The following is a 62,885-nucleotide window of genomic DNA, read 5'->3' as shown; positions in this document are numbered from 1 at the left end:
TGCAAATTTGACACCATCAGATCAGGATTAAACAAAGACTGTGAATGGCTATCCAACTACAGAAACAGTTTCTCCTCCCTTGGTGTTCACACCTCAACTGCTAGCAGAGCACCTCACCCTCCCTGATTGAACTAACCTCGTTATCTCCACACTGATATATACCTGCCTCTGGAGATTTCCATTACTTGCATCTGAAGAAGTGAGGTTCTGACCCACGAAAGCTTATGCTCCCAGTACTTCTGTTAGTCTCAAAGGTGCCACAGGACCCTCTGTTGCTTTTTCCAAGACTTTTTTTTCTGAAGAGCTCTAAAGCCTCCATGGGTTGTAGCAGAAATGTGATATTTTGTAGGCAGGGAGACTCCTTTACTGCTTCCATGGAAATCTATTCAGATATGGCTAAATTATCAAAAAGCCCATTTTTCCAGTTGTTTTCCTCAGCAGAGCTTGATACAGGCTTATGGCTTTAAAAAAAATCCCACTGCAAATATTCTCCATGCAATGCAGATGCCCTTGCTTCAGCCTGGCACAGGAAACTTTAAAGACTTCAACTGTGGCAAAGATCTAAGTAACTGAAAACAGGGACATATAAAAGAAAGTGTCGAGCACCTTCAACCTTAGATGTTGCTCCCTGTGCCACCTATAATGTAATTAAAAGGCTTTAGAGAGGTTCCCAGTGACAACTGAAACTGCAGGCAATGAAGCATATGGTTAGATGAGGGTAAATATGTGTTTGCTCCCTGTGCCACCTATAATGTCTAACTAATTTTAACAAAAGTAACAAAATATTTGATTTATATTAAAGAAGGTGATACATTTGAAGGGAAAATCTGAAAGGTGAATTCAGATAATATGTTATAAGGCATAAACAGCCACAGGGCCTGATGCACCTTCATTTTATTATTCCTAACAATTATTGGTATTATTTATTAGTATTTTTAAACATATGATGCAATCAGACGATCTCACAAATAAAATGTAGAGATTACACAACTACTGGTACAGAACCATGTAGAGCAGTCTGTCTTAATACTGATTTAATCGTTATCAACATTATTAGTAATAAATTAAGCAAATTAGTCAAATGACTTCCATGCAGCATGATGAACTATGAAAACCATACAGAATCATCAAAAAATGTGAAAGTATTTTACATAAATGGACATTTCTGCTGGCAGCTCAAAGTGCTGACAGAAAAACTGCCTTGGAGAAGGACACAGAGTTGTGTCAAGTTGGCCAAGGACTGCACAGCAGAGAGGCCTATAGAGGTGGCCCACAGAAGTAAGTTGCTGATCAGAGCTAAACCAGCAGGTGTCCATTATATGTCCCAAGATGTTTTACACAAACCTCTGTGGCCTAACATGTCTTACACAATCTGGGATGGCACAAGATGTTTTGCACAAAGACCATGAATATTCCAGAGACAGTTGCAAGATTTCCAATGTCCAAATTGTGGTAGGACAGTTCAGATTTTCCCCACAAGCAGGATTCTTTCCGATTGGCCCGCAGCAGCTTTGCCAAGAGGAAACCAAGCCTTCAGAAACTGCATTAAACAAGCAGTTTGGGTCAAAGCATCACTCTCTGAAGATCTAATATCTGGATGAGAGAGATAGCAAGTGTGATTGTCATCACCTGACTACTGAGATTGCCTCAAATCTGGTAACTAGCCAAGTAATTCCCTTATACTCACCCTATTAACTCTTCCTTTAAAGTTCTATCTAGGGAGATGGTTGTGAGATCCAGAAAGAGAACAAGAACACAGTTGTCATAACCCTTTCAATGAATGAACTACCTATATGAACTTTCTAGCTATCTTGAGAAATCACCCAGGTTATTTTAAAACTACCTGAGTTAAAAACAACTTGAGGATGATTCCACCTATCCGAATTCCCTGTATCCAGCAATCCTAGTTTTCTGAAAGCCCAGTGTGTGTCTCACCCTCCGTAGTGCTGTGTTAATTAATCACCCACTGATGAACTAACCTTAGGGCTGTGAGAGCTGCGATTTGGGAGGATTTCCAGAGTTAGAGATGAGGACAAGGAGAAAAAATGGGGAGGTGATTAAAATCAAACAAGAAAGAAACAGATGAAGGGGGCTAAGGTGAATATTGAAAGGAGAAGTGTTCAAGGTGAGAAAGGATAAAGGGAGACACATGACAGGAGTAAAGGGAAAGAGACAGGGCAGGAAGGAGAGGAAAAAAGTGAGGTAGAGGAGGGTAGAGGAGAGAGAAAGGGAAGGAAATAAAGCGGGGGAATAATCACAGGAGACAGGAGCCTCTTTTGTTACTTCTTGAGGTCATGCTGTCAGTGCTGGGAAATGCTCAAGCAGCAAGACTCCCATCTCCTGCAGCTTCTCCCCCCTCCTTCCCTGTCTCTGTTGTTCCTTCCCGTTTTCTCTCCTCCACCCTCCTCTCTGCCTCTCTTTTTGGGCTTTGTCCATGCAGCATTTTGGGGACAGCCATCACGCCGCAGCACAGCTTTGCCCTACCCCTGCCACCTCCTCTTCTTGTTCCCCCTTGCTTCTAGCACTAAATTCTCGTGCACATTTGTTAGTCCAAATGCCCAGTTATCCCAAATTCTGGATATTGCCAGGCCGGTCAGATAAACGGGATTGTGCTGTCATAAAATATTTGATGTATACTTGTATTTTGCTAATAAACTGATACTTAGTTGTCTAGAAATTAGGGTAGCTCAGTATGTGATTATGAATGTTTAAATTGAAAAAGAGTTGTAAAAGGAAATGTCTCGCCCATAGACGATAACTGAGAGAAACCTTGAGTGTTTCTGAATGTAGCCTAGAAATCATATGGAGTTTGTGTTTGAGAGAAATTGACCGCTTCATTTACAAGAGGCGGAAGTAGATTTAATTGGCTGGTAAGCTATTTGAATATTAAGTTATCCTAGAATATTTAGTTCACGTGGCCTAAGAACTTAGAATACTGGTAAAATTCTCGAGAAATTGGAATAGTTTAAATCAGTATCTGCATGATGTGTTTGTGCTTTAATGAGTGATAACTAATTGAATTGTTATTCTTAGTGCTTCAGTAACTTGCCTGATTTTCAGAATTGTAACTTTACAGCTGTTTGTTAGAACTGCCACAGGTGCTCCCTTAATTCCACTGATGAACACCTTTGCTTAGAAATGCATTAAAGGCTTCATAGTTCCATGCTGGAACCAAAGTCACCTGCCCAGCACAGTACAGAACTACGGTAAAATTTGCCTATGTAACAAGACTGATAAGGCTTTGAATGACTTGATGTGACATGATATTTCTCGGTAAATTGTAACATCACATCATGAATTCATTGTTAGAAATTTCATAAACAAGAAAATCCAACCACCTTTATTTTGTTCTCTGTAATTTCAGAATTGCTTTCAATTCTATCTTGGTGACTATAAAATGTGGATGTGTGATAATTCTCCAGTCTGTATTTTGGCTAAGGAATAAGAGATTACCAGGAGAAAACTAATTTAAGACACAGGAAAACAGAAATTAATTACACAACACATGTTTGTAAAATGTATTTTGCCTCACAATCGTATTTCTCTGAAATCCTCCTTGTATAGATAACAATCAGTATTATTAAGAGATTAGTATTTTCCCATAACCTATAAATATAGGGACTCAGTCTATCTTGGTGTCTCTTCTCTCCAGTGACGCTGAGTTCCTGGCCCACCTTCAGCCATGAAGATCATTTATCTGCTCTTTGCTGTTTTCTTTCTGGTGCTACAAGGTGTGCCAGGTAAGAAGTAAATGAAAACAAGGGATGATACAGAGGGATATATGGGATCCTATACTAACATTGTCTAACAATTTCTCTTAGAAACATGTTTCTGACTTTTTTCTTACGAGTTCTAGCATGTCTTCAGTTTGCAGATGATACAAGAAATTTGAGAGGAATTATTCTGAGGTCAGGGAGGTGTCTTTGCTGCCCCCAGTAAAACTCAGAGATTTGACAGAATTATGACCACAGGGCAGGGGAGGGAGGGGCGGGGAGAAATTCCCATAATGTTTTCCTCCAATCTTTCTGAGGCTTGCTGCTTAAATCACCCCATGATCTACCCACACAGCACGTACTCTTCCTCGAACAGGGAATCACAGAATTGTACATCTGGATGGGATACAGACAAAATGAACTCATGCCAACACCGTTCAATATGACTTTGGTCTAGGAGAAGGTACATAGGGCTGGGAGGTGGAAGACTGTAACTTAAGATGTAACATCTGCTGCTCACTAATGTTAGTAGTTCTGTGCCTTTCACAGTCTGTATTATAAAGTCAGGCCTCATGTCCCACTGAGAGGTTGCAAAGCTGGGAACAGAACCCAGGTCTATACAATAGCAGCTTCTCAGCTCAGTGTCTTAACCCCACTCACTCTCAGAACTTGTCACTACTATGTGTTTGGCTGATTTCCTAATAATAATGTCATCAGGGTGGGACAGTGTTTGCACCAGTGTCAGTGGATCCATTTCAGTTGCCCAACAACCTCCAATTAAAAATGTTCTAACCTAAATATTCTACAAGCTTTGGCTGTGCGGCATTTTCAAAACAACAGGACCTTCAAGTATAACCAAAGAGTGGCAATTGGTCATCAAGAAACTATTCCTGCGTGAGTCTTCAGAAAAAAAACCGCCCAGTCTCCCAGACAGGCAGGCGTTCATACCAGAAGGGACTTTTTCAAGCCCTTCTCTTTCAAACAGTTGTAGTCATGCAACCCAGCGCTGAGCCAGTTCAACCCTACGTAGCCAAATTGCATTGATGGTACTGCCTGGCACATCCCTGTCAGAGCCCGAGGGAATCACACCCACAGCACCAGCCACTAAAATAAGGTAGAGATGTGGGCAGCTACTTGCTTTCCATCACTTAAAGGCAGGGGTAGCAAAGGATGTCCGTGCTCAGAGCTACAGTTATGAACTCTGCAGCCTGAAAGCCAGGGTCCCTGTTTAATTAACTCGCTCTGTTCCCTTCTTAAAGTCAGCCACGGAATGTGCACAGAACTACACCCATTGGAGGAATGGTACTAAAGCTATGATAAGTTTTTGCACTTGAAGATAATTGGTCTGTCTTAGCCAGGTGGAAGTGAATAGGAAAGATAGATAGAATAAATAAAAGATAGAATAGATAAGTTCATGGAGGATAGGTCCATCAATGGCTATTAGCCAGGATGGGCAGAGATGGTGTCCCTAGCTTCTGTTTGCCAGAAGCTGGGAATAGATGACAGAGGATGGATCACTTGATTATTACCTGGTCTGTTCATTCCCTCTGGGGCACCTGGCATTGGCCACTGTCGGAAGACACAATAGCGGGCTAGATGGATCTTTGATCTGACCCAGTATGGCCGTTCTTATGGGCTTAAATGCCTGTCATCCTCCAATCACAGCCCTTATTAACCCTGCTCTGCAGACTGATGATGACTCTTTTTCTTTCTACAGAATTCTCCAAGGCTCAGATTCTCACTGTGAGATGTAAAATGCAAGGGGGTCATTGTTTCTTTGGGAGATGTCCTCCTAACCGGAGACGCATTGGAAGATGCTCTCCAAATGGGTACTTTTGCTGTCAAACGTAAGTTTAGCATTCCAAGGCAGACATTGCAGTGTGAACAGAAATACCTGTTGTTTAATACTCTTGGAGCCTCCACACACATGGCCCAGCCCAGAGGCCAAGGAGGCTTCAAGCCACATCTGTGCTTCCCACATTCTAGGCCACGTGGGGACTGGAGTGGACCCAACATGCATGAGAACCACTCCTCTGGCTGCTCTTACTTACAACTGCCTTACCCAGGCTGCCTGTGATACACTCCACAGCTTGGAGCAGATTCTCTGCAGTGCTCAGTGCTACAGGGATTGCCCCCAGAGACCTGACAGCCTCCACCAACGTCTCCAGCACCACCCCAGCTCCAGTGCTTGCAACAGGGACCTATTATGGCAGCCGTGTGCTGCTCACACTTTGAGAGAATCCCCCCAAGTTCCTTTATGGTCCTTTTACAGCCTCCATATGCTTCCGAAGCTTCATATATGGGCAGGGCCTGGGCCCCAAACACCCCAATGTCCACCTGGCTTTTATATTTTGAAATAGGGAAATTAAGTAGGAAAAACAAAGTCTGGAGGAGTGAGTGCAGAGGCTCAGTCTGCTCCGTATCAGTCTGCAGGGGAAGTGAAGTCAACAATTAGAAATAAAACAATATCTGCAACAAATGGGAAACAAGGGATTTAGATAATCCAAATCTAGCCAAATCAAGTCAATCTAAAATTAGAAGTGATGAAGTTTAGCTATATGAAAGGGGAAGCTAAGGACATCAGGGAAGAATGCATGGCTCACGGTGCTAAGGACAAGAAAGCGTTTTTTAAAAATATCAGGAAAAAAAGAAATCCTAAAAATTCTACAGGCCCATTCATAGGTGGTGATAAAATTGTTAGTTGTGAGGCAGAAAAGGCAGAAGTGTCTACTAAATATTTCTCTTCTGTATTTGGAAAGAAGCAGGCTGATGTACTGATATTACATGAGGATGGTGACTACTATCTATGCATTAGAAAATAAGGAGGATGTTAAAGAACATCCTCTAGGGTTAGACATTTTTAAATCAGCAGACATGAAAACTTCTATTACCATATCCTCAAAGAATTGCCTGAGGAGATGTCTTCCACTTATGATTTTTAATAAATTCTGGAATGTTGGGGAGATTCCAGAAGACCAGAAGAGAGTTAATGTTCTGCCAATAGGTAACAAGGGCAGGTAGGATGACCTGGGTAATGATAGACCACTTAGCCTGACAGGGACTTACCACAGCACAAGGTTCTGATTAGAAACCTAGCACCATAGAACCTCATTAAAGCACACATATAATATCATGTACAACCTAAAATAGTTGTCAATGGGGAATCATCATCGTATGTGGGCATCTCCAATGACTTCAATGAAGTGTATAAGTACATTCACAGGGAGATAATACCAGGTTCTCAAGGACTATTTAATCTAGCAGAGAAGGCAGAACAAAAACCAGTGGCTGAAAGCTGAAGCCAGAGAATTTTAAGTTAGAAATAAGATTAACATTTTAACAGTGAGGGTGACTAACCATTGGAACAAACTGCCAAAGGAAATGATGTATTCACCATCTCTTGGTGTCTTCAAATCAAGTCTGGATGCCTTTCTGGAAGAGAATCCACTTATACAAGTTACTGGGCTCAGTACAGGGGTAACTCGGGGAAAGTCTATGGCACGAGGTCAGACTAGATAATCAAATGGTCCCTTCTGGCCTTAAAACCTGTGAAATTCTGGGAACAAAATGGCTGCTGTCTGCAGAGACTCAATATTTATAAGGCTTTAAAACTGGAAAGCTACAGCTTGATGAGAAAGAAAAGCCTAAGAGTTTGGAGGTTACTGACACCTGAGGGTGGATGTAAGTTTGTGTGTGTGCAGGGAAGGTAAAAAATTAAATAAGGTGAAGTATTTTCAAACTAGTTAACTCAAAACTGGCAGGACACTGTAACCAGACACATGTCCTAGTCATCACACAAGGGTCCTTCCTGACCAACCAAGTATGTAAAATATTTGAGTGGAAACTAACAAACTCATTACAATTGCAGACAGACTAGCACAGTGCAGCATTTCACTGGGCTTTCTTACCGTGTATGTGGGTCCAGAGGCTGCAAACGCTAAAGCACATGAGGAGCTGCATTAAGAGTTGCTCATGGGTGTGAGCTTGTAGATTGGGGGTGATGTAGAACGCAGAAGGGTGCTAGGCGCTATCTTGCCCAACAGATTGGGGATTAAAGCAGAAACCTCTCGAGCAAAGCACAAGTCTCTACAGCTTGAGCTACGGGGCCAGGCTCTCTAGCTGGGGATGTTACCAATTCTCCTTCTCTGTAGCTCAGGCACATAGGGTACAAGGAACACACACTGACCAGTGGGTGACACCTGCATGTAATCAGAAGTGCTCACTCTTCAGTGTAATTAAATCAGCACCAATCCACCAAGGATTTAAAGCCATTTAAGAGCTGATGAATCCTTCAGTCCTTACAGCAGCTATGTACTGACATTTGCCCGTGATTTCCCCCCTTTTTGAAGCCTGAGGACAGTATTATAAAAATCTTGGTGACATCAATGTGAGCACTATTCAGTAGGTTTTTAATGTTTTAAATATCAAGGATTCCCATGGAATGTTCACTTGGCCACATTCCATATCTCTGAGGCCTTTCTATTCCTGCTCTGCCTGTTTCACACAGTATCTGTCATAAACTATACATGACGCCCAGCATGGTCAAATTAATTTTGCAGCAGGGCAGGTCCCAGAGAAGCACTTTGGAGGGTGAGAGATTTTTCCCACCTACTAAAGATGGAGGACAGGGGCAGGAGGTATGAGGCTGGGAGACCCTTAGGGTTGCAGACTGAGAGCCGGGGAACTTGGCCAGAGTGGCCATGCCAGCAGCTGCTTGTATGCAACTGCCACCCAAATGGTGTCACCCTTCAGAGAGAATTGGATTTTCCCTTCATTCTTTAAAAGTAAGTGATTTATCACCTGTGCAATTATGTGTCATTTTAGCTTCAGCTGTGCACAGGGTTTGTGTGGGAGAACAACTGTACCTGGATGTGAGTCATAGTTTTCTGCATGGTAGTTTTTTATAGGCAGCCAGTTCACCTGTTTAGATACAAACGACTATTCACCTTAAAACTCTGTAATAGAATGTTGCAGTAGAGAAAATGAATTCCCTGAGCCGGCGTTAACCAATAACCTCTAACCTCTTCACCCACCACAGAGTGACTGGGCAATTCTTCCTTTTGATTTGAAAACTTCATATTAGCCCTGTTCTATGGAAAAACATCCACAAATCTGAATCTCTTTTCTTTGTACAGGCGACTTATTTACTGATTGTCTAAGCAGGATCTCCGGGAATGTGGGAGACAGCCACTTGCTTCTAAAATCATCAGATCTTGCTTCAATGGAACCCTGAAGTGTAAAGAACCAAGTGAACTGGAGAAATTCCAGAAGGGAGCTTTGTATCACCATATAAGTTTTGTTCCTCTCCTTTTAATAAAAGCAAGTTGGTTTGAGGTAATCTTGCTGAAGTGTGTGCGTGTTGGTGGGAAGCAAGGGGGCTGTTTCTATCATTTGTCTCCTTGAGAAAGCCATTTAGTTAATTTTTTTTAAATTAAAAACATCCTAAAAACATCCCTATAACATATTAGTTCAACATCTGGATGTTTGCAGACCATGTTCCATGCATCTCTATAGGTTTCAATGGGCTCCTATGGATAGCTCTCTATTTCTTATAATTCTTATAAATCCTTTCACTTTGTGGTGTCAGAGGGGCTGGGTTCAGTCACAGCTTGACTGTAGGGTGGAGCTCGCTGGCACCTAGACCTTCTCCCCACCTCTGTTCCAAAACCTTATCTTGTACACTGAGGAGAAAAGGGAAATCAGGCTAAACCGCATTCAGGTCTCATGCCTGATTCACTTCCCTGTTACACTAACTGCTGTAAATCAGGAGTGACACCACTGAAGATGTCGTAGTTACACTAGCATAAAACTGGTGTAATTCACGTCAGAATCAAGCACAACATTGTCCATAAAAAGATGAGACTCAATTTCCAAAAGGCAAAAGCTTCTGCTGTTTCAATTGGTTACATGATAGCCCACAATTCATTTCTGATCCCATCTTCAAGTTTCCCTGAAACTCACCTCTGCCATTGGACCATAGATCAGAAATCTCAGGCAGATTTTTTAAGAACATAAGAATTTTACCCTTTAGATGTGCGGGAATTACATTTCGAAAATTGATCACAGCATTAATTTGTCTGAGACTGTTGCCATTCTGTGGTTGTCTACATTGTTCTGTCCCTAAAATCCAGCAGGCTGAGCTGTGAGACAGCACGTTCCCACTTGAAGGATGATGCCCAACTAGAGGGAGCATATTTCTGATGCTGCTGTCGTGGAGTGGTCAGGAGTGCCAGTGAAAGACACTTTGGAAAGGTTGCTAGATCATGGGTGATGAGCCCTTGACCTGTCCCCTCCCAAACCGTGCAGAGCTTATCAACTCTGGCGTCCGTGTATGGCTGTCTTTAGACTGGGGCTTGAGGTGTAATTTCCAGCTCAGGTAGATGCACCTGCACTAGTTCTGCTTCAGCTAGTGCACAAAAAGTAGAAATGTAACTATGGCAGCACTAGCGATGGAACTGGCTGGCCAGCTGGTGTGTGATCCCTTCTGAAACCCTACACACATACTCAGGGTGGCTGGACAAAGTTACATCTCTGCCGCCAGTGTAGTCATTCACTTACAGACACTGGCATTAGGAGGAGGTGGGGATTGGGTTGAGAGGATTTGAGCAGCTAGGAGTGGTTGAAGCTGTTCTTAGGGTGTAAGAAGAGTTTGATAGCTCAGGAGATGGGGTCTAACTCCAGAGGGTGCTCAGAGGCTGTGGGCATGTCAGGTTGAAATTGACTTCTTCTCCAGGTTACATCTCATGTGTCTTGCTGACTTGAGAGCTTTAGAGCAACACCATGAATTCTACCCCATGCCAAACTCAGTGGGTACATTATCTAGGAAGCTTTCCTGTGTGAGCTGATGTGTATCTTGCCAGACACACCAGACGGCTTCGTGTGATGGAATTATCAAATGTTTGGCTGAGCGGCTCATCATGGCTGTTACGTGTTGGGATTTCAGCTAAACTCTTATCGTGTGAACTCTGACCCCAAAAGGGTGAAATCCTGCTCAACTCATTCACTCAAGTTTTCTCTCTGGCAACAGGCAGACATCTGGGACAGGCCCCCATCTCAAGGATGCACAAGATGGGATTGAATAAGGCTTTTGGGAGCTCATCCAACCAACTCAAATAGAGGAAACATTTCCCTTTTGTAAACTTGTGCTAGTCTTTTCATAGAAATCATGGACCTGATTCATATCTCCATTATGACAGTGTCACACCAGTGTAATAATGATGGCTTCAGGGGAGTCACTCCTGGTTTACACGTACCAGTGTAACCTGTAGCACACTCATGTTTTAATCCTTAAAACAACTTGGTCTGAATCCTTCTGTTCTCCTCAATGTGGCCTTCTTTTGGGGAAGCTTGCTCAGATGACTAGTGTCTCATGTGCACCATGAAAGGTTTAGAGGTTTTGGGCTGCCATTGTAAGTTTTGTGAGGGGAACCTGATGGCTCTTGCCATGTCTGGATGCTCTGGCACAAGAGAAGGAGTCCTGGGAGTTTGGAGGTTTCAGAGCAGTGGGGAGAGTGTAGGTGCCACACAGCTCTCTGGCAAAGACTACAGACCATATGGTCAGGCTACAACTGAATCCAGCTCTGATAACCACACAAATCTAATAGAATTGTAAAATCTGTACGGAATACATAAAGATCTGCCCACATGAGATCATTGAAGCATACAGAGGGTATTTCATTTTATTTCTAATTTTTAAAAGATAAAAGAAATAGATTTGTAAGGAGATAAACAGCCCCCCACCTCTATCTCCTCCACGCACCACAACACACGTGTACAAGTCTCAGCGATGTGATCTTAAACCAACTTCCTTTATTAAAAAGAGAGTAACAAATCCCCTATGGATGATGCAAGGGCCTCTTTTGCGAATTTCTCCAGCTCACTAATTTCTCTGCCACCCAAATAAACAGTGCTTCTGACTTCCATTGAAGCAGGAGTCAGTGATTTTAGAAGTGAGTGTGTATCTTCCAGATTCCCAGGTATCCTGCCAGGACAATTAGCCATGCCTTCACCTATAGAAAGAAAAGAGACACTCAGAGGTTTTGTGGACATCCATAAGAAAGGGGATAATAAAACATTTGATAACAAATGCAAAACAGAACAGGAATTGCCCAATCCCTGGTTGCTGAGTGCAGATATTGCTGGTTAACTTCATAGCAGGAAATTCAATTTTCCAACGGCATCCTTCAAAATTCCATTAAAAATTCAGTTGAAATTTGAAATTACATATGAAAATTATGACAAAAAGTACACTGTAGAAGAACAAAACCCCCATTCTGGTCCCATTGTTCTATCAAACACACCTTCGTCCACAAATGAAGATAAAATGAAAAATACATATTTAGGTGATGAATAAGTAACTGTGAGAGAATGCAGAGAAACTCCAATTCTGTCTCAAGACCGACCCTATTTTTGAGATAGTTCCTTGCTAGCAGCCTGGCCTGGTGCTAGCAGGGATCTCTGGGCATGCTCAGTGTATTGGCCAGGAGAGCAAGCCTGCAGCTGGTAACATGGTCACTCTAGCTTACATCCCTGGCTCCCATGCTCCAGGACCAAGGGGCTCCCAGCTTTATAACACCTGTCCCAAGCTGCTGCTCTGGTGTTTCAGTGGGTGTGAAAAATCTCTCACCCTCCCAACTACTTCTCTGCTGTAGCATGAATGTGACCTTGCTGGGTGTCCTTTGCAGTTCATGGCACATCCAGTAGGTAACAAGGAGAATGACAATGTTCAGCCATTGGCCAGGAAAGAGACTGAGACTAATTCTGTAACCTGGTGGTTTGGGCACTCACCTGGGAGTGGAGCGGCTCAAGAGCCAGTCCCTGCCCCAATGGCTCGTCAATTATTTATAAAAAGTGGAACAGCTTCAACAGAGCCCTGCACCAAAACCATCCCATGGCTAGGGCACTTCCTGCAGTGCAAGAAGCCCTAAGTCAAATCCCTGCTCTACATCAGGCAGTGGGGGAATTGAACCTGGACTTTCCACATCCCCAGTGAGACCCTAACCCCTGAGCTTAAAGCTGTAGAGGGAGGGGGCACTGCCTCCCTTTCCTCATCTAGCCATTTCAAGAACACAATGGGCATTCAATGGCCATTTCAATAACACAACACACCACTGGCTTGAGCCCCCAGCCAGTAATCTGTGACAATTACACGCCACCCCCGGGTGCCTCTAAGAGGCAATACTTCTCCTCTCGCAAGCACAGAGTCTGAGTGTAGAAAAGAAACTTTTAATAAAAGAAGGAAAGTCACCCAGCATTAATTTGGGAAAATGACACAAGCAGGATTCATAAACATAAACCCATGAGCAAACAACCCACCCCAGAGTACCTTGGGCAGAGTCCTTTTGCCTCAGATTCTTAAGTCCAGCAACCTAAAGTTACTTTAACGTACCCCTCCCTTCTCCGCACCCCACTGACAGTTGTTGTCCTTGGTCAGTGCAGACCCAGAATTCAGAGACATATATCTGCAGAGTTCACTTCCCACCGTGGCTGGGGGGAAGGGAAAAAGGCACCTTGCTTGTTCCTCTGCACTGGCCACTTGCTGGGATGTCTTCAGGTCCCACCCCATAACACAGCTATCAGTTATTTTAGCTCTTTGATTTTAGGTGTTACTGGGGGAACCTCACTGCTAATGCACACAGGGCAGTCTCTTACATTGGAAACAGTGTCCCACAGCAGACCTTATGCTTAGACCTGGTTACCAGTGATTTCAGTTCTGTGGTGAGTAACAAGTCTCTCAATTGAGTCTTAATCAGCTCTGTTATTACACAATGGAGAGAGAGAAGGAACCAAATGGTGTCTAGAACCCTTAAGCAGGATGCATACACACCACCAAGTACAAGTACCTGTGCCCGCCCCCTCTCAACTCCACTGGGCTTTGGCACCCATGTCCCCTTCCTAGCGAGTGCTGTTTCATTGAGGGTGAGTCCCTCAGTCAGGGCATGCCAAGCACAGTTCTGCTCCCTTTGATTTACACAAGAAGGATAACTACCCATTATTACCCCTGCCTCAATAACAAAGAGACTGGGGATCCAACACCAGCTAAAACTGATCATTTGGGCAAGAAATCACATCATGCTGAGCTCCTAGGCAGGGTGGGTGTACCAAGGCCAACAAGGTGAAGGAAATAGTGTCAAGGAACCTCAACTTTAGATGTTGCTACCTGCCCCACCTATAACATCTAACTAATTTTAACAAAGGTAACAAACTATTTGGTTTCTATTAAAGAAGGTGATACATTTCAAGTGAAAATCTGAAGGGTGAACTTAGATAATATCTATGTTATAAGGCCTAAACAACCACAGGGCCTGATTAACCTTAATGTTATCATCAGTAGTATTTTTAATCATATGATGCAATCCCACTAGCTCACAAATAAAATGTAGCGATTACACGACTACTGGTACAGAACCACTTAGAGCAGTATGTCTTAATATTGATTTAATAGTTAGCAGCATTATTAGTATTAAATCAATGAGTCAAATGACTTTGTTGCAGCGTGATGAACTATGAAAAACATACAGAATCGTCAAAAAAATGTGAAAGGACTTTACATAAATGGACATTTCTGCCAGTAGCTCAAAGGGCTGACAGAGAAAGTGCCACTTGGAGAAGGACACAGAGTCATGGCAAGTTGGCCAAGGGCCACACCGTAGGGAGGCCTATGGGAAATGGCCTACAGAAGTGTATCGCTGGTCAGAGCTAAACCAGCAGGTGTTCGTTATATGTCCCAAGATATTTTGCAAAAACGATTGTGGTCTAATGTGTCTTATACAATCTGGGATGGCACAAGATGTTTTGCACAAAGACCATGAATGTTCCAGAGACAGAGTTTCAAGAATTCCAACCTCCAAATTATGGTTGGACATTTCAAATCTTCCCCACAAGCAAAAATCTTTCTGATTGGCCCACAACAGCCAATAAGAAACCAAGCATTCAAAACTGTATAAAACAGGCTGATTGGGTCAAAGCATCAATCCCTGAAGCTCATATAACTGGATGAGAGAGACGGCGAGCAGGACTGTCATCGCCTAGCTACTGAGAGTGCCCCCTGTCTGGTAACTACTAAAGTCGCTTCCCTTATAATCCCCCTATTAATTCTTCCTTTAAAGTTCTATCTAGCGAGACGATTGAGAGATCCAGAAAGAGAAGAAGAACACAGCTCTGATAACCCGGCTTGCTCCCCCGGGGCTGTCAGTGCTGGGAAATGTTCAAGCAACACCAAAGAGGCTCCTGTTTCCTGTGGATCCTCCCCATCTCCTTCCCTCTCTCCTCTGGCCTTCCTCCCTCTTTTCTCTCCAGTCCTCTCTCTGCCTCCCTTGGGGATCTGTCCATGCTCAGGGGGACCAGTTCTGCTTGTCTCCATCCCCTCCTCCTGCTACCTCTGGCTTCTAGCACTAAATTGTCTTGCACATTTGTTTGTCCAGATGCCCAGTTATCCAAAGTTTTGGATGTCGCCCAGACCGGTCAGAGAAAAGGGAGTGTGCTTTAATCGAATGTGGGACATATATGTGTATTTCCCTAATAAACTGAACCTTAATTGTCTAGAAATTAGGCTAGCTCAGAATGTGATTGAGTGTTAAAGTTGCGAAATATTTGTAAAAGGAAATATCTCCTCCATAGAAGATAGCTGAGAGAGACCCAGAGTGTTTCAGAGTTTAGCCTAGAAACTATACAGTGTTTGTGTTTGCGAGAAATTGTCGGTTCTTTCACAAAAAGAGGAAGCAGATTTGAATTGGCTGGAAAGCTCAAAATTGTTGCCACTGTTGGAATATTTATTTAACCTTGAATATTTAGTTCAAGTGGCCTAAGAACAAAGAATTTTGGTAACATTCTAAAGAAATTGGAATAGTGATCTACATTATGTGTTTGCGGTTCAATGTGTGAGAACTAATTCAGTTCTTGTTCTTAGTACTTAAAGTAACTTGTCTGATTTTCTAAATTGTAACTTTAGAGCTCTTTGTTAGAACTGCCACAGGCACTCCCATAATTCCGCTGATAAACACTTTTGTCTAGAAATGCATAAGAAGCTGCTTAAAAAGGATTCCTAGTTCCATGTTGGTACCAACGTCACCTGCCCAACATAGTACAGAACTAGGGTAAAGTCTGCCTATGTAACATGACTGTGACAAGGTCTTGAATGAGTCAATGTGTTTTATAATTTCCTGGTAAATGGTAACATCACATCATAAATTCATTGTTAAAAATGTCATAAACATGAAAATCCAACCTCCTTCCTTTTGCTTTCTTTAATTTAATCATTGCTTTCAATTCTATCCGAAGAAGTGGGCAGTAGCCCACGAAAGCTTATGCTCTAATAAATTTGTTAGTCTCTAAGGTGCCACAAGTACTCCAATTCTATCTTGGTTAATAAAATGTGCGATTGTGCAATAATTCTCCAGTCTATACTTTGGCTGAGGAAAGAGATTACCACATGAAACCTAATTTAAGACACTGGAATGTTAAAATTACTTACAAGACAAGTGCTTGTAATATGTCTCTTGCCTCATACAATAGTATTTCTCTGAAATCCTCCTATTCTTTCTATGGAGCATCATACATAAAAATCATAATTATTAAGAGATTATAGAACACATATGTCATTTGCATTAAAATTATATTTCTAGAACTCAGTATATCTCCATGACCTATAAATATAGGGACTCTATGTCCTCTTGTTTTGCTATCTCTTCCTCTAGTGACATTGAGTTCCTGGCTGACCTTGAGCCATGAAGATCCTTTCCCTGCTCTTTGCTGTTTTCTTTTTGGTGCTCCAGGGTGCGCCAGGTAAGATGTAAATGAAAATGAGGGATGATACAGAGGGATATCTGGGATCTTGTACTAAGGTTGCTTAACACTTTCTATAAGAAACATGTTTCTGACTTATTTCTTATGAGTTCTAGCATGTCTTCAGTTTGCAGATGATACATAAAATTTGAGACGAATTATTCTGAGGTGAGGGAGGGGTCTTTGCTGCCCCCAGTAAAAATCACTGAGATTTGACTGAATTCGGACCATTAATGGCAAAAATTCCCATAATGTTTTCGTCGGATCTTCCTGAGGCTTGCTGCTTAAAGCACGGCACAATCTACCTCCACTGCATGTATTTCTCCTGAAACAGGCCATCACAGACTTGAACAACCGGATGGGATAAACACAAAATGAATTCATGCCAACCACATTCAACATACATTGGTCTAGGTTATGACAAAATTTATAGGGCTGGAAGCTGGAAGACTGTAACTTACAATCTCACTTCTGCTGCTAGCTAGTGTTAATAATTCTGTGCCTAGCACAACCTATATTATGAACTCAAGCCTCATGTCCCACTGAGAGGTTACACATCTGGGAACAGAACTCAGATCTCTAAAATGGCAGCCGATCATCTCAGTGATTCAGCCCCATTCTATCTAAGAACCTGTCACTACTATGTGCTTGGCTGCTTTTCTAGAAATAATATCATCAGGGTGGGACAGTGTTTTCAGCTGTGACAATGGAGCCCTTTTGGTTGCCCAACAACTTCCAACTAAAAATGGTCTAACCTAAATATTCTGCAAGCTTTGGTGTGCACCATAGGGCTACATTTTCAAAATAACAGGTCCTTCGGGTATAACTAAGGAGTGGCAACTGGTCATCAAGAAACTAGACCTGAGTGAGTCTTCAAAAAAAAAAAATCTGCCCAGAGTCTCCCAGACAGGCAGGCATTCAAACCAGAAGGGATTTTTTTCAATCCCTTCTCTTTCAAACAGTTGTAGTCATGCAACCCAGCGTTGAGCCAGTTCAACCCTACGTAGCCAAATTGCATTGATGATACTGCCTGGCACATCACTGTCAGAGCCCGAGGGAATCACACCCACAGCACCATCCGCTAAAGGAAGATAGAGATGTGGGCAGCTACATGCTTTTCGTTGCTTAAAGGCAGGGGCAGCAAATTTGTCCGTGCTCAGAGCTACAATTCTCAACTCTGCAGCTTGAGAACCAGGGCCCCTGTTTAATTACCTCACTCTGTTCCCTTCTTAGAGTCAGCCACAGAATGAGCATCGAACTACACCCATTTAAGAAGTAGTACTAAAGCTGGGGATAATTGGGCTATCTTGGCCAGGTGTAAGTGAATGGGAAATACCTGGCATCCTGGAATTACAGCTCTTATTTACTCTGCTCTGCAGAATGATGATTCAGACTCTTTTCCTTTCTGCAGAATTCTCCCAGGCTCAGAATTTCAATATCAACTGCATACGCAAGGGGGGTTTCTGTTTCTTTTAGAGATGTCCCCAGAATTGGAAACTCATTGGATTTTGCTCCAACGGGTACGTTTGCTGTATAAGGTAAGTTCAGTTTTCCACAAGGCAGACATTGCAGTGTGAACAGAAATATGTTCCTCTCCTTCTTACATCCAAGCTGTTGTTTAATGCTCTTGGAGGCTCCGCACACATGACCCAGCTCAGAGGCCAAAGAGTCTTCAAGCCACATCTGTGCTGCCCACATGGGCCACCTGGGGACTGGAATGGCCCCAATATGTAAGAGAACCACTCCTCTGGCTGCTCTTACATACAGCAGCCTTACCCAGGCTGCCTGTGGGACACGCCACAGCCTGGAGCAGCCCAGATTCTCTGCAGTGCTCAGTGCTACAGGGATTGCCCCCAGAGACCTGACAGCCTCCACCAACGTCTCCAGCACCACCCCAGCTCCACTGTTTGCAACAGGGACCGCATAGCCCTATTATCACAGCCATGTGCTGCTCATGCTTTGGGAGAATCCCCCCTGAGTCCCTTTATGGTTCTTTTACATCCTCCATGTGCTCCTGATGCTTCATACATGGGCAGGGGCTGGGGCCCAAACACCCCATTGTCTACATTGCTTTTATATTTTAGAATAGGGAATTCAAGTAGGAGTGAGTGCACAGACTGCATCTACTGTATATCGGTCTGAGGGGAAGTGAAGGCAACAATTAGAAATATCTGTAACAAATGGGAAACAGGGGAAATAGATAACAGTCAATCTAAAATTAGAATTGATGAAGTTTAGCTATATGAGAGGGGAAGCTAAGCACATCAGGGAAGAACCTATGGGTGATAGGGCTAAGGACAAGAAGGCATTTTTTAAAAATATCAGGAAGGAAAGAAATCCTAACAATGGTACGGTCCCATTCATAGGCAGTGATAAAATTGTTAGTAACGAGGCAGAAAAAGGCAGAAGCTTTCACTAAATATCTCGGTGCTGTATTTGGAAAGAGACAGTTTGATGTACTGATATTACGTGAGGATGGTGACTACTATCTCTGCATGAGTCAATAAGGAAGATGTTAAATAACATCTACTAGGGATAGATACTTTTAAATCAGCAGACCTGGATAACTTCCATTCGAGAATCCTCAAAGAATTGGGTAACGACATTTCTCTTCCATTGATCATTGTTAATGAATTTTGGAATGTTGGGGAGATTCCAGAAGACTAGAAGAGTGTTAATATTCTGCCAATAGGTAACAAGGGTAGGTGGGATGATTTGGGTAAGGATTAGCCTGACATCAATTCCCGGCAAAATGAAATGGAAAACTGACTCAATCAATCAATAATTAAAGATTCAGAATATAGTTAACATCACTCAGCAGGGCTTTTAGGACATTAGAACTTGATAAGCAAACCTAGTTTACTTTTAGATGACATTACCTGTTTAGTTGAGAAAGGTAACTGTGTAGGTGTAACAATTATTATTCCACAGAGTTTGACTTAGCATTGCACAAGTTTCTGATTAAAAACCTACCACCATACAACCTCATTAAAGCACACATATAATATGATGTACAACCTAAAATAGTTGTCAATGGGGAATCATCATTGGATGTGGGTGTCTCCAGTGACTGGATTAAAGTGCACAAGTGCAGTCACAGAGCGATAATACCAGGTTCTCAAGGACTCTTTAATCTAGCAGAGAAGGCAGAACAAGAACCAATGGCTGAAAGCTGAAGCCAGACAATTTCAAGTCAGAAATAAGACACAGATTTTTAACAGTGAGAGTGACTTACCATTGAAACAAACGGCCAAAGGAATTCGTGTATTCTCCATCTCTTGGTATCTTCAAATCAAGGCTGGATGCCTTTCTGGAAGATAATCGGGGTATACAAGTTTTTGGGCTGAATACAGGTGTAACTGGGGGCAATTCTAGGGCAAGATGATCAAATGGTCCCTTCTGGCCTTAGAACCTGTGAAATTCTGTGAGCAAAATGGCTGCTGTCTGCAGAGACTCCATATTTATAAGGCTTTAAAGCTGTAACACGACAGCTTTATGAGGAAGAAAAATCTAAGAATTTGGAAGTTACTGACACCTCAGGATGGATGTAAGTTTGTGTGTGTGCAGGGAAGGTAAAAAAATAAATAAGGTGAAGTATTTTCAAACTAGTTAATTCAAAACTGGCAGGACATTGTAACCAGACATGTGACTTGTCCTCACTCAGGGATCCTTCGTGATAAATTCATTAAAATTGCAGACAGACCAGCACAGTGCAGCATTTCACAACAACTGTACCTGGATGTGAGTCGTGCCTTTGTGCAGTATAGATTTTATAGGCAGCCAGTTCACCTGTTTAGATATATATGACTATTCCCCTTAAAACTATGTAATAGAATGTTGCACTAGAGAAAATGTATTCTGTGTGCCAGAGTTAACCAGGAACATCTCCACCCACCCAAGGTGAATGGGAAATTCCTCCTTTTGATTTAAAATCCACCTTCATATTAGCTCTTTTCTATGGAAAAACATCCACAAATGACTTGCATCTGAAGAAGTGAGGTTCTTACCCACGAAAGCTTATGCTCCCAGTACTTCTGTTAGTCTCAAAGGTGCCACAGGACCCTCTGTTGCTTTTTACAGATTCAGACTAACACGGCTACCCCTCTGATACATAATCCACAAATCCGATTCTCTTTTCTTTGTACAGGTGAATTAGTGACTAATTGTCTAAGCAGGATCTCCGGGAATCTGGCAGACAGCCACTTGCTTCTAAAATCATCAGATCCTGCTTCAATGGAACCCTGAAGTGCTGTTTAACTGGGCTGTAAAGAACCTTGTAATAAAAGCAAGTTGGTTTGAGATAATCGTGCTGAAGTGTGTGTGTGTTGGTGGGAGGCAAGGGGGCTGTTTCCATCATTTGTCCCCTTGAGAAAGCCATTTAGTTTATTTTTTAAAAATTAAATATAAAACATCCTAAAAACATACCTATCACATGTGGGTGTTTGCAGACCATGGTCCACACATCTGTAGGTTTCAATGGGCTCCTTTGGGTAGTTCCCTATTTCATAGAATTCTTACAAATCCTTTCACTCTGTGGTATCAGAGGGGCTGGGTTCACTCACAGTTTGGCTGTACAGTTCCAAAACCTTGTCTTCTGCACTGAGGAGAAAAGGGAAATCACGCCAAACTGCATTCAGGTCTCATGCCTGATTCTCTTCCCTGTTACACTGACTACTTTAAATCAGGAGAAACTCCACAGAAGCCCTCAGAGTTATGCTAGCATAAAATTGGTATAATTCACATCAGAATCAAGCACAGCATTGTCCATAAAAAGATGAGAACTAATTTCCAAAAGGTAAAGGTTTCTGCTATTTCAATTGGTTACATGATATCCCACAATTCATTTCTGATCCCATCTTCAAGTTTCCCTGAAACTCACCTCTGCCATTGGACCATAGATCAGAAATCTCAGGCAGATTTTTTTATGCCTTTAGATGTGCAGGAATTACATTTTGAAAACTGATCACTGCTTTAATTCATCTGAGACTGTCGCCATTCTGTGGTTGTCTACATTGTTCTGTCACTAAAATCCAGCAGGCTGCACTGTGAGACAGCAGGTTCCTACTTGAAGAAAGATGTCAACTAGAAGGAGCGTCTTTCTGATGCTGCTGTTGTGCAGGAGTTGAGAGTCAGGAGTGCCAGTGAAAGACACTTTGGAAAGGTTGCTAGATCATGGGTGATGAGCGCTTGACCTCTCCTCTCCCCTAGGGTCCCATGTGCACAGTGAAAGGTTTAGAGGTTTGCGGCTGCCATTTTAAGTGCTGCAAGTGCAAATTGAGGATGACATAGCAGAGTGTAACCGCAAGGTGTCATTATCATTCAGTTGGGCAGGTTAAAGAAGAGCTGTGATTTTTTCTTTAACTGGACGTAGCTGTGTTTTCACAAAACTATCTCCTCCCTTGGTGTTCACACCTCAACTGCTAGCAGAGCACCTCAACCTCCCTGATTGAACTAACCTCGTTATCTCCATACTGATTTATACCTGCCTCTGGAGATTTCCATTACTTGCCTCTGAAGAAGTGAGGTTCTTACCCATGAAAGCTTATGCTCCCAATACTTCTGTTAGTATTGGTGCCACAGGACCCTCTGTTGCTTTTTACAGATTCAGACTAACACGGCTACCCCTCTGATACTTGATTCCCAGCTGGGTAACCTCTCAGTGGGGAATGAGGCCTGGCTTTATAATTCGAGTTGTGGAGGCCAGAGAACAGAATAATTACCACTAATCAGCAGAAGAAGATACATTTTAAGTCATGGTCTCCTGGCTCCCAGCCGAGTGTACCTTCCCCGGGAGAAAGGGTATTTTGAAAGGATTTGGCCTGACTTCATTTTGTCTGTGTCCCATTTGGATGTTCTGTTCTGTGTGGCCTGTGATATGAAGATAGAATATCGGGTGGTTTAAGCAGCAAGCCGTAGCAAGATCCAGTGAGGAAAACACCAAGGGGAAATGGTGACGTGTCCAAATTCAATCTAATCTGAATGGATTTTCAGGAAGGTAGCAGAGTCACCTCCCTGACCTCAGGACTATTCCCCTGCCAAATTTCATACATCTATTCCAAACAATGGAAGTGCTAGAGCTCAGAAGTAAAATAATCAGAAAAAAATGTTTATAATGGAAGTGTTGGGCATCCTTAGAATAGATTCTGAGATGTTCTTCTGTATTGGCCCTTATTTTCAATTATATCTTATAGAAGCACCCTGTAACACCAAGAAGACAACAGCAAAGAGCAGGTAAAGGATCTTCATGGCTGGAGGTCAGCCTGGAACTCAGTGTCAGTGGAGAGAAGAGACACCAAGACAGAAAGGAAACAGAATCCGTGTATTTAAAGGAAACTGGAAATTGTGATATGCTGAACTCTAGAAATATTGTTTTAATCCAAATAACATTTATAATATATCTGTTCTGCAATTTCTTAATGATTATTATCTAGACAGCACAATAGATGTCCTAGGAGCATGTCACAGGGAAGGCAATGATGTGAAGGGAGATATATTTTTAAAACCGATGTTTTGCAAGTCATTTTAATTTACCAGTTACATACATGAGGTTTCTCATGGTCCTTTGGATCTCTGTTCCATTGCCAAAGTACAGTCTGGAGAATTATTTCAGGGTTATGAGTTTTATTAGCCACAATAGAACAAAGTAATTTGATGCATTTTTGGTTGACCACAAGTAATATTGATAATTATTGGAGTATGAGATAAAATAACTCTGCCCTCTGTACACCAACCTGATTATTGTCTATACTTCCTTTGATTGTTAGAAAGAAGGCTACATACATTATGAGATCTCTTTGGAACTGACCATCCAACAGATAATAGGCCAAGTGTCCTACAGGCCTTATAATATTTCAGTGGGATTCACTTTAGAAATTTTCACGTTTTCTCAGCTTCATAACATATAAATTGAGGGTATCATGTTCCTTATTGTAAAATAATGCCTTGTTATAACTTTGTTAATGATTAATTATATATATATATATATATATATAATTTCTATTTAAAATACACAACAGTGTCCAAAATGCTTACAATATTTCTTATAATGAGGACAATGAAATTTCCTCAGACAGCAGGGCTCTGTTGCCGAACACTCAAGATAGATTATAATTTTCTATTTAGTTTCTAAAATTGTACATTATGTTGCCATAACAAGTAAGAGTTGATCTTCCTGTGTCTCTATTATGAAATTCTAGGCATAAAGCAAATAATGCAGAAGAAACTGATAAAAGATGAAGTTACTTCACAACTTAGGAAGAGTTTGCGGTTAGCTTAGCTAGCAACTGTTGCTATTACTCAATCTAACTCCTCTGTGAACCACAGATGCTGCATCTGATATTTGAGATGTTTTAAGAACTTAGGCCAAAATGATTCCAAGGATTCTGGCCTATGCCTGGATGTATATGACATTATTATTAATAATAAATATTATATGTTGTGTGTCACCATTACAGCTGACAAACCCCTGTTTGGAGGCAAATTATAATCTAGAGTGAAATACTGGCCACATGGAAGTCAATGATAGTTTTCTTATTCACTTCCATGGGCCCAGAATCACATCCTGAACATCTCTACCAATTAAACATCATCATCCTGGTAGAAAATGTATTTAAGTGAATGGAAAGAGTCCCTTTGACTGCAGTGAGCTTTGGATGAGACCCCATTGTGCAGAAATGCCAAGATAGAGAGGTAACAGAGAGGCCCTGTATTTATAGTGCTGGGAATTGTGATGCATTGAGCTGAAGAAATCTTGTTTTGATCCATGTGATATTTAAAATATGTTTGCTTCAATCTGTTAATAATAGTGATTATTATCTATACTGCAGCAGAGTATGTTAGAATGTGAGAGAAATGAAATTTACATGTGCCTGCTGCCTTGAGGAAGTTACAATATGAATAAAAACAACAAAGAGTCTGGTGGCACCTTAAAGACTAACAGATTTATTTGGGCATAAGCTTTCGTGAGTAAAAACCTCACTTCTTCGGATGNTTGTTATTGTTTACATGCATAAAAACAGAAAAAAACAAAACAAAACAAAAAAGGAAACAACAAACAACCCCTTCCCCCTTGATAAAAATGGTATAAAACTGATACACAAAACTCCTTCTTCCAAGTCACTTTCCAGCAAGAGCTTTTTGCTGGAATTTTAGTCTGCACTAGGGGCCTTTCCTAAAATTATTGATGCCAGTGGGACCATTTTAATTGACTACAAAGGGTTTTGGACCAGGCTGTAGATGTTTGCCAGGTGTAAATATTCATATTGTAAAGTATCAGGGGGTAGCCGTGTTAGTCTGTATCTACAAAAACAACAAAGAGTCTGGTGGCACCTTAAAGACTAACAGATTTATTTGGGCATAAGCTTTCGTGAGTAAAAACATCCGAAGAAGTGAGGTTTTTACTCACGAAAGCTTATGCCCAAATAAATCTGTTAGTCTTTAAGGTGCCACCAGACTCTTTGTTGTTTTTGTAGATACAGACTAACACGGCTACCCCCTGATACTTTACAATATGAATATTTACACCTGGCAAACATCTACAGCCTGGTCCAAAACCCTTTGTAGTCAATTAAAATGGTCCCACTGGCATCAATAATTTTAGGAAAGGCCCCTAGTGCAGACTAAAATTCCAGCAAAAAGCTCTTGCTGGAAAGTGACTTGGAAGAAGGAGTTTTGTGTATCAGTTTTATACCATTTTTATCAAGGGGGAAGGGGTTGTTTGTTGTTTCCTTTTTTGTTTTGTTTTGTTTTTTTCTGTTTTTATGCATGTAAACAATAACAAGATTTCCTATCCTTTTAAAAACTGAAAAGAAAGTTCATGATGAAGCCAGAACAGAAACCAAAAAAGGGCTTTGCTGCATGGGAAATGTAGTGGCATAATTCTACTAGTATAATTCTACTGCTATAGTGACACTGATACTACACCCTGTGTAGATACTGTCATTCCCCAGCAAGAGGGCCTTTTCCTGGTCTAGTATCAGAGGGGTAGCCATGTTAGTCTGAATCTGTAAAAAGCAACAGAGGGTCCTGTGGCACCAATACTAACAGAAGTATTGGGAGCATAAGCTTTCGTGGGTAAGAACCTCACTTCTTCAGTTGCAAGTAATGGAAATCTCCAGAGGCAGGTATAAATCAGTGATTTTCCTGGTCTAGTTATGTCCCTCTGGAAGGGGCATAAGGCAAATTAGAAAAAGGCACTCTTATTGCAGAATAAGTGTCCCTATAAGGATTTATATCAGTGTTACTATAGTAGTAGAATTATACCAGTGTAGATATTCCAGTAAATTTCTCCATATAGACTAGCCCTTATATTCTTTAAGCAAGAACGAGAGATCTAGGGACCCAGCCTGGCCTTAGGCCAGGTCTATTCATAAAATGTAGGTTGACTTAGGTACGACACTCCAGGGTGAGAAAAATTCACACACCAGAGCAACACAGTTAAGCCAACCTGAACCCCAGTGTAGACGTGGTAGGAATTCTTCTGTAGAATTAGCTACCTCCTCTCACAGAGGAGGAGTTACTACAGTGATGGAAGAATCTCTTCCATTGCTGAGTCAGTGGCCACACTACGGTGCTACAGCAGTGCAGCTCTTTTCATCTTCTCAGGGAAACTCTCTTTTCTTAAAGGCTGATCCTCCATGTGTGTGCCTGAGTCCAGCTACCATACTGATCAGGGCTTTGTTGTTAGAGGTCCTAGGTGCAAAGTCTTCCTTTGCCTGAGATTGCCAGTCTGGGAAAAACAAGCCAGACCATCTAAGAGTATCCACCAGGATGGTAGTTCCATTGTTTGGCCTTCAGACCCATGCAGTCTTAATGGCTTGAAGTCACAGGCCTTGTGGCTGTGGGTAGTGTGCTGAGACTGTCTTCTCCCCCTGATATTGCCACCCTCCATCCTAGGAATCCTAGGCAGACATGTTGGAGTTCAGATCAATGTTCATTACCAGGCTCCCCCATATTCATCTCCATGGAGTTTGAAACTTGTGCTCACTCGAGGTCCAGGTAGGATAAATGGGGGAGACCAGCTATATCTCTGCTAGGGGTCAAATTTACATCTAGGGAAAGAGATTTGCTAGTTTTTAAAGCCTAGACGCTACCATGTTTACGTTAAGCATCTCCTTACTTCATGTTTTCGTATTGCTATTGTTGGCACAACTCTCAGAACAAGAATTACTCAGTGTGAGGGGAGGTGAGGGACAGGTGGACCTGTCTCTGGTCATTGTGCCCTGTGCATTTCTTGTGCTGCCATTGTGGCTCTGGGAGCAACCCTAGCAAATCCCAACGTGTCCAAGCAGAGTGGATGCCGTGAGCCACCAAATTCATATCCTCCACGTCGCAGCTTATTATGGCATGAGCCTGCAGTGACACGACTGGTGCAGCGAGCACTGATTGGACGTTAGGAATAGCCCATTACTTCCTGCTGGCTCCTGCTCACCATGCAGAGAATAGACACAAGCAGAAGGAAATTCCTTCTAACCAGGGTTTGGAACCAACAGCATGTGAACCCCACCACTAAGCTTCCAACCTCAAGGAGGAGGGATAGCTCAGTGGTTTGAGCATTGGCCTCCTAAACTCAGGGTTATGAGCTCAATCCTTGAGGGGGCCCACTTAGGAACCTAGGGAAAACAAAACTGTCAGGGATAGTACTTGGTCCTACTAGTGAAGGCAGGGGAGTAGACTCAAGATCCCTTCCAGTTCTATGAAATAGGCATATCTCCACATATTTTATTTATAACCTTCCTTCTCATAGTCAGATTCCCCTCCCCCTTATCACCCTGAGTCCCTCTCTCCTGTTTCTTCTCAGCAGGCCTTTTACATCCCCTGGTCCAGCTCCAGCTGGGCTGGCCCCAAAAGTCTTTCAAAATAAAGTTTCTCAAACCCCAAATCTTCATAGCAAAAGTCCCTCCTCCCAGTTTTCCTGTGCAGGGTGGGCTGGGGGTGTTCATCCCTCTTCCACAGCCTGGAAAGGAGACTCTTAGTCACCCCATTTCCTATAGGGAAAGGAAGAGAAGAAGAAAATATCAGGACACTAGGGGAGGGGGGTCTGCCGGCAGAGCAAAAAAAAAAAAGACGACCCTGGTCTGCTAGTGTAGTCTTATCAGGACGTCTGGTCACCCTAATTTCCTATAGGAGAGTTGCCACGCCATTGGCAATAGACCTTCTCTCTTTCTCCACCCCATCCCAGTGACAACAGGGAGCGTTTGTGCTGGTCTTCCCTCCCCAGGGTGTGTCTTGATTTGTTAGACATACCTGAGTTAGCTTTATCTAGCTTGCTGGAATAACAATAGCTGTGAATCCATGGCTGCTTGGGTAGCAGCAAGGGCAGTACAAATGACTCGGAACTCTGGGTATGTACCTGAGTTGCTAGCCTGTGCTTTCATGGCATTGCTGCTACTGGACCTCAGCTGGCTAGATCAAAGCTAGTTCGGGTGTGTGTCCGTGTGCTGCAGTTACCCCTCCGATTGCAGGGCAGACGTATCCTGAGAGTGGGAGACTTGTGAAATTCCACCCCAGGACAGGTCAGTGCCCAAGGCCTAATGCCTGAGTGGGACATTCAGAGACTATCAAGGGGACAGAGATGCAAGCAGCTCTGTATCTTGACATCCATCACAGAACCCTTCACATTTTTCTTACATCAACAATTTGTGTCTTTACTTTTAACTATTATTGTTAAGACTGAGGGTTTGACATGGAGTCATGTCAAGTTGGTCAAGCAGCACAATACAGGGCGGCCACCATGAAGTGGCCTGCAGAAGTAAGTTGCTGATCTGAGCTAAACCGGTGTTTTGCACAAAGGCCTAATGTGTCTTACACAAGCTGGGATGGCACAAGATGTTTTGCACAAAGACCATGGAATTTTCCACAGAGTTGCAAGAATTCCAACTTTCAAATTGTGGTTGGATATTTCAAATCTGCCCCAGAAGCAGGAGTCACCTTCTGATTGGTCGACAGCAGCCTTGCCAGGAAGAAACCAAGCCTTCAGAAACTGTATAAAACAGGCAGTTTTGGTCAAAGTGTCACTCCCTGAAGCTGAAATATCTGAGCAAGAGAGACAGTCATCACCTGACTACTGAGAGCGCCCTTGTCCGGTAACTATTATAGCCACCTTTCTTGTAATCATCCTGTTAACTCTTCCTTTAAAATACTGTCTAGCGAGATGGCTGCTAGATCCAGAAAGAGAAAAGGAACACAGTTGTCACAACTTCTTGAGTGAGTGAACTACCTGAATGAACTTTCTAGGTGTCTCAAGAAACCACCTGGGATTGAGCTGGAGAACATGCCTTCATGCCTGTTTGAATGAAAAAGTAGTCAAGCTACACATGTTAAGTTTATCCCAAGGACACATTAGTTATTTTAAAGCGACCTGAGTTAAAATCATCTACAGGATAATTCCACTTATCTAAAGTCCCTTTATCTGGAAATCCTATTTATCCAAAGACAGTGTGTGTGTGTCCTGTAGTCCTGTGGTAGTTAATCACCACTGATTTACGAACATGAAGGCTGTGGGAGGATTTCCAGTTTTAGGAATGAGGACAGTCAAAAAAAGAGGGAAGAATGAGAGAGAAGCTAGAGGAGGAGAGAAAAAATGGGGGAGACTGAGAAAGAGCCGACATAAAAGAAAGAAAACAAATGAAGTTGAAGACTGAAAGGAGAAGGTTTCAGGGAGAAAAAGGACAGGCAGAGACAGAGGAGGAGTTAAGGAAAATAGAATGGGGGGCAGAAGGGCAGGGAATGAAGGGAGGCAGAGAGGAGGGTGGAGGTGAGAAAAGGGGAAGGAAAGAAGGAGAGATACAGGAAGAGAGGGAGTAGTCACAAGAGACAGGAGCCTGGTTGTTGCTGCTTGAGCACTTCCAAGCACTGTCAGCCCTGGGCTCCGCAAGCACCAGCACAAATAGCGAGGGGTGGGACCAGGTCCATCTTTCAGCGCTGTCACTGCTGGGAAATTTCTTAAACAAGATCAACTAATGACCTTTATTCTTCTTTCTGTGATTTATTTGCTTTAAGTGCTGTCTCAAATCATATAAAATATGTAAAGGTGCAAAAATCCCCCACTCTACACTTTGAATTTGCTGGTAAGTGAAAAATTATTTCCAGTATTTGAATATTTTGTGAACTTTGAATATTTTGTGAAAGTGGCCTAAGACTGAAGGATACAGGTAAAATCCAGAGAAATTGGAATAGTTGCAATGAGAGGTTCTCAGCCAGGGGAAGGGACATGTCAGACTTTCTAGGGGGTAGAGTTGAGCCTTCTAGGAATCCAGTAATTATACAGTGTCACAATGCCACTCACTCAAATTTAGCCCCTCTACCCTTCCCCCATCAGGATGGAGGGGCACCTGGGCCAAATTTCAGTGGCACTGAGGGTGACCAGGCCAAATTTGAGTGAGTGGTGTTGCATCCCTGTGTGCCTGGTAACTAGACCACTAGTTCAATGTTAGTAGCAAAGTCACCTCCCCAGTGTAGTACAGAACCAGTAAAAAGCTTTCCTCAATAAGACTATGATTAGACCTTAAATGAATTGATGTGATTTACTATTTCTTAGTAAATTGTAGCATCACATGAATTTATTTTTAGAAATGTCATAAACATGAGCATCCAACCACCTTTTTTTTTTTTTTTTTTTGCTTTCTGTAATTTCTTAATTTCTTTCCATTATATTTGGGGTAATAAAATACATAAATATGCAATAATTCTCCAGTCTAAACTTTGGTGAAGGAAAAAGAGATTTCCATGAGAAATCTAATGTAAGTAATCAGTTAAATAAAATTATTTACCAAACATCTGTTTTTAAAAGATATCTTGTCTCACACAATTGTATTTATCTGCAATCCTTCAAGGACATCTATGGTGCTGTGTGGATAATAATTATTCTTCTTAAGAGATTGCAGAACACATATTAGAAATGTCATTTGTATTAAGGCAATATTTCTACAGCTCACCATGTCACAATTCCTAGTGTCCTCTATCTACTCTGTCTCAGTCTTCCTTCTCTCCAGTGACTCTAAGTTCCCAGCCAACCTTCAGCCATGAAAATCCTTTTCCTGCTGTTTGCCGTGGTCTTCTTGGTGCTCATGGATGCCCCAGGTAAGATGTAAATGAAAATGTGTGATGATATAGAGGAATATCTGGGAGCTTATACTAAGGCTGTCAAACAGTTTCCATTAGAAAAAAAAATCTAACATTTTCTTAGGACCTCCAGTGCCTGCTCCCATGAAAAACCATAGAGATTTGACTGAACTATGACCAGTCAAAAAAAAAATATCCATGTTCCCTCAACGTTTTCCTCAGAGCTTGCTGAGGCTTCCTGCTTAAGCCACACCACATTCTATCTGCTCAGCACATACTCTTCTTATAACGAGCAATCACAAAACTGAACATCTGGATTGGATGCTGACCAAATGAAGTCTAGCCAAGCCCTTTCAGTATACCCCGGGGATTGTGAGAAGGTGCATGGGGCTGGGACTGGGCAGAAGACCATGACTTAAAATAGAACTTCTCCTGCTGACTAGGGTTAATAATTCTGTGCCTTTCACAGCCTGGCTTATTATAAAGTCAGGCCTCATATTCCACCGAAAGGTTACACCTGCTCTGCAGAATGATGATGAAGACTCTTTTTCCTTCTCAGGGTTCTCCCAGGCTCAGCTGACCCGAAAGGAATGTTCGCGCCGTGCGGGATCCTGTTACCTTAGACGATGTCCCATCAAATCTCTATACCTTGCAAGATGCCATCCCCGTGGTGTTTGCTGTCGAAAGTAAGTTCAATGTTCCACAAGGGAGACCCTGCAGTGTGAACAGAACTGTTCATTACACTCTTTCCATTTAAGAGCTGATGAATCTTCCATCCTTAAAGCAGCTGAGCACGTAGCCCTTTATTTTCCCCCTTTTAAAAACCAGGGGAGGTAACACTGTTCAAAATCAATGTTCATGTTTTAAGCATGCTCTGTACATTTGAGTTGGCCACATTGCAAATCTGCAGCTCTTTCTATTCCTGTTCCGCTTCTTTGTGACTGTATGTGTCATAAATGATACAGGCCACTCAGCTGGTCATATTAATGTTGCAGCCGGAACAGGTCCTAGAGAAACAGTTGGGAGTGTGAGAAACTTCCTCACCCACTAAAACACCAGAGAGGCAGATTGGGGGCAAGAGATGTGAAGCTCTGAGCTCCCTGAGCCTGGAGAGTGGGAACCAGGGCCCTAGGCTGGAGTGGCCATGCTACCAACTGCAGGGCGATTTGCCTGGCCACGTCACTGAGCATGCCCAGAGATCCATGTTCTCAGCAGACAGGGCTGCTAGCATGGAACTGCCACCAGATCAGAGACTTCAGGCAGAATTAGCATTTCCCTGCATTCTTTCAGAGTTAGTGATTTATCTTCTAAGTAAGTATGTCTCATTTTAGCTTCAGTGATAGACAAGGTGTGTTTGATAGAACAACTGTACAGGCTTTTCTAAAGTATACTTGTTATAGACAGCCAGTTTTCCAGTTTAGATAATATAACTATCCCCTTTGAAACTCTGTGACAGAATGTTACAGTAGGGACAATGGATTCCCTGTGATGGAGTTAACCAAGAACCTCTTCACCCACCATTCAGTGAATGGGCAATTCCTCCTGTGCCTTTTGATTTGAAATCAAACATCATATTGGCCCTGTTTTAATGGAAATCAACAAGAAATCTGAGTCTCTTTTCTTTGTACTTGTATAGATGGTATGACTGATTGTCGAGGCAGGATCTCTTGGAATCTGGCACACAGCCACTTGCTTCTAAAATCATCAGATCCTGCTTCAATGGAACCCTGAAATGCTGTTCATTTGGGCTATAAGGAACCTTTTGAGGTGGAGAAATTCCAGAAGGGAACCCTTGAATCTCCCATATAAGTTTTCAAGTATCAGGGGGTAGCCGTGTTAGTCTGTATCTACAAAAACAACAAAGAGTCTGGTGGCACCTTAAAGACTAACAGATTTATTTGGGCATAAGCTTTCGTGAGTAAAAACCTCACTTCTTCGGATGCATAGAGTGAAAGTTTTGTTACTCTCCTTTCAATAAAAGCAAACTGGTGTGAGATCATCATGCTGAAGTGTGTGTGTGTTGGTGGGAGGCAAAGGGGCTGTTTCTATAATTCTTCTCCTTTAGAAATCCATCTCATTTATCTTTTTAAATTAAACATATAATAAAATACCCTTAAAAAGTCCCTATTGCATGTTAATACCATACATGGGTATTTATAATCCATGGTCCACCCATTTCTGTAGGTTTCAATTAACTTCTATGGGTAGATCTTTATTTCTTACAATTGTTACAAATCCTATTAGTTTGTGGTGCAGAGGAGCTGGGTTCAGTCCCAGATTGACTGTACAGTGTGTGGGTAACCCTCACCACGGCACTCCATTGCACCTAGACCTTCCCTCTGCTCTGAATCCCCATTTTCCACAATGAGGAGAACAGAGGAAATCAGGCTAAACTGCTTTATGGTCTGAGCCCTGATTCTGTTCCCTGTTACACTGCTGTAAATCAGGAAGAACTCCACCGAAGTCATTGTAGCTATGCCGGTGTAAAGTGGTGTCATTGAGTTCAGACTCGAGTACATGATCATTCATAAAAAGACGAGTACAATTTACAAAAGAAAAAGTTTCCAGCTATTTCAATTGGTCACTCACAAGATATCCTAACGGCCATATCTGATCCCACTCCAAAAGTTCCCTGAAACTAATCTTAGCCATTGGACCATGCAACAAACATTTCAGGAAGATCTTTTTTTTTTAACCCCTTCAGTGTGGTGGATCTACATTTGTAAATTGATCACAGCCTTAGGCAGAAGCTTTTGTCTTTCCATGATTGTCTCCATTATATGTCACAAAAATCTAGCAGGCTCCTTGGTGAGACTACTTCAAGGCTGATGCTCAATAGGAAGGAACATTTTTCTGCTGCTACTGTCATCTAGTGGCTGAGAGCTAGGTGTGCCAGTGAAAGACTTTAAAAATAAATTAATGGAGAGATCCTATCTCCTAGAGCTGGAAAGGACCTTGAAAGGTCATTGAGTCCAGCCCCCTGCCTTCACCAGCAGGACCAAGTACTGATTTTGCCCCCCTCAAGGATTGAGCTCACAACCCTGGGTTTAGCAGGCCTATGCACAAACCACTGAGCTAGAAACATAGGCAGGGATGTGTCGACACAGCAATAAGACCCTGGTGTGGGTCTGTGCCAGCGGACTCAGTCTCAGGCTGAGGAATTGCAGTGTAGAAGTTCAGGCTTCGACTGGAACCCAGGCTCTAGGATGCTTCAAGGTGGGAGTGTCCCACAGCTCGGGCTGCAGCCCAAGTCTGGAAGCCTACATCGCAGTTAAACAGCCCCTTAGCTTGCACCCCTGGAGCCTGAGTCAGCTGGCATGGGCCAGCCACCGGTGTCTAATTGCAGTGTAGACATTCCCTTAGACATAACAGCCCACAGCAAGGTCCCTTCTATCACCCAAACCAGTGCCTGCCACAGAGACAATGGAGACCAATTATCTCAGTTGTATTCCCTCTCATGCTTTGGGAGAATTCTTCCCCCGCCCCTTGTGGTGTGATATCTCCCATACCCTGCCAGAGCAGCACATTCAGGGTTTGGGGCTGGAAACAACCCTGTTTTCATTTTAGCATAGAAAAAAACCACCACGAAAAACAAAAGAAAGGTCTCTAGGATAGAATGGAGGGTGTTTGTCTCCCCTATAGCTGTGTGTATGAGAAATCAAGGGAACAATTAAAAATTATATATATATTATGACAGACCCAGACCAGTGGGGTGCAGGAGTCTGATTGAAGGAAAACACGCTGGACGCTGGATGAATAGTTTTCTGTTTTCTGAGTGACCAGGGCAGGGGCTACCCCAGAGCAGTCAGGAAGGTGCTACAAGCAATTAAGTCAGGCAGACTCCATAAGACACCTGGAGCCAATTAAGAACTGATTAGAAGCAATCAAGGGAAACAGGCTAATCAGATCACCTGAAGCCCATTTAGAACCGGCTGGGACTAGTTTAAAAGGAAGCCCCTTCAGCAAGGCTGGCTGGTAGGAGCAAGATGGTGTGTTGTGGGAAGACTGGGAGAAAGATGGTGCGCAGTAAAAGGGTCAGGAGAACAGGCATGGTTAGGTACCTAGGAGGGGCTGTTTGGGGAAGTAGCCCGGGGAAGGGCTATAGCTCCAGTAGCATAGGAAAACTACCTGTTGCCACTGCCAATTAGGGTCCCTGGGCTGGAACCCAGAGAAGAGGGTGGGCCTGGGTTCCCCCAACCTCTACACAAACACTCCCTGAGAAGGAAGACGGGGACTAAAAAGGGTTCTTACACCAAACCCGTTGACTGGCCGATGATGAAGGTGGCTCAGTAAACTAATCCTTGCCTCTAGGAGGGGAGAGAGGCTACATTGAGGGTCACAGCAAACCTCTGAGGCAACCCCTAAGCGCCTAGAAGTGCAGGACCCCCACACACACACCCTGAGGCAAAGTTGGTGCTCTGCCACTATATATATATATATATATATATATATAGGAAACTGGGGAAATAGATTGTAGTCAATACAGTTTAGAAGTAATGAAGAGCAGAAATATGGTAAAAGAAACTAAGGCCATCGGAGAAAACTCCATGGCTGGCAAGGCCAAGATAACAAAGGTGGGTTTTTTTTTAATTACTCCAGGAAGAAAAGAGAGTCTAAAAATGGTATAGGGCCATTACTCCCAGAAGAGTAAAAAACAAATTCATAATGATGCAGAAAAAGCCAGAAGTGTTCAATACATCTTTCTTTTCTATGTCTGGAAAGAAGAAGGTTGGTGTATGCATATCACATGACAAAAGAGGCAATGCACTAGTAACTAAGGAAGATGTTAAAAACATCTACTAGAAAATATATTTAACTGTGGGATAAAATTGATGGATGACACACAATTTGGTCCAGTGGTAAATAATGTTGAGGACAGATCCTGAGTGATCTGGTTTGCTTGGTAAGCTGAGCCCAATAAAAATGCATTTTAATACAGACAAATGCAAGGTTATACATGTAGCAAGAAGTAATGCAGTCCATACCTACAGAATGGGGGACTGTATCCTGGAAAGCAGTGACTCTAAAAAGGATTTGGGATCACAATAGAGAAGCTATGGTAAATGAGCTCCCAGTGTGATGCTATGGTGGAAAGTAATCATGTGATCCTGAGATATATGGACAGATGAGTAGGGTGTTGGAGCAGGGAAGTGAAATTGTTCTGTATAGCACACTGGTGAGATTGATACCGGAATACTTTGTTTAGTTCTGTTGTCCACAATTCAGGAATGATGTTGATAAACTGGAGAATGTGCAGTGAAGACCCACAAGAATGATTAAAGAATTGGAAAATGTGCCTTAAAGTGATAGACTTAAGGAGCTCAATCTAGTTAGCTTAAGAAGAAGGTTAAGGGGTCAGTTAATTGCAGTTTTAAAGTTCCTTTATGGGTAAGAAAAAAATCATAATGTGCTCTTCATTCTAGCAGACACATGTTTGACAAGTTCCAATGTCTTGAACTTGACAGTAAATAAACTCAGACTGGAAACATGGTGTAAATTTTTAACAGTGTGGGTAATTAACCATTAGCACCACATTTGGTACATTGTTCTGAATTCTTCATCACTCAGTCTCAGCAGTGACTGCTGTAAATCAGGAGGGACACCACTGAAGCCATCCTTGTTACACAGGTGTAAAACTGGCACATGGGAGATCAGAATCAGACCCATGATTTCCCGTAGAAGACTAGAATAATTTTACAAAATGGAAATCTCAGCTATTTCAATCAATTGCCTGATCTCCCAAAAGCCTGTCCGATGTGGGCCTGTTCCAAGTGTGCCCCTGGGATCACGTGAGTGAGCTGAGCAGGATTTAGCCTTTCAGGGTGAGAATTCACGAGATGTTGCAGTAAGTGATTTGCTGGAATCCAAACACGTTACATCAATGACGTGCTGCTCAGCCACTCATTTGGTAACTCCATCACACAAAGCCGTCAGATGTCTGACAAGTCCTGTTCTCTCCAAACCCACGTCCTGCTCCTGTCCATGGTTCCAGTATCCCCTCCATAGAAACTCTTTTCTTTTACCCTTTGATCTACCAGGGTAAAAGTGACTTCTGGGATAGTAATTCCCAGGATCACTCTCCTTCCCTTTGTTAAAACGCCTACCCAGGAAGGATGGTTTATGGATCAGTCACTAGAGGAGAATGAGAAAGTCAGGGCTCAGATCCTAGCTCAACCACAGACTCCGGGTGTGACTTTGGGCAAGTCACTCTGGGCCAGATTTGTAAAGGGCCAAAGGAGAAATCTGGGCTTTTTGTCTCTCTGGGCTGCAGCTCTTCCAGTGTCAAATAGGCTTAATAATACTTCATCTATCTCGTCTATTTTGATTGTAAGCCGTTGGGAGCAGAGACCATCTTTTCCTAGGTACATGTACAGTGCCCAGCACGATGGGGCTCTGATCCAGGTTGAGGCCTCTTCAGCATGACGACACCAATAATAGTTGAAAATAAAATGTGAGCAAAAAGTAACCCAGCGCTGCATAACAACAATCAGTCATTGACCACATCCACCTGCATCATGGCAGACCCTTGAGACAGGCCCACAGAACAAGCTCACAGAGGAAAACTTATCAGATAATGTACCCGTTGTGTTTGGCACAGGGTCTAATTCATAGATGTTGCTCCAAAGCCCTCAAGCCAGCATGAGACACCCAACATGTAACCTATGGAAGAAGTCAATTCTATCAGTTCCACTTGACATGCCCACAGCCTCAAAGCACCCTCCAGAGTCTTCACTGAATGGACAAACCCTCACCCCCACTTCTCCAGCTACCAACTTCTGCCTGCACCCGAACAGCCTCAACCACCCCCAGGTGCCCAAACCATCTTTACCCCACCCCCACCTCCTCCTAATGCCAAGTGTCCCTAAAGCTACGTCTACACTGGAGGTAGAGCTGTAATTTCAGCTAGCCACCAGAAGGAGGCATATAGGGTTTCAGACGGGATCATACTTAGGTTGCTAGCTTGTTCTGCCACTTGCACTGCCATGGCTACACTTCTATTTTTGGTGCACGAGCTCAATCAGAGCTTGTGAGAGTATGTCTCCCCGAGCTGGAAATGCCACCTGCACCTCCCAGTGTAGATACACCCTTCAAGGATATGAAAGCTGATAAACTGTGTACAGCTGGGAAAGGGAGAGGTCATGGACTCATAATCCATCATCTATCTACCATTCTAAAGCTTGGCCTGATTTCCTCTGTTCTCCTGCTTGTGGACAAAGAGGGTTCAGAGCAAAAGGAAGGTCTAGGTACAATGGAGCACCAGGAGTGGGTTACCCACACATCATACAGTCAAGATGGGACTGAACCCAGTTCCTGTGATACCAGAAACAGATAATCTTTGCAACAACTGCAAGAAATAAAAATCTACCCATAAAAGCACATTGAAATCTACCGAGATATGTGAATCATGGTTTATAAATACCCTTGAGTGGTATTAACATATGATTGGGGAGTTTTAGGATATTTCATTTTATTTTATGTTTATGTAGTGCCCCTCTCCACCTGGTTACCTCCTTTAATGCCAATCCGCTTACAGGTTTTGATGGACAGGTCTGGGTTCTTTTGGATCCCACCACCCACTCAGCAGGGTGTATCTTCTTTCTTTTTTTTTTTCTATTAAATTATTTGGCAGTGCCTCCACCCCCCTCGCTCCTTCCTGGCAGGGTCACCAGGGCAGCTTGGGTGGAAAATTCTAACTACAGAGTAATCCCCACTTACTTGCCAGATAGTTGGAGACTTCCAAGAAATAACACAAACACATTAATATAGTTATTGTGTTGAATATATTTTTAACAGGAGACAAATACAACATAACAGGGTGAAACACTATTTTTAGGGTCACCAGTGCCCTCACTGACAATACCCGTGACTTGATGTAGCAAATGTAAAATTAGTGTCCCGTTGGTACATGTACTTTGCTGGGGCCCTTGATGACCTATAACCACAAAATTCTTCTCTGCAGTGGTTTATCAGTGTGGCTGACTGGGTTCAGTACAGCCCAAGGGACTCAGAAGTGGGAGGAGAAGTGGTAAAACCCCCCTCAGGTGTAATAGGCAGCAGATTATAAAATCCTCAAACCCTCACTCCATGGCTTGAGGACACGTTCAGAGAGTAGGGGGTCCCCCAAACAAATTCCCTAACTAACTAAAAGATGGTGCACTCGCAAACTCCATGAATGATCCCCAGGTTTGAAGATGACGCTGGACTCTTCAATCACTGCAGAGGGGCTACTGTCTGCTGGCAGGGATCCTCCTCAGGCAGGAATCAGGCTGTGTCGGTCCCAAGAGTTCCCCTCCCCAAAAAGGGGTGCAGGGCTCAAGGTGTAGATTATACAACTACACTAACATCCAAACTGTAGCCTCCTAGCCCAGCCTCTAGTCACACACTCAGCAGGCAGCTTCCCTGGACTAGCAGCCAGAGCAGAGCTGACCATTTGGTGACTGGTCTCACCTAGGGAGCTGGAGGGCAAACTCAGCCTGGCTGGGGAAATTTCCCAGCAAATGCTACAAATTGGGAATCATCAGTGGGGAAGGAAAAACCCAGCTGAGGGATCTGCTGTCAGGTCCCTAGATGCCTGTTCTCAAGGGGAACCCTGCATGCAAGCCTGGGACGCACTAGCTCCCCACACAGCTAGTCCTGCCCTTGCCCTGGCTGGCTCCAGACTGACTCCAAAATGGCTTCGCCCCTTTCCTGAACTCCATGGGAGTGGCATATCACTCCCTATTGGTTGCCGGGCAGACTCTGAGTTTGCCTTGGCTCCCCCTTCCTGAGCTGCCAGCAGACAGAACTCCAGGAATCTAGGTAATCTCCTTGGGGGTTACATTTAATTTTAGAAAGATAAATAAGATGATTTCAAAAGGACAAGAATGATAGAAATATCCCTCTTGCCTCGCACCAACACACACACACACACTTCAGCATGATGCTCTCACACCAGCTTGCTTTTATTAAAAGGAGAGTAACAAATCTTATATGGGTGCTAAAAGGGCTCCCTTCTAAATTTCTCCAGCTCACAAGGTTCTTTACAGCCCAAATGAACAGCAGCACTTCAGGGTTCCATTGAAGCAGGATCTGATGATTTTAGAAGCAAGTGGCTGTCTGCCCGATTCCCTGAGATCCTGCTTAGACAATCAGTCAGAAAATCTCCTGTACAGAGAAAAGAGAATCAGATTTTTTTATGTTTTCCTACAGAAAAAGGACAATATGATGTTTCATTTCAAATCAAATGGCATGGGAGCAATTACCCATTCACTGAATGGTGAATGAAGAGGTTCTTGGTTAACGCAAGCACAGGGAATCCACAGTCCCTACTGCAATGCTCTGTTACAGCCGTGGTTCTCAACCAAGGGGTCAGGGCCCTCTACGGGGGCCACAAGCAGGTTTCAGGGGGTCCACCAAAATAAACAGGGCTTCAGCCCCTGGTGGCAGGCCTTGGGGAAAGAAAGCCACCTCCACTCCCTGACTCACCTCAGAGGGCCTCCGAGCCTGCGGGTTATCACCAGCAAGAAATTTCCCACTGAGTCAGTAAAAGAAAAATAATATTCAGTTTTTCATTGTTGTACCTATATTATCCTTTTCTTTTTTATATTACAGTATATACTGTAGGTGTGTGTCTTTAACTGTATAACTATCAATTTAATACAGCTTTTAATCTATTGAAGATGCAGAAAAGCACTTGTGGCACAGGTGGGTGGTGGAGTTTTTATAGCATGTTTGGGAGAGGAGGGGGGGCTTCACAAAAATCAGTGAAAACCCTGTGTTACAGAGTTTCTAAGTGGATAGTTATATGTATCCAAATGGAAGAACTAGCTGCCTATACAGACCACACTATAGAAAAGCACAATTCACACTCATATAAACAGTTGCTGTATCGAACACACCTTGTCTACAGCTGAAGCTAAAATGAGACATATTTACTTAGGTGACAGAAAATTAACTCTGCAAAAAATGCAGGAAACGCCAATTCCACCTGAAGTCTGACTCTGTTCTGCAGCAGTTCAATGCTAGCAGCACTGCCTGGTGAGATCATGGATCTCTGGGCATGCTCAGTGAATTGGCCAGCAGATCAGCACTGCAGTTGGTAGCATGAACACTCCAGCCTAGGTCTCTGGCTTCAACTCGGCAGGCCCAAGTTGCTGCCAGTATCACATCTCTTGCCCTCAATCTGCTATTTTAGCAGGCTGGAAAGACTCCCACCCTCCCAATTGTTTCTCTATGACCTGTTGGTGCTGCAGCGTTAATTTGACCAGCTGAACAGCCTCTATAACTTATGGCACATACAGTCAGCAACAAACAGAACAGGAATAAGACCGGCTGCAGATCTGCAAGGTGGCCGAATGAACTTTACAGAAGAACCTTCATGCTTAAAACATTCACATTCATTCTGAACAATGTTAACATCGTCATCACCAAGATTTTTAAAATTACCTCCCCTGGTTTGCAAAAAGGGGAAAATAAAGGTCTAAGAGCTGATCTGCTTTAAGGACAGAAGGATTCATCAGCTCTTAACTGAAAAGAGAGTACTGAGCAGTTCTGCTCACACTGCAGGGTCCCCCTTATGGACACTGAGCTTACCTTTGACAGCAATGGCCAAAAAAGCATTTGTCAAGGTATCTAGCATTGGTGGGACACCGCCAAAAGTGACATTCACCCCCACGGCGTCTACACCCTTTTCGGGTCACCAGAGCATGGGAGAAACCTGACAAAGAAAAAGAGCCTTAATCATCGTACTGCAATGCAGGGTAAATTACAGTTGTGATTCCAAGATGACCGGCATTTCTCGTTCACTGAGACCTGACCAAGTCTGCCCAATTATCTTCCAGTGCAAAAGTTTATCACAGCTTCAGTACAATTTCAGTGGTTGTTCAATGTTCAATGGCAGCCTCTAAAAAGAGAATGGAGTGATTTAATTAAACATTGGCATTGACTTTCCAGCTGCCCATTTTAGAACCACAGCTCTGAGCACGGGCATCCTTCATTGCCCCATGCCTTTAAGGGATGGAAAGCAAGGGGCTGCCTGCATTGCTAACTTCCCTTTGTGGCTGGGGTTTGGTTTGGATTCCCTCAGGCTCTGACAATGATGTGCCAGGCAGTATCATCAATGAAATTTGGCTAAGTGGGGTTGAACTGCCTCACTGTTGGGTTGGATGACTACAAAGATTTGAAAGAGATTGACTTGAGAGAGTCCCTTCCAGGTTTGAACGTCTGCCCATCTCTGTGATTCTGCTCAGATTTTCTTCACAAGATGCACTCAGGAATTGTTCTTTCATGACCAATTGCCAGTGTTTGGTTATACCCAATTGACCTGCTATTTTGAAAAGGCAGCCCCAATGTGCACAGCCAAATCTTTTAGAATATTTAGTTTAGAGCATTTGTTGTGTTTTCACAAAACTATCTACAGCCAACGGATAGAAACTGCATTCCTACATGATGCATTGTCATGGCTGCAACCACTGTCCCAAACCCAGATGACATCATTTCTCAAAACAAAGCCAAGCATGTTGTTGTGGAAGGTTTTGAGACCCAGTCGGGCTAAGACACTGAGATGAACGACTGCCATTTTGGAGATCTGGGTTATGGGCCCAACAGCATAACCTCTGAGTAGGACACGTGACCTGATTCATAAGAAGTCAGGTGGTGAAAATCACAGAATTTTTAACACAAGTCAGCAGCAGAAGTTACATTTCAATTCATGGTCTCCTGTTTCCTAGCCCTGTGCATCTTCTCCCACACCCAAGGGTATATTGAAAGGAGTTGGCCAGACTTTGTGTCAGTATCACATCTAGATTCTGTGATTGCCCGTTATAAGAAGGGCACATGGTGTGCAGATANTTTTTTAATGTTTCCCATAGAACAAGAATAATATGATGTTGGATTTCAAATCAAATGTCAGGGGACGAACTGCCCATTCACTGAATGGTGTGTGAAGTTGGATTGGGTTAACTCTAGCACAGGGAATCCATCACCCCTCCTGCAACATTCTTTTAGTGTTTTAACAGACATAGTATCTAAACTGCTGAACTGGCTGTCTACCAAAAAGCTATAGTTTAGAAAAGCACAACTCACACCCTTGTACAGTTGTTCTATCAAACACACCTTGTCTACAGCTGAAACTAAAATGACAGATCAGTATTTAGATGATAGATAACTAACTCTTAAAGAATGCAGGGAAATTCTAATTCTACCTGAAGCATGACTCTGTCCTGGTGGCAGTTCAGTGCTAGCAGCCCTGCCTGGTGATAGCACGGATCTCTGGATATGCTCAGTGAATTGGCCAAGAGAGCAGGGCACCCTAGTCTAGGTCCCTGGCTCCCATGCTGCAGGCCCAAGGAGCTCACAGCTTCACATCTCTTGCCCCCAATCTGCCTCTCTGGTGTTTTCATGAGTGTGAAAGTCTCTCGCCCTCCCATCTCTTTCTCTAGGACTTGTTCCTGCTGCAACATTAATGTGACCAGCTTAGCGGGCTCTATAATTTATGGCACGTACAGTCAGAAAGAAGCAGTTCAGGAATAGGACAGACTGCAGATTTGCAATGTGGCCAAGTTAACTTTACAGAGGGACCTTCATGCTTAAACCAATTCAATTTCATTCAGAACAATAAGAACAGGAGTACTTGCGGCACCTTAGAGACTAACATATTTATTTCAGCATAAGCTTTCGTGAGCTACAGCTCTATAGAATGGAACACACAGACAGAAGATATTTATACATACAGAGAACATGAAAAGGTGGAAGTATGCATACCAACTGTAAGAGGCCAATCAATTGAGATGAGCTATCCGTAGCAGCAGAAGAAAAAACTTTGAAGTGATAATAACCCATTACACTAATTGAATTATTTTTCCCCCATGTTAAGTTCTCCGCACACCTTCTATGGGTCATCTCAATTATCACATGAGTCTTAATCATCATTCTGCAAAGCAAGGTAAATAAAGGCTGGATTCTAGGATGCCAGGCATTTCCCATTCACTGAGATCTGGCCAAATCAGCCCAGTTATCTTCCAGTGCAGAAGTTTATCACAGTGTTAGTACTATTTCAATGGTTTTTGTTCAGCGCACTTTCAACGGCAGTTTCTGAGAACATGATAGAACGATTTAATTAAACAGGGACGCTGACTCTTCAGCTGCAGAGTTTAGAACCATAGCTCTGAGTACAAGCATTCTTCACTGCCAGAAGCCTTTAAGGGACAGAAAGCAAGTGGCTGCCTGCACTGCTAACTTCCCTTTGTCACTGCAGGGTGGTTTTAATTCCCTCTGGCTCAAGCAGTGACGTGCCAGGTAGCATCATCAATGAAATTTGGCTACATAGGGTTGAACTGGCTCAGCGCTGAGTTGGATGACTACAACTTTTGGAAAGAGACGGGCTTGCAAAAGTCCCTTCTGGTTTGAACACCTGCCCGTCTGTGAGACTCAACGCAGGTTTTCTTCTGAAGATTCAGTCGAGAACAGTTTCCTCATGACCAACTGCCAGTTTTTGGTGATACAGGAGGGGCCTGGTATGTTGAAAACGCAGCTCAAATGTGCACAGCTAAATCTTTTAGAATATTTTGTTTAGAACATTTGTTGTGTTTTCACAAAACTGTCTAGGACCAACAGATAGAAACTGAAACCAACATGATTCGTTGTCATGTCTGCCAACACTGTCCCACCCCCAGATGATATCATTTATTGAAACAAAGCCAAGCACACTGTGGCAGGTTTTGATACATGGTGGGGCTAAGATTCTGAGAGGAGGGGCTCTTCCCAGCTGTGTAACTTCTCAGTGGGACATGAGGCCTGAATTTATAAGTGAGTTTGTGAAAGGCACAACATTATTAACACTAGTCAGCAGCAGACATTACATTTTAAATCATGGTCTCCAGATGCACCTTCTGCCAAACTCAAGGGTGTATTTGAAAGGAATTGGTTGACTTCATTTGGTCAGCATCCCATCCAGATGTTCAGTTTTGTGATTGCCCGTTATAAGAAGAGTATGTGCTATGCAGATAGAATGGGGAGTGGTTTAAGCAGCAAACCTCAGCAAGATCTGAGGAGAACAAACAGGGGATGTGGATTTTATTTTTTTGGCCTGGTCATAATTCAGTCAAATCTCAATGGTTTTTCCTAGGGCCAGCCACTGGAACTCATAAGAAAAAGTTAGAATAATTTTTCTAATGAAAAGCATTAGACAGCCCTAGTACAAGCTCCCAGAAATCCCTCTGTATCATCCCTCATTTTCATTTACATCTTACCTGGGGCATCCAGGAGCACCAAGAAGATAACAGCAAAGAGCAGGTAAAGGATCTTCATGGCTGAAGGTCAACCGGGAACTCAGTATCACTGGAGAGAGGAGACACCAATATAGAGAGGAGACAGAGGACACTAGGAAACTGGGAATTGTGACATGCTGAGCTGTAGAAATATTGCCTTAATCCAAATGGCATTTTTAATATATGTCCTAAAATCTCTTGAGAATAATGATTATTATCAACACAGCACCAGATCTGTTCTAGAAGGATTTCAGAGAAATATAATTGTGTGAGGCAAGATATCTTTTAAAAATGGATGTTTTGTAAATAATTTTATTTAACCAGTTACTTACATTCGATTTCCCATGGAAATCGCCTTTTCCTACGCCAAAGTAGACTCGAGAATTAATGCACATGTGTTTTATTACCCAAAGTAGAATGAAAGCAATTAAGAAATTATAGAAAGCAAAAGAAAGGTGGTTGGATGTTCATGTTTATGAAATTTCTAAGAATTAATTCATCATGTTGTGTTACAACTTAACAAAAAATTAATAAATCACATCAATTTATTTAAGGTCTAATTGCAGTCTTATTACCTAGGAAAACCTTACCCTGATTCTTTATTACACTGGGGAAGGGACTTTGCTACCAACATTGAAGTAGGAATGTTTAAATGCAGATTCTTGTTCATTTCTGATCAGTCTGTTCACCAATGGAATTATAGGACTGCCTGTGTCACTGTAACCAAAGAACTCTACGGTTAGAATTTAGAAACTCAGGCAAGTTACGTAAGTACTAAGACAGGCAATTAAATTAGTTCTCACACATTAAACCACAGACACATAATACATTTTTTTCACCTGCACTTGTTCTCTGCCCTTTTACAATAATAGGAACAATACTGCCACCTAGCTGCGGTGATGCATTTGTGGTATAAGGAGGCCTTTTCAAAGCACATGCCTCAATAGACACAAAGTTTTCCAGGCCATATTCCTTAATTTCAGCATAAAAGACTGCTAGTTGGTGTTGCGACCCCATGCGCCAGGTCGCAATGTCACTCACTGATGGGGTTGCAAATGTACAGTCATGACAGATGGCCATAGTTGAATGGGTGACCTTGTTACCAGGAACACGGGGGTGCCACACCACTCACTCTAATTTTGCTCGGCTACCCTCAGTGCCACTCAAATTTGTCCCACATGCCTCTCCATCATGATGGGGAAGGGCAGCCAGGCCAAATTTGAGGGAGTGGCAATGCCGCACTGTATGATTACTGAATTGCTAGAAGACGCAACACTGCCCCCTAGAAAGTTTAACATGCCCCATCCCCTGGCTAAGTTCCTCTCATTGAAACCATTCCAGTCTCTCTGAAATTGTACCAGTAACCTTCAGTCTGAGGCCATTTTCACTAAACAGTCAAAGAAAACAAAATATTCAAATAGTGGAAACAATGTTTCTTTTACCAGAAATCAACCTCTTCTTGTCAAAGTGTAGAATGGGGAATTATTGAACATTTATATATTTTATTTGCCATGACGGCTCTTATAGCTTTTAAGAAATTGCACAAAGAAGAAGAAAGGTGGTTAGACCAGGGGTAGGCAACCTATGGCACACGTGCCAAAGGCGGCACGCGAGCTGATTTTCAGTGGCACTCACACTGCCCAGGTTCTGGCCACTGGTCCGGGGGGCTCTGTGTTTTAATTTAATTTTAAATGAAGCTTCTTAAATATTTTAAAAACCTTATTTACTTTACATACAACAATAGTTTAGTTATATATTATAGACTTATAGAAAGAGACCGTCTCAAAACGTTAAAATGTATTACTGGCACGCAAAACCTTAAATTAGGGTGAATAAATGAAGACTCAGCACACCACTTCTGAACGGTTGCCGATCCCTGGGTTAGACACTAATCTTTATGATATTTCCCGGCACTCATACCAATAGACGAGGAAGCCAGCCTCACTGCTCCCTATTTGTATCAGCTCTTGCGGAGCAGGGCTGACAGTGCTTGGAAGAGGCTCCTGTCTCATGCAGATACAGCCCCTCTTCCTGCAATTTTCCTTCTTTCCTACCCCTTTTCTCCTCTCCGACCTCCTCTCGGCCTCCCTTTGTTCCACTCCCTCCTGCCCTGCTATCTTTCCCTGTACGCCTCTTGTATCTCCCCCATCCTTTCTCTCCCTGAATCCTTTTCCTTTCAGTCTTCACCTTAACCCCTTCATCTGTTTTTTTGTGTGCGTATCTGTTATCTCTCTCCCCACCTTTTCTCTCCTCTGCTTCCTTCTCCCTCATTTCCCCCCACCTCTTCTCACTATCTTCATCTCTAATTCTGGAATCCTCCCAAATTGTAGTTCTCACAAACTTAAGGTTAGTACATCAATGGGTGATTAACTGACACAGGATTGCAGCAGGGACACACTGTGCATTTAGATAACTAGGATTAAAAGGAAGTTGGATAACTGGAATTAAATCATGTCAAACTGGCATGAAGGTGTGTTCCCCAGCTCAGCCTCACAGAATTTCAAGTGCTCTCTTGAGATAACTAGAAAGTTCATTCAGGTAGTTCACTGACTCAAAGGATTGTGACACCTGTGTCCTTCTCTTTCTGGATCCCCAGCCATTTCCGTAGACAGGACTTTAAAGGAAGAATTAACAAGGTGATTATCAGAGAAGCGACCATAGTAGTTACCAGACGGGGCATTCTCAGTAGTCAGATGATGACAGTCCTGGTCGCTGTCTCTCTCGTCCAAGTACTTTAGCTTCAGGGAGTGACACTTCGACAAAATCAGCCTGTTTTATACAGTTTCTGAAGGCTTGGTTTCTTTTTGGTAAGGCTGCTGTGAGCCAATCAGAAAGCGACCCCATGTTCTAGGAGAGATTTGAAATGTCCAACCACAATTTGGACGTTGGAATTCTTGCAACTCTGTCTCTGGAAAATTCCATGATCTTTGTGCAAAATATCGGGTGCAATCCCAGATTGTGTAAGACACATTAGGCCACAGAGTTTGTCTAAAACATCTTGGGACATATAACGAACACCTGCTGGTTTAACTCTAATCAGCAATACACTTCTGCAACCACTTCCCTGGGGGGCCCCGCAGTATGGTGCTTGGCCAACTTAACATGACTCTCAGTCTTAACAATATTAGTCAAAAGTACAGACACAAAATTGTTGATGTGCCAAGCCTGGTGAAGTCAATGGTGCCTGCTGGTGCTAATAGGATGACCAGACAGCAAGTGTGAAAAATCGGGACAGGGGTGGGGGGTAATAGGAGCCTATATAAGGAAAAGACCCCAAAATCGGGACTGTCCCTATAAAATAGGGACATCTGGTCCCCCTAGGTGCTAAGCACCTCTTAGGGTTCATCTCATCCATATGATTCAGGTAGAAGAGAAGGAGAAGTGGTTGGGCTTACACTCTGCCTAGGAAAATGTAAGAAAAGTTTGAAAGGTTCTAGGATGAATGTCAAGATTAGAGGGCTGCTTGCTCCTCTGTCCCCTGGCTGGTCTCTGAGTGTCCACCAGAGGCATTAGGACTTGGGCACTGACCTGTCTTGGGGTGGAATTTCACAAGTCTCCCACTCTCAGGATATGTCTACCCTACAATCAGAAGTGTGACTGCAGCACACGGACACACACCGGAACTAGCTTTGATCTAGCCAGCTGAGGTACTGTCAGGGTTCCCTCCCCACTCTGAACTCTGGGGTACAGATGTGGGGACCCGCATGAAAGACCCCCTAAGCTTATTTCTACCAGCTTAGGTTAAAAACTTCCCCAAGGCACACATTTTTGATGCATGGTGCAATGGCTCAAGTGAGTTTCAGGGAACCTTTGGAGTAGTAGTAGATATGGCCAATTGGATATCTTGTGACCAGCTGAAATAACTGAAACCTTTTTCTTTTGTTCTCATTGTTTTATGAACAATCTTGTGCTTGAGTTTGATCTCACTTACACCAGTTTACATGAGCATAGCTACAATGACTTCAGTAGAGTTACTCCTGATTTACAGTAAAAGGAAGGAGAATTAGGGCTCAGAGCCTAAAAGGAGCTTGGCCTGATTTCCTCTGTTCTCTTCATTTTTGACTGTGAGGTTTCAGAGCAGAGGTTAGGGCTGGTGAATGGAGCACCGTGGTGAGAATTACACACTGTACAGTCAAGCTGGAAATGAACCCAGCTCCTCTGATACCACAAACTGAAAGGATTTGTAACAATGGTAAGAAATAAAGATCTACCCATAGGAGCTCAATGGAACCTACAGAGATGTGTGGGCCATTGTTTATAAACACCCGTGTGTGCTATTAACATGTGATAGGGAATTTTTAGGGTATTTTATTGTATTTTTCATTGTAAAAATGTAAACCTAAAGGATTTCTAAAGGAGAATGATAGAAGCAGCTCCCTTGCCTCCCATCCACATACACATACACACACACTTCGGCATGATGATCTCACACCAACTTGCTTTTATTAAAAGAAGAGTAACACATCTTATATGGGTGATGCAAAGGCTCCCTTCTGGAATTTCTCCGTCTCACAAGGTTTTTTCTCGATAAACTGGACAGCACTTCAATGTTCTATTGAGGCAGGATCTGATGATTTTAGAAGCAAGTGGCTATCTTCCCGATTCCCAGAGACAATCAGTCAAACTATTGCCTGTACATAGAAAACAGAATCAGATTCTTTGATGTCTTCCTATAGAACAAGAATAATACAATGTTTTATTTCAAATCAAATGGCATGGGAGGAATTGCCCATTCACTGAAAGTTGAGTGAACAGCTTCTTGGTTAACTCCACCACAGGGAATCCATTGTCCACACTGCAACATTCTGTTAGAGTTTCAAAATGGATAGTTATAGGTATATAAATGGGTGAATTGGCTGCCTACAAAGATTATACTCTAGAAAAGAATGACTCACATCCATGTACAGTTGTTCTATCAAACACACCTTGTCCACAGCTGAAGCTAAAATGGGACATCATTATTTAGGTGATAGATAACTAACTCTGAAAGAACGCAGGGCACTGTTCTGGTAGCAGTTCAATGCTAATAGCCCTGTCTCCTGAGAGCAGGGATCTCTGGGCATGCTCAGTGAATTGGCCAGTAGATCAGCAATGCAGTTGGTAGCATGCTAGATCCTGGCTCCCACTCCGGAAGCCCAAGGACCTCCCAGCATCACATCTCTTCTTCCCAATCACCTTCTCCGGTGTTTTAGTGGGTGGGAAAGTCTCTTATCCTCCCGACTCTTTCTCTAGAACCTGTTCCTGCTGCAACTTTAATTTGACAAGCTGAACAGCCTTTATAATTTATGGCACATACAGTTGGAAACAAACAGAATAGGAATAGAAAGGGCTGCAGATTTGCAAGGTGGCCGAATTAACTTTACAGAGCAACCTTCATGCTTAAAACATTCAAATTCTTCTGAACAATATAAACATTGAAATCCCCAAGATTCTTATAATTACCTCCCCTAGTTTGCAAAAGTGGGGAAATAAAGGACTAAGAGCTGAGCTGCTTTAAGGACAGAAGGATTCATCAGCTCTTAAATGGAAAGAGAGTAATGAACAGTTCTGCTCACACTACAGGGTCTCCCTTGCGGAATGTTGAGCTTACCTTCGACAGCAATGGCCAACTGGAATGCATTTGTCCAAGTATATAGAAGGAGTTTGACATCGCCAAAAGTTGCAGGAACCCCCCCGGCGTTGACATCCCCCTGGAGTCACCAAGGCCTGGGAGAATCCTGAGAAAGAAAAAGTGTCGTCTTCATCATTCTGCAGAGAAGGGTAAATAAGGGCTGTGATTCCAGGATGCCAGGCATTTCCCATTCACTGAGACCAGACCAAGTCAGCCCCACTATCTCCCAGTGTAAAAGTTTATTACAGCTTTAGTACTATTTAAATGGTTGTAGTTCTCTCCAAGTTCAATGGAAGTCTCTAAGAAGAAAATGGAGTGATTTAATTAAACAGNGGATGGGGATGGGGATGGGGATGGGGATTTGTATTTGTAGCCAAATGGTATGGGCCCACTCTGAGGGTTTGAAACACCAATTGCACTACTGTCTCTCTTCACTGTTGAATGTCAGAGCTAACTTTGATTCTATTAGGAGTCTAGTTACAGGCTGCTGAGCTGAGTTCACTTTAGGCTGATGGTGCACTAGCACTGGGGCTCCCCTACTATGAGTTGAAATTGCTAAGAGCTGAAATCATAAAAGAGCTGAGATCACTGAGTTCTGTGTTAACTAGTGGGGGAGCCTGAAGCTATATTGCTAAGCAGCTGGCGGAGCAATTTGTGGGGACGACTGGAGGAGCGGCACAGAGCCTTGCGGGGCTGGTTGGAGTGGCCCAAGGAACGGCAAGCCGAGCTGTTTGCGGGGACAGCTGGAGTGGCTCACAGGTCGGAGCAGAGCGGAGCAGCTTGTAGAACGGAGCAGTTTGTGGGACGGCAGGAAGTGGACTGGCTCGCGGTGAAGGCTGTGGCGGAACCCCATGGAGAGATGGCCAACCGGCCTTGGATCACGTAAGGTGCCCCTTAACACCCTGCGTGCCCCCCCTTTTTACTCTGGGGCTGCACTGACCAGGGACAGAGACTTCGGGGTCTGTTGGACTTTTGGGACTTTGGGTGGTTGCTGGACCCAAGAGACTTTGGGGGTGTTGGACTTTGGGGACTTTGGGTGATTTTTGGGTTGCTGGATTCAAGAACCAAAGGGAAAGGACACAGCCCGATTTGCTGGGGTGGGTTTTTGCTCATGGTTTCTGTTATGAATCCTGTTTGTGGTGTTTTTCCAATTTAATGCTGATGTCGTTTACCTCATGTTATTAAAACATTTTCTGTTACACTCAGACTCCGTGCTTGCGAGAGGGGAAGTATTGCCTCTTAGAGGCACCCAGGGGGTGGTATGTAATTGTCCCAGGTCACTGGGTGGGGGCTCGAGCCGGTTTTGCATTGCGTTATTGAAACGGAACCTCTAGATACAGAATCCAGCCCTTGTTGCTGCCAACTTAGATGGGCAGAAGGGTTACATAAACAAGCTGTTTGGATGAAAAGGTTGTATCCTAAAGCTAAAATATCTGCATGAAAGAGACAGAGAGCCCCTGGAATGACTAAGAGCAGCCTTCTCTCATAACAGCTCAAGTCTCATCCCCAATAAGCACCTTAATAACTCTATCCTTTCGAGTCCTACCTCAGGGGACAGTTGCAAACTCCAGAAAGAACACACCGCTACCATAGCCCCCTGAGTGAATGAACTACCTGAATGAACTTTCTGTCTATACTGAGAAACCAATCAGTGCCACTACTACTTTAAGGCTATCCTGGAGAATTCCTTTCATGCCCCTTTCCATGCATTAGTAGCAATAAACCATGCATTTTCTTTCCCAAATGAAAGCTTGGTTATTTTAAAGCTAAATATTTCTCTGAAAGTATGTGTCTGAGTTAAAACCATGGAAATGACTAAAATGTGTGATATATACTTGTCTTTCTCCAAGAATGTTAATCCTAGTTGTTTAGAAATTGCGGTAACTCAATATGTGAGTAAGATCTCTGTAACAGGAAACTGCACTTGCCAGCAGCAAACGATAGCTGAGAGAAAGCTTGAGTATTTCAGAGTATAGCCTAGAAATCATACAGATTTTGCATTCAAAAGAAATTGACAGCTTCTGGCACAAAAAAAGGGAGAAACTTTCTACTGATTTGTAAACTAAACATCTTTACCACTATATCATTGTATAGTTACATTCACCTAGGAGCAGACAATTCTGATAATATTACAAAGAAATAGAAATAGTTTAAATCATTATCTGTGTATTATATTTAGGGTTTGTGATGTACGATAATGAATTGATAGTTAAGATTGCTGATTTAACAAGATTGATAAAATCTTGACTGAATCTTGACTGAATTGATACAATGTACTATTTCTTAGGATATTGTAATTTCACCTACATTTTTTCTTATAAATTTCATATGCTCGAGACAGAGACAGCAGGAGCACCCACCGGCACATTAGTAAGTCGGTGCCTGTGCCTAGCATCATGGGGTTCTGATCCTGATTGAGGCCTTTAAGCATGACCACATCAATAGTAGTTGAAGGTATGGTCTGAACAAAAAGGACGCTGGCGCTGCATAATAACAATCAGTCATTCACCACAACAACCTGCATTGTGGTAGCCCTGGGACAGGTCCACAGAACAAGCTCCCACAGGAAAAATTATGAGATAAGGGCCCCATTGTGTTTGGCACAGGGTGGAATTCATGGTTTTTGCTGCAAAGCCCTCAAGCCAGCATGAGACACCCAAGATGTAACCTACAGAAATAGATTCCATGATTCCACCTGATACATCCACAGCCCCAAAGCACCATCAGGAGTCTTCACTGTATGGACAAACCCTGACTTCCATCTCCCCAGCTACCAAACTCTGCCTGCACCCTAAGAACAGCCTCAACCATCCCCAGCTGCCCAAATGCTATTAACCCTATGCCATAAATCTCCTTCTAATGCCAAGTGTCACCTAAGGCTATTATCTATGCTACAGGTAGAGTTGTAAGTTCAGCCTGACACCCTGAATATGTGTCCATGGTTTCATACAGGCTCATATTAGGGGCAGGTAGCCAATTCCACCACTTGGGCTGCAATGGCTACATTTCTGCTTTTAGTAAATGAGGTCATTCAGAGCTCGTGCAGCTATGTGTATCCGAGCTGGAAATGACACCTCCACCTCCAGTGGAGACATACCCTTAGAGGATGTAAGAGCTGACAAGTTCTAGCTCGTAATCCATGATCTATCTAACTTTCTAAAGTCTTTCACTGGCATGACTGGCTTAGAGTCACTACATGACAGCGGCAGCAAGATGCACCTACTAAATGAGCATCAGTCTTGATGTGGGAACCTGCTCTCTCACAGTGCAGCCTGCTGGACTTTTCTAACATATAATGGAGACAATCACAGAAAGACGACAGTCTCAGTATAAGGTTGTCATCAATTTTCAAATGTAGAGTCCCCCACGTGGAAGGGGTTAAAAATGATCCGATTGAAATTTTTGATGCATGGTGCAATGACTCAGGTTAGTTTCAGGGAACCGTTGGAGTGGGATCAGATACAGCCAACTGGATATCTTGTGACAAGCTGAAATAACTGAAAACTTTTTCTTTTTTCTCTTCTTTTTATGAATAATCTTGTGCTTCATTTTAATCTCACTTACAGCAGTTTACACCAGCATGGCTACAATGACTCAATAGAGTTTCTTCTGATTTACAGAACTCAGTATAAGAGGGAGCAGAATCAGGGCTCAGAGCTGAAAACAGGTTGGTCTGATTTCCTCTGTTCTCCTCATTGTGGACAATGAGGTTTCAAAGTAGAGGGAAGGTCTAGGCGAATGGAGCACTGTGGTGAGGGTTACACACTGTACAGTCAAGCTGGGACTGAACCCAGATCCTCTGACACCAATAACTGATAGGGTTTGTAACAACTATAAGAAATAAAGAACTACCCATAGGAGTTCAATGGAATCTACAGAGATGTGTGGGCCATTGTTTACAAATACTCTTGTGTGCTATTAACATGTGATAGGGAATTCTTAGGACATTTTATTGTATATTTAATTAAAAAGATAAACCAGATGGATTTCTAAAGAAGAAGAATGATAGAAGCAGCTCCCTTGCCTCCCACCAACACACACACACACACACACACTTTGGCATGATGATCTCACACCAGCTTGCTTTTATTAAAAGGAGAGTAACAAATCTTATATGGGTGATACAAGGGCTCCCTTCTGAATTTCTCCAGCTCACAAGGTTCTTTCTAGCTGAACTGGACAGCACTTCAAGGTTCCATTGAGGCAGGATCTGATGATTTTAGAAGCAAGTGGATTTCTGCCAGATTCCCAGAGATCCTGCCTAGACAATCAGTCAAACTATTGCCTGTTCAAAGAAAACAGAATCAGATTATTTTATGTCCTCCTATGGAAGAAGAAGAATATGATGATTTAATTTAAGTCAAATGGCATGGGAGGAACACCCCATTCACTGAAAGGTGAGTGAAGAAGTTCTTGGTTAACTCCAGCACAGGGAATCCATTGTCCCACTGTAACATTCTGTTAGTGTCAAAGTGGATAGTTACATGTATCTAAACAGATGAACTGGCTGCCTAAAAAGACTATACTCTAGAAAAGGACGACTCACATCCATGTACAGTTGTTCTATCAAACACACATTATCTACAGCTGAAACTAAATGAGACATACTTACTTAGGTGAGAGATAACTAACTCTGAAAGAATGCAGGAAAAGTCTAATTCTACCTCCAGCCTGACTGTGTTCTGGTGGCAGTTCAATGCTAGCAGCCCTGCCTGGTGAGAACATGGATCTCTGGGAATGCTCAGTGAATTGGCCAGCAGATCAGCACTGCAGTTGGTAGCATGGGAACTCCTGTCCAGGTCCCTGGCTCCCATCCTGCAAGCCCATGGAGCTCCCAACATTATGTCTCTTGCCCCCTCTCTGGTGTTTTAGTGGGTGGGAAAGTCTCTTACCCGCCTGACTTTTTTTATAGGACCTGTTCCTGCTGCAACATGAACTTGACCAGCTGAACAGCCTCTATAACTTATGGCACATACAGTGAGAAACAATCAGGACGGGAATAGAAAGGGCTGCAGATTTGCAAGGTGGCCGAGTCAACCTTACGGAGAAACCTTCATGCTTAAACCATTCAAATTCATCCTGAACACCGTTAACATTGACATCACCAAGATTTATATAATTACTTCCCCTGGTTTTCTAAAGGGGGAAAATAAAGGGCTAAGAGCTGTGCTGCTTTAAGGATGGAAGGATTCGTCAGCTTTATATGCAAAAATAGTAATGAACATTCCTGCTCACACCACAGGGTCTCCCTTGAGGAATGTTGAGCTTACCTTCGACAGCAATGGCCAACTGGAATGCATTTGTCCAAGTATATAGAAGGGGTGGGACATCGCCAAAAGGCACAGTAACCTCCACGGTATTTACAGTCCCCTGGGGTCACCAAAGCCTGGGAGAATCCTGAGAAAGAAAAAGAGTCTTCATCATCATTCTGCAGAGCAGGGTAAATAAGGGCTGTGATTCCAAGAAGCCAGGCATTTCCCATTCACTGAGACCAGACCAAGTCAGCCCCACTATCTCCCAGTGTAAAAGTTTACTGCAGCTTTAGTACTATTTAAATGGTTGTTGTTCTCTCCAAGTTCAATGGAAGTCTCTAAGAAGAAAATGGAGTGATTTAATTAAACAGGGGCACTGACTCTCTGGCTGGAGATTTTACAACCTGAAGATTTTACAACCATAGCTCTGAGCACACGCATCCTTTGCTGCCCCATGCCTTTAAGGGACGGAAAGCAAGGGGCTGCCTGAATTACTAATTTCCCTTTGTGGATGGGCTGTGGGTTTGATTCTCTCTGGCTCTAACAGTGATGTGCCATGTGGTATCAACAATGCAATTTGGCTAAGTAGGGTTAACTGGCTCAGTGCCGGGTTGGATGACTATAACTTTCTGAAAGAGAAGGGCATGAAAAAGTCCCTTCAGGGTTGAATTACTGCCTGTCTGTGAGACTCGGCTCAAATTTTCTTCACAAGATTCACTCAGGAATAGTTTCTTCCTAACTGCCAATGTCTGGTTTTACCTGATTGGCCTGTTATTTTGAAAAGGACGCCCAAATGTGCATAGCCAAATCTTTTAGAATATTTTGCTTAAAATATGTGTTGTGTTTTCACAAATCTATCTACAACCAAGAGATAGAAACTGAAACCCTAAATGATGCATTGTCATGTCTGCAAACACTGTCCGATCCCCAGATGATATCATTTCTTGAAAAAAAGCCAAGCACTTGTTGTGGGAGGTTTTGAGAAACAGTGGGGCTAAGAGACAGATGTGAGTGGCTGCCATTTTAAAGATCTGGGTTCTGTTCCCAGCAGTATAACCTCTCAGTGGGACATGAGGCCTTATTTATAATAAGTCAGGTTGTGAAAGGCACCGAATTTTTACCACTACTAAGCAACAGAAGTTAGAGTTAAGACATGGTGTCCTGGCTTTGAGGCCTATGCACCATCTCCCAAACTCAGAAGTATATAAGGGGTTAGTCAGACTTCATTTGTCACCATCCCATCCAGATGTTCAATTCTGGTTGCCCATTATAAGAAGAAGATGTGCTCTGCAGATAGAATGTGGGGTGGCTTATGCAGCAAGCCTCCACAAGATCTGAGGAAAACACAAAGGAGACAAGGTTTTGTTTTGACTGGTCATAATTCAATGAAATCTCAATGGCTGTTTTTGGAGGCAGGCACTGGAGCGCATAAAAAAAAGTAGAATTTCTTTTTCTAATGGAAACCGTTAGACAACCTTAGTACAGGCTCCCAGATATTCCTCTATATCATTGATAGTTTTCATTGACATCTTACCTGGTGCATCCATGAGCAGCAAGAAGGCAACAGCAAAGAGCAGGTAAAGTATCTTCATGGCTGAAGATGGCCAGGAACTCAGTGTCACTGGAGAGAAGAGACACCAAGATATAGAAGACACTAGGACACTGGGGATTGTGACATACTGAACTAAAGAAATATTGCTTTAATCTAAATGACATTTTTGATATGTGTTCTTTTTAAAAGAAATGTTTTGTAAATAATTTTAATTAACCAATTACTTACATTAGCTTTCTCACTGAAATTTCTTTTTCCTTAGCCAAAGTACAAACTGTAGATTTATCGCAAATGTATGTATTTTATTGCCCAAAATATAATTAAAAGCCATTAAGAAATTACATAAAGCAAAAGAAAGGTGGTTGGATGCTCTTGTTTATGAAATTACTAAGAATGTTTCAATTTACCAAGAAATAATAAATCACATCAATTCGTTTAGAGTTTTATCACAGTCGTATTATTTAGGAAAACTGTATCCTGGTTCTATGCTACACTGGGGAGGTGACTTTGCTACCAACATTGAAGTAGGGATGTTTAAATGAAGATTCTTGTTCATTTCGGATCAGCCTGTTCACCAATGGGATTATGGGAGTTCCTATGTCACTGCAACCAAAGAACTCTTAGAATTTAGAAACTCAGACAAGTACTAAGACTGACAATTCAATTAGCTCTCACACATTAAACCACAGACACATAATACAGATATTGATTTAAATCAGCAGTTCTCAACCTTTTTTCGATCTTGCCCCATATTAGCATTTATTTTACCTGCGCCTGCCCTCTGCCCCTTTAGAGTCTCGAGATGGATACCGCCACCTAACTGTAGTAATGGCTTATGATATCAGGGGGCATTTCAAAGCACTTACATCAATAGTCACAAAGTTTTCAGGGCCATATTTGTTAATTTCAGCATCCAAGACTGCTAGCGGGTGTTGTAACCCCATGTGCCAGTTCACAACGTCAATCACTCATGAGGTTGCAAATATACAGTCATGACGGAGGGCCATATTTAAGTGAATGGCCTTGTTAACATGCATATGGGGGCACAAGACCACTCACTCAGATTTGGCCTGGCCTCCCTCAGTATCTCTCAGGTTTGACCCAGTTGCCCCTCCGTCATGATGGGGAAGGGCAGCCAGGCCAAATTTGAGTAAATGGCATTGTGACACCATATAATTACTGAATTACTAGAAGGCTCACAGCTACCACCTAGAAAGTGTGACATGCCCCTGCTCCTGGCTGAGAACCTCCCATTGCAACCATTCTAGTCTCTCTGGAATTTAACCAGTAACCCTCGGGTTTAGGCCACTTTTACTAAACATTCAAAGGTAACTAAATATTTGAATAGTGGAAAGAAGGTTTGGCTTACCAGTAAATTCAAAGGTTCTTCCTCTTCCTTTGTCCAAGGTGGGGAGTTATCGCACATTTACATATTTTATATGCTTTAACGCCACACATAAAGCAAGTAAGGTGCTTAGATATCAATCTTCATGCTCTTTCTGGCACTCATAGCACTGGAGTAGGGAGCCAGCCCCGCCCCTCGTTATTTGTACTGGTGTTGGCAGAGCCCAGGGCTGACAGTGCTTGGAAGCGCTTAATCAGCACTAAGGAGGCTCCTGTCCCATGCTGCTACATCCCCCCCTTCCTTCATTTCTCCTTCTTTCCTTCCTCTTTTCTCTACATCACCTTTATTTCTGCCTCTCTTCATTCCTCTTCATCCACCCTCTTATCTTTCCCTTATCTCCTCCTCTGTCTCCCCTGTCCCTTCTCACCCTGAACTCTTCCCCTTTCAGTCTTCATCTTAACCCCTTCATCTGTCTCTTTCTTGCCTGTTGTCTCTCTGTTCTCTCTCCCCACCTGACCTTTCCTCCCCGACCTTCTCCATCATTTACATCCCCATTTCTTGCTGTTCTCATCCCTTCCTCTGGAAATCCTCCAAAACTGCAGTTCCCACAGCCTTAAGGTTAGTTCATCAATGGTTGATTAACTAATGCAGCACCACAGGGGGGGACACATTGGGCATTCGGATAACTAGGATTTCCAGATAAAGAGAATTCAGATAACTGGAATTATCCTGCAGATGATTTTAACTCAGATAGCTTTAAAATAACCAACTTTTCACTGGGATAAACATAACAATTGTAGTTTTGCTACTGCTCCATTCCAAGTTGCATGAAGGCGTGTTCTCCATCTCAGCCTCACACAACCTCAAGAGATTTCTTAAGACACCTAGAAAGTTCATACAGTTAGTTCACTCACTCAAGGGGTTCTGACAACTGTGTTCATCTTCTCTGTATGGATCTCACAGCCGTCTCCCTAGACAGGACTTTAAAGGAAGAATTAATAGGGTTATTATCAGAGAAGTGACTATAGTAGTTACCAGACGGGGGCGCTGTCAGTAGCCAGGTGATGACAGTTCTGTTCACCGTCTCTCTCGTCCAGATAGTTTAAAGTCAGGGAGTGACACTTTGACCAAACCTGCTTGTTTTATACAGTTTCTAAAGGCTTGGTTTCTTCTTGGCAAGGTTGCTGTGGGCCAATCAGAAGGTGACCCCTGCTTCTGGGGAAGATTTGAAATGTCCAACCACAGTTTAGATGTTGGAATTGTTGCAACTCTGTCTCTAAAAATTCCATGGTCTTTGTGCAAAACATCTTGTGCCATCCCAGATTGTGTAAGACACGTTAGGCCACCGTGGTTTGTGCAAAACATCTTGGTACATATAACGAAAACCTGCTGGTTTAACTGCCCAGCACTACACTTCTGCAGGCCACTTCCCGGGAGCCTTCCTGCAGTTTGGTGCTTGGCCAACTTGACAGGAGTCCATGTCAAACCCTCAGTCTCTCCAATAACAGTCAAAAGCACAGACATAAATTGTTGATGTGCCAAGCCTGATGAAGCCAATGGTGCCTGCTGGTGCTAAACGCATTATTTGCATAGACACACCCACTTTGCCAAGATGATTGGTTTTGGCTGGTTTTGATTAAAATTCACTTACATCTTTGATGCAAGGGTGATGAAATCACAATGGTCCCCTCTGGCCTTGGAATCTATGAAATGTTATTGTTATTGTGTGACTGAAAGGAAGGATAATTAGATTTCATATGCCCTAATGGCAGGGTCCCCAAAACTGTGAAATCACTCTCTATCCATGGGGTAGTCAGCCAACAGCAAGGGAAGAATAAACTGTGGGGGGATAGATGTGTCTGTTTGATGAGGATGCTAAGATTGGTGGATGCTAATTGACCTTTTTCTCCCTTTAGTATTTAGAGTTAGAACTCAATACTGTCAAGTAAAAGATATTGTAACATCTTAATAAAATATAATGGTGAAATTGTTGATAAACTTGTTTAAAAGCTCAGCTGTTATACATGTGAAAAACATTTTCAAAATCTACAAAGGTTTTCTGGCAAATTGCTTGTGTTTTGGAGTCCACAACTCTGGGGCAGTGGGTTTACCAGAGCTCTGGCTTGAACTGGAGTTCTTTTTGCTGTTTCGTTTGCTACCCGAAGATGGGAGCCCTGGCTAAAACTCGTTCTTTTGGGATTGCTAGGCTCTGTGCTCTGCAACAGGCATGAAAGCAGCCCTGCAAGGCCTGGCTGTCATTGGGGCTCTCAGGGCTGACGAGGCTCCTCACTATGTGAAATTTCATTGAGAAATGTTGGCAAATTCAGTTTTGCAGCATGAACCCAAATTCCAAAGATGCCAAATTTCTTGCAAACAAAAAATCCCACGTTTTGGCCACCTCTAGTGCAGCAGGATGTCATGGACTCTCAAGGGCTATTCCTAATCACCTGTCAGTGCTCACTGCACTCAGTCTCATGTAGTAATAAGCCGGGACATGAATTTGGATACAAATTTGGTAGCTAATGGCATCCACTCTGCTTGGACTAGGCTAGGATTTGCTACGGTTGCTCCCAGAGCCTCAACAGCAGCACAAGAAATGCACAGGGCACAATGAGTGGATACAGGGCCAGATTCTGCCACCTTCCCTCACACTCAGCACTTCTTGCTCTCTGAGTTCTGCCAACAAAATGAATGGAGTTAGAGGGAGTGAGGGGGTAGTCTGGCAAAATTGAGCCCTTAAATATTAGCAAATTGAAACTAAAAAATGACCCTTAGCACGGATACAGCTATTCTACTCCATTTATCCTACCTAGGCATCCAGTGAGCACTGAAGTGTCAAGCTCTGTGATAATGAATGTCGGTGTGACTGGTAAAGAACATTGATCCTGTCCCCAAAAGGTGATTTCCAATCAGGACTCCTGAGATGGAGGGTGGAGAAGACAGTTTCAGCAGACTCCCAACAACCAAAAGCACTGAGCAGTGCAGTAGCTGGACTCGGGCACACCCAGGGAGGGTCAGCCTTTAAGAAAACAGGTTTTTTTTTCCCAGAGGAGAGGAAAATAGCCTGGGGAAGGGATCAATTTCTGTGCAAGGCAAACTGTGCCCAGATTAAAAGCAACAGAGAGTCCTGTGGCACTTTATAGACTAAAGATGTATTGGAGCATAAGCTTTCGTGGGTGAATACCCACTTCGTCAGACGCATGAGCCCAGGTTGGGTCCCTAGAACTCTGGTGCTTGCTGAAACCTCTTCCAGAGGGACATACATTAAACTTTGAAAACGCACTCTTGCTGGGAAACAAGAGTCTCCGGACAGGGTGTTGTACCAGAATAATTATGGGTACGTCTACACTTCAGGGGCTATACTGGCACAACTATGCCCCTGTAATTATGCCAGCAGAAACCTGTAGTGTAGACACAGGTTACACCAATGGAAGAAGTTCTTTCATTGTTGTAAGAACACCACCTCCTTGAGTGTTGGTAGTTAGGTCAATGGAAGCATTCTTCAATCAACTTAGCCGTGTCCACACCACACAACACTGTAGCTATGTTAGCCTAAAGTTTAAATATAGACAAGGCCTAGAGTGGTATAATTACACTGGTATAGATATGCCAGTAAATTTCCCATGTAGAAAAGTCCTTAGATGGGTATGTTCTTCTCCTGTAACTCAGGAAGGAAGCCCATATAATTTAATTAGAAGTGAAGTGTAACTCTTCTGCCTGTTGGAATTGGCAGCAGCAAGGGCCAGGTTCAACATCCAGGGGTTCCTTTTCAACAATACAATAATTTACTCATACTAAAAGAGGTAGCGATACAACAAAGAGAAGTAGAGTTGTTATGTGGTTTTCATTCCCCTATAGAGTGAGGCAGGGGAGGCCAGGTGGAGCAGTTTGTTTATGTTCACAGGGATGTTCCTTAAACCCTCTTAAGAGATCTAGATGAAACTTTCATGGAGGAACTCTCCAATTCTCTCCTGAAGGTTTCTAAGGCTGGCAGCCGTTATTTCTTCCTGAATGGTAGGACACTTTCCCACACCACTTGAAAATAACTTTGGCAGGGATCATTGTGCATTGACTCAAGCACTCCTGGTGAGAACTCGCAGTGCTAATGTAAGAAGTCAAGTATACACGTGCACATATGCTAAGTACAACAGCTGTATGTCGACATATCTTGTGTTGGCAAAAGTTGATAGCATACACATGCCTTAAGAGTCTCTCTCCTTTGGAGAGGCAATGGCGTGACTGATTCTCTGAGCGGGATCACTGAGAATCCAGTAGTTGTTCCTTGCTTCTAAAATCAACGGAAGCATGAAGCAATGTTCATT

General features: G+C 43.0%; 1 protein-coding gene and 2 long non-coding RNA genes across 3 annotated transcripts; 2 read left to right on the top strand and 1 right to left on the bottom strand.

Moving 5' to 3' along the window:
* Nucleotides 1-2,617: 2,617 nt before the first annotated feature.
* Nucleotides 2,618-9,042, top strand: LOC117874062. The gene is made up of 4 exons (XR_004644889.1): nt 2,618-3,206; nt 3,653-3,740; nt 5,431-5,560; nt 8,849-9,042. It is a non-coding gene; the product is annotated as an uncharacterized LOC117874062 (long non-coding RNA).
* A 19,470-nt stretch (nt 9,043-28,512) lies between these two features.
* Nucleotides 28,513-32,365, top strand: LOC117874061. The gene is made up of 4 exons (XR_004644888.1): nt 28,513-28,579; nt 30,472-30,575; nt 31,117-31,243; nt 32,194-32,365. It is a non-coding gene; the product is annotated as an uncharacterized LOC117874061 (long non-coding RNA).
* Nucleotides 32,366-39,478: 7,113 nt separating this feature from the next.
* LOC117875396 (antimicrobial peptide THP2-like) lies at nt 39,479-44,843 on the bottom strand. Its single transcript, XM_034766696.1, has 4 exons — nt 44,786-44,843; nt 41,130-41,253; nt 40,023-40,071; nt 39,479-39,701 (listed from the first exon to the last, which is right to left on the bottom strand). The coding sequence occupies exons 1-4, from the start codon at nt 44,841-44,843 to the stop codon at nt 39,690-39,692; spliced, it is 243 nt and encodes an 80-aa protein (XP_034622587.1). The 3' UTR covers nt 39,479-39,689.
* Nucleotides 44,844-62,885: the final 18,042 nt, after the last annotated feature.

The sequence above is a fragment of the Trachemys scripta genome, chromosome 3, assembly GCF_013100865.1.
Source record: "Trachemys scripta elegans isolate TJP31775 chromosome 3, CAS_Tse_1.0, whole genome shotgun sequence".
Lineage (NCBI taxonomy): Eukaryota > Metazoa > Chordata > Testudines > Emydidae > Trachemys > Trachemys scripta.
Note: the sequence above shows the minus strand (reverse complement) of the source record. Positions and strands in the feature narration are given on the sequence as shown.

Excerpts from the sequence above, each read along its gene's own strand:
- LOC117875396 (XM_034766696.1), bottom strand. The coding sequence starts at position 44,843 with ATGAAGATCCTTTACCTGCTCTTTGCTGTTATCTTCTTGGTGCTCCTG. Across the intron at positions 41,254-44,785 it reads GGTGCTCCTGGATGCCCCAG|GTTTCTCCCATGCTCTGGTG; the intron begins GTAAGATGTAAA and ends TTTCTTTGTCAG. Across the intron at positions 40,072-41,129 it reads TTTGGCCATTGCTGTCAAAG|TGGGAAATTTCTTGCTGGTG; the intron begins GTAAGCTCAGTG and ends TTACTGACTCAG.